Source organism: Erpetoichthys calabaricus, chromosome 1 (genome assembly GCF_900747795.2).
Source record: "Erpetoichthys calabaricus chromosome 1, fErpCal1.3, whole genome shotgun sequence".
NCBI classification, from domain to species: domain Eukaryota; kingdom Metazoa; phylum Chordata; class Cladistia; order Polypteriformes; family Polypteridae; genus Erpetoichthys; species Erpetoichthys calabaricus.
The window spans coordinates 186682169-186754257 of NC_041394.2; the positions used below are offsets into that span (position 1 = coordinate 186682169).

Genomic DNA, 72089 nt, shown 5'->3' on the forward strand with positions numbered 1-72089 from the left:
TGCACCCTTGTCTGTGATCAAATCAATAGAATTCAAATTATTTAATGTTACAGTATATAGAAAATAATCCCCACTTATCTCAAGAAATACACACAGTAATGAATGAATCTAAATAATTGACATTTAAGTTTTAATTATAAAACTGCAAATATTATATTCAAAATTAAATGGTTAAAACATTACCTTAAAAATCAAACACAATCTGTACTGTATACTCCCCACTTTAATCTTTCAACAAGTGAGTGATGAAGGTTATGTGAAATTTCTTCTAAAATTCATCTTTGAAACTGGTAAAATTTCCCTAAAACTTTCTAATTTGATAAGAAGGTCCTTTTAGTTTTGACATTGGTTTATAATCTTAACTTTTCATGACATACAGTTAGGTCCATAAATATTTGGACAGAGACAACTTTTTTCTAATTTTGGTTCTGTACATTACCACAATGAATTTTAAATGAAACAACTCAGATGCAGTTGAAGTGCAGACTTTCAGCTTTAATTCAGTGGGGTGAACAAAACGATTGCATAAAAATGTGAGGCAACTAAAGCATTTTTTGAACACAATCCCTTCATTTCAGGGGCTCAAAAGTAATTGGACAAATTAAATAACTGAAAATAAAATGTTCATTTCTAATACTTGGTTGAAAACCCTTTGCTGGCAATGACAGCCTGAAGTCTTGAACTCATGGACATCACCAGATGCTGGGTTTCCTCCTTTTTAATGCTCTGCCAGGCCTTTACTGCAGCGGCTTTCAGTTGCTGTTTGTTTGTGGGCCTTTCTGTCCAAAGTTTAGTCTTCAACAAGTGAAATGCATGCTCAATTGGGTAAAGATCAGGTGACTGACTTGGCCATTCAATAATTTTCCACTTCTTTGCTTTAATAAACTCCTGAGTTGCTTTGGCTGTATGTTTTGGGTCCTTGTCCATCTGTATCATGAAATGCCGCCCAATCAATTTGACTGCATTTAGCTGGATTTGAGCAGACAGTATGTCTCTGAACACCTCAGAATTCATTCGGCTGCTTCTGTCCTGTGTCACATCATCAATAAACACTAGTGTCCCAGTGCCACTGGCAGCCATGCACGCCCTCAAATCACCACACCTCAAATCAACTCCAGGCCTTTTATCTGCTTAATTGATAATGACGTAACAATGGACTTGAAATAGCCCATGAAATAGCCTTTGAGTCAATTGTCCAATTATTTTTGAGCCCCTGAAATGAAGGGATTGTGTTAAAAAATGCTTTAGTTGCCTCACATTTTTATGCAATCATTTTGTTCACCCCACTGAATTAAAGCTGAAAGTCTGCACTTCAACTGCATCTGAGTTGTTTCAATTAAAATTCATTGAAGTAATGTACAGAACCAAAATTAGAAAAAAGTTGTCTCTGTCCAAATATTTATGGACCTAACTGTATACAGTATATGTGTGTACCATATGAAATAATGAGGATATGAAAAACTATGTTTTTTAAAAACCTATTAGTAAACAATTTTTTTGTGAAGCAGTGTATTAAGTGTGTTAAGCAGAGCTATGAAGAGTTCATTAGTAAGTTTGGTGTTCTGGTCTCATTTATCATTGATTCCTCTAAAGGTAATTCAGATGGTTGGCTTCATCACTTCTTTTAGATATAACTGGCATTAGAAGTCAAAAATTTAATCTTAAACATATTAAGAAATGTTTTGCAGGTCATTTACACTTGTAGCAGTTATGAGAGAGAATACTGTGTTAAATGGTATTGATTGCCAATCAAATGTTGTAATCATGGATAAATTAAAAGAGGTATCTTTTAAATGTATGGGATTTAAACTGTTTACAGTTTTCTTGTGTATAAATGTGGGGCTGAAATTGAAGACACATATATATTTTGTGAGAAGGATCTGGATACATTAATTATCTTTATTAATTATCATCTGTTTTGCGAATGTCAAAACTCTATGGTACGTTGGATTGATGTACACAGTTTTCTGAATTCTTTTCTAAATCTTACATTTAACTTAAATGATCTTGACTTATTTCTATGTAATGAAAAGGAATGATGTTAATTGTAATGATACATACTTGAAAAATCTGCAAATAATTCTTAGATGATATCATATTCATAAAATGAAAACCATCCATCCATCCATCCATCCATTTTCCAACCCGCTAAATCCGAACACAGGGTCACGGGGGTCTGCTGGAGCCAATCCCAGCCAACACAGGGCACAAGGCAGGAACCAATCCCGGGCAGGGTGCCAACCCACCACAGGACACACACAAACACATCCACACACTAGGGCCAATTTAGAATCGCCAATCCACCTAACCTGCATGTCTTTGGACTGTGGGAGGAAACCCACGCAGACACGGGGAGAGCATGCAAACTCCACACAGGGAGGACCCGGGAAGAGAACCCAGGTCCCCAGGTCTCCCAACTGCGAGGCAGCAGCGCTACCCACTGCATCACTGTGCCGCTAAAATGAAAACCACACTCTACATTTTCAAAGCTTCACTTAATCATTACCTCAATGAAAAATCAAAGCTGTGTGAACTCTTTACATTATTAATATACTGAATTTTAAGTTGATTATTATTGTATATACAGTCCAAATTACATATAGAACTATATGTAAAAAACTGCTATTGCTGGTAAAAAATGAATAACAGGTATTTAAGCTTTGAATATCATTATTTTAGCTATTTTTTATTATTGTGGTCTGTCTATTATCTAAGATTTTTAGGGAAGGATAACAAGGCTGTTATACTCACTAATCATAGTGCATAGAGTGGTGTCATGTAGCATGTAGATTAGCACATGCAAGTTGCAATTTCATTGTTCTCTGTACTTGTGACAATAATGTTCCTATAAACCTATTTAAACCTACTATATATAGCTATGCAATATGCCCCACTCTCTCTCTCTCTGTCTATATATTTTACTCATATATTATATATATATTATATATATACAGTACTGTATATATATAAATACTTGTGTGTGTGTATTTGTTTGCTCATTTTATATGTGTATAAATTACATCCCAAACTAATGCAATGCAAGATATAAAGCATTTATGGATTGAATTTTTCATAATAATAATAATTCATTAAGATACTGAGAATGTTTGAACATTTTTTAGAATGCCAGGTGTACCAGATTATAATCCAGAGTCGCAGGCTTCCAGTGTTTATTCTGACAACAACAGGAGAGGGCTCCACCCAGAACATCAGTCCATTGATGGTCACACTTGTGTAAGCAGCTGCTCTGGTCTATTTAGAGACACCATACAACCTAACACTGTATGTGTTGTAGAGGTAGGATTAAACCTTGACTAAGCAGAGACTTAAACATAAATAAATAAATAAAACCACACTCACAGGGAAAATGTATGGATTTAGCACAGATAGAGAACAAGCCAGGATTGTAAAGGGGTTTTCTGAAACTGTGTGTCAACTGTAACATCATCTTCTGCAATCATAGGCAAAAATAAAAGGAAAGTCCAAATGCCTTGGTGTTGATAATATAGTTTTGCATGCTCCCTGTTTAGCATCACCTATTAAAAGGAAAACATTAGTATAAATAAAGCATTATATTTCTACTTTTGTTCTAACAGTGTGCCTACCTCAGTGTCTTTTCATTATTTTTTTATTTTGCTTTTGCATTTAGTGTTTTAACATTAATGTAAAATATAATATGAAGTGTTTTTGTAATTGTTTTCATTCTTTTGACATATTAAATGATGGTAGATAGGGTAGCACAATGGCTGGTGTTGCTGCCTCATAGCTCCAGAAGACTGGATTGGAATCGTGCCTGTGGAGTTTGCACGTTCGTCCTCTGTTTGTGTTTGGTTTTTCATTGGGTACTCAAGTTTTCTTTTCATAGCCCAAACATGTTCATGCCAGGTCAGCTGGCAACTTCTGATTTGTAGGTATGTATGTGTGAGGGTGCTTGATGGAATAAGGTCCCATCTTCGGTTGCTTCATTTTCTTGCACCAGATGCTGCTGGGATAGGCTCTGTACCCTCACACTCACAATAGGACAGAGGCATATCAGATGGGGAAAAAAGTAGGAAAAGTCACTTAAGACTTGCATTATACCTACATGTACATATACCTACATGTACATGTATGATATTGGATAGTGTTATGAGTTTTGTTTTACTGCTTCAGAGACATTAGTTTAATTTGCTGGGGCATTCATGCTTATGTCTTAAGCTTGCATGCTCTCCTTGTGTGTCCTCCAAAAACTTCAGCTTCCTCCCATATACTGTACTCCAAAACTATATAAATTAAGCGGAAGTGTTCCCATTAATGTACTGACATGCAAATCAGACTTCATTCCAGCTTTGCAAAAGATACTGCAGAGCCATGGCTACAATGGTCTGAAATACTCCAATGAGCACAGAAAGTGAACAGATAGACACCTGAGATTCAAAGGATGCCAATGATGAAGGCTCACTAAGAATATAACTTCATTCTAAAACCACAGAATTTAGGCACACAGATGGTAATGACAACAGTTGACTGTACTCTTGTGACTTGTGAAATGTTTCAAAGTTTCTTAACGGAGTGGAGGGTGGCAGGAATAATGTAAAATACTGTATTAAAGTATCAATCCCAAAAGCTAGGCACTGGTTATTTTAACTTTACATACCAGCTGCTGTTGGATTTGTTATGGCTCTGGCATAAAGAAATAACTGCAGATGGTATGTAAAGGGCCCAGGGATAGTAAATGTCCTCTTGCATATGTCATGAAATTATGGAATGAATGTGCATTTATAAGTCAAGAAATTAAAAAAACATCACTTAATGAGGATGGCACAGTGGTGAGTGATACTCTCTATTGCAATTGAATCCTGTTGTTGGTTATTATCTGTGTAGAATTTGCAAATATTCACATGTTTGTGTGCTGTTCTAAATTGGATGTGTTTCTGAGTGGGTCTTGCAATGGACTGGTGTCCTATCTCTGCCTTGCATGAGATGCTGAAGAAAAGTATATGGTAATACTCAGTAACTTATACTAAATGAATCTTCCCTTTCTTTTGTTTTAAAATATGAAACTTCATCTTTGAGTTCAGGTGGTACTTCAGGATTACATGAAATCAACAGCATTTGCTGGCATTTTGGGCTTTTAAAAATCAAATATTAGTTTGTGTGCCCTATTGAACTTGTGGATTAGTGGAATCACTCAGGATATCTTATTACAGTAAGACATGACCAGCCACTAGATAGATAGATAGATAGATAGATAGATAGATAGATAGATAGATAGATAGATAGATAGATAGATAGATAGATAGATAGATAGATAGATAGATAGATAGATAGATAGATACTTTATTAATCCCAATGGGAAATTCACATTCTTCAGCAGCAGCATACTGATACAATAAATAATATTAAATTAAAGAATGATAATAATACAGGTGTAAAAAACAGACAATAACTATGTATAATGTTAAATATTAACGTTTACCCCCCCTGGTGGAATTAAAGAGTCGCATAGTTTGGGGGAGGAACGATCTCCTCAATCTGTCTGTGGAGCAGGACAGTGACAGCAGTCTGTCGCTGAAGCTGCTCTTCTGTCTGGAGATGATACTATTAAGTGGATGCAGTGGATTCTCCATAATTGATAGGAGCCTTCTGAGCGCCCTTCGCTCTGCAACAGATGTTAAACTGTCCAGCTCCATGCCAACAATAGAGCCTGCCTTCCTCACCAGTTTGTCCAGGCGTGAGGCGTCTTTCCTCTTAATGCTGCCTCCCCAGCACACCACTGCGTAGAAGAGGGCGCTCGCCACAACTGTTTGATAGAACATCTGCAGCATCTTATTGCAGATGTTGAAGGAAGCCAGCCTTCTAAGGAAGTATAACCGGCTTTGTCCTTTCTTGCACAGCGCATCAGTATTGGCAGTCCAGTCTAATTTATCATCCAGCTGCACTCCCAGATATTTATAGGTCTGCACCATCTGCACACAGTCACCTTTGATGATCACTGGGTCTATGAGGGGTCTGGGCCTCCTAAAATCCACCACCAGCTCCTTGGTTTTGCTGGTGTTCAGGTGTAGGTGGTTTGAGTCGGACCATTTAACAAAGTCATTGATTAGGTCCCTATACTCCTCCTCCAGCCCATTCCTGATACAGCCCACGATAGCAGTGTCATCAGCGAACTTTTGCACATGGCAGGACTCCGAGTTGTATTGGAAGTCCGATGTATATAGCCTGAACAGGACCGGAGAAAGTACAGTCCCTTGTGGCGCTCCTGTGCTGCTGACCACAATGTCAGACGTGCAGTTCCCAAGACGCACATACTGAGGTCTGTCTTTAAGATAGTCCACGATCCATGCCACTAGGTATGAATCTAATCCCATCTCTGTCAGCTTGTCCCTAAGGAGCAGAGGTTGGATTGTGTTGAAGGCGCTAGAGAAGTTAACTTTAACTTAAGTTAACTATAAATGTTAAAGATATTTCAACCTGCTGCCTGTGAATAAATGGATTATACATTAGCATCCATGAAGTTAAGATGAGAGGTACTGTATTAGTCCTCATGAGGAAGGATATATGTAAACATCTGTCCATCAATTTTCTATTCTGTTTGTCCAGTTTAGGGGAGCTAGTACCTGTCCCTGCTAGTTGAGAAATAACACTGAATGGGGGCACTAATCCATGACAAGACACACTCACAAAAACACCTACTTGCCTAGTTTAAAGTTCAACCCATTCGGTCTGTCCTTGCAGTTCTTAACCCATAGTCTTGGAATACCTCTGCTAGATCTTCTCTGAGCTTTTGGCTTTTTTGAACTATGAAGGCCAAAATTGCACACACACAATATTGTAGATAAGGTTCTCAAACATGCTGTGTATCTTAAGAATACTTTCCCTTTATATGTATTCAACATAGTTTTGTGAAACCAAGTATTTTATTAACCTTCTTGTTTGTTACACAATATTAAATAACAACCATCACTACGCCTCTCAAATTTTATTTGTAAAGTGTTTTTATATGGTTCCGACTATGTGATTGTATTCTGTATATTATGCGTTTGTTGAACCAGTCCGAGTCAGGTTGATTGATGAATTAAAATTGTCTTTGTTGACAGTTCTCCACGTGCGCCCAGTCTTGTCACAACCCAAGAGTCTACGTGATTGGTTAGTCAAGAGTTGAAGTATGCGGAAGTTGGATTAGCGACGGGTTTAATGCTTTAGAACTAGTTTGGTATCTTGCGGAGAAACGAAACTGATTGTATTTGGTTTAGTCAGGTACGCTTCTCGGCATGAGGTAAAGCAAAGCGCAAAACTAGCATGTTTCGGGATTGCTGTTCTTCATGGTGCTTGGTGGTTTGGTCTGTTTCCACTGTTTTTTTTTTATTTGTTTTTCTAAAATTAATGCACTTTAGATGGTTTGGGCATATTTAAAAAAAAAAAGTTTTAGGAGGGTTTTCATTCAATCGGGATACATAGCGGATGCTTATCGATTACTTAAAATGATCTCACTTTCAGCTGCTTCTTACTTTTTCACTTTCACCTTTAAATCTGTATTGCGTGCGGGTGTTCTGTCATTGATGCTCCAAGTATTATTTATGTTTCTCAAATGTTTTTTGTTTTAATGTTAACATAAATAGTTGGTATTTAAGCAGCTAGACATTCTTTGAAAGTTAGTGTTTTGTAAGTCTGGCGTGAAATAATTACCTACACTTCTGTTTCATATTTATGATAAATTGAAATATTTCCGTTGCAAAGGCTGCAGCGATAGGTGGAGCTTTTCTTACTGTTAACGTCATTTCGAGGAAACGCATTCAATGCACAGAGGCAGATCGCAGAAATGTCACGTAGCCTATCAAGGCATGTTTTTTAATGCTTTCGAAAACGTAATTTACGTCTCTCACTTCTAAAGTAAAATTTTTCGGGTAGACAAAAAATGTCGGTTTAATATTTTGTTAAAATCTAGACTGATCTTTAAAGCAATTTTTTTTTGCTTTAAAGTTTTTAGTGACTTCTAATGAAAACTTAAAGTAGACGTGAACATATCAAGTAAAACAAATATGAATATTAAATTACAATAGTGCCAGTTTTAAGCCACTTATCCATTATATTGTAGGGGTGACTAATTTCGTAATTCATACCCCTTAATCCTTTTCACAGATAGGGGGTCTAGACTCTGGCCCAGGAGCGTCAAGTGCACAAGGTAGGATCCAGCCCTGGACAGGGCGGCAGTGATTTGCAAGGCCCCCACACAACCCCTACATATTCTTAATTTTCCCTGTATTTTTTGTTTCAACGTTTTGACTTCTGTTTTAAATTAATAAAAAATGTGTCTCTGCACTTTTAGGTATGTTGTTTGAATTGATTTTTAAAAATAGTTTTCTTTATTTCAGTAATAATATACAGCCATTTACTTTGAAATGAATACGAAGTAGAAGAAACAAGGAAAGCAAAATAATGTAATCGATTTGTGACTCAAAATTAATTGTTTTTAAAGTTGTATTTATTCATTTATTTATTTTAATCACTCGCCATTAAAAGTAGTTTGTAACTGGATATCCATTTAATTATGTATACACTGTAGAGCCATAGAAGGTCAAGACTGGAATGCTAGGTGACAGGAGGTGCTAAAGAGAAGGTTTGATATATGTTTTCTGGGTACTAGAAATACAATACTTTATGTATTTTTATTATTAAGTTTTGCTTAATTTGACATTATGCTTCAGATGTCATTTCAACACCATTTCATGATTGTTTCTTAAGCAGCAAACCCGTTCCTTCTATGTACAATAAATCAAAGTTAGGTTTTGGGTCAAATATTCGCTGTCCATTAAGTTCATATTCTGATTCTACAATGTTCAACACGTTGAGAAAAGTTGATTTTAGCATTGTGTTTATATGTGTGTCTCTGAAAAATGTAAACTGATTTTCACATCATAAAACTACAATTTTGTTAGAAAATGTTGGTTTTTTTGTATTGTGTAGAATTCCTGGATGACTAAGTCCTAGCAAAGATACAAAAATATGGAACCAGCAGTTTCTGAGATCTGCCCTGAATGCTGAGACCTATGTAGACTTCCGAAAAAATTGACTTATCTTTTTCAAACACATTGCATTGTGTTTGTCTTATTATTGGCTTCAGGCCTATTGTTTATGGCCAAGTACTAATCCCCATATTGCAAAACAGACTGATACACATCATCATCCCTACTTGTAGAAGACAAACTACACCCATGAATGCCACTGATAGTGAAGCACATTACACACACTAATGACATGCATTTCATCTACAGGACACACAATCCTGGCGCTACAAACACTGACAGCTTCTTGTACAAACTTTCCCTCAGATCCCAAACAAAGTCAAACACATTGTTTGCCCAAGAAAAAAACAATAGGATCCATGATCTCAGCTTAGCATTGTTCCAACAGAAGGAGCTATTTTACTGATGATGAACAACAAATGGTGAGACAACAGAACACTGCCGCACATACCAAAGCAAGAGATCAACTTCATCTTCCACATAAAGTGCAAGAGTAAATGATTTAGAACAAGTATACAGTATCAACAGTTCCTTATCCTTTATATCCGTAGGTACCTGAATTGAAAATCCCCCAGGACACAGTGCATATGTGCTCACATGAATTAAGCACACACACAAAAAAACTGCACACAAATGCCTGAGAAGTTCATACTTGTTCATATGAAACACTTAAGCCAGTGATTTAGAGCCTTTTCTTTGCCCTGCACCCCTAGAAAATGTTTGATTCATGTTTGCACATCCTACAAAAGTAATCACATTTAAAGATGAAGAAGTCAAATTTCTAATTTTCAAACCACATATACACATATATTACTGCAGGTGAACAAACTGAACTCAAAAAATAAGTTTTTAACTCAGTGCATAACATTTAAATATAAATCAAGCAATTTACCTGCAAAAATCTCAATGATCTTGTAAATGTGTCCCCCATGAATCTTAGACATCGACTGATGATCCGGGGTTGGGGTATCCCGGGAAGCATCAAGTAACATGAGGAAATGACGCATGGTCAATGATTGAAGGATCTGAGGGATTGGATGACCCCCTGTGAAGCAACAGATACTGGTGCGCCACTAAACCTAGTCGATGAGCTGTGTTGCCCGATAACACTTGCAGTGCAGTTCAAAAATAGATGCATTGCACAATTAAAATTGCTGTGTTACTGCCAGGATCGCCAACAGGAGAGATGGGCTAAGTGTAAGCAGCAGGTGTTGCTACAGGCAGAAGACAGACAGTTTCAAGAAATAAAAAAATGTAATCCCATACTGATTTTACCTAAGTCCAACAACATTATAATGATCCAGCTGCAAATGCTATTGCAGCTATGTTTTGTACAAACAACAGGGAAACACCAGCACAAATTTAGTTATTTATTCCAAAGAAGACAAACACTGACTCTGCCCATTTTAAACACACATGTCAATCCGATTGTTTTCCATTCACTTTGATTTGAGGACTGGAGGACCACGTGTTCTACTACTGCTTAATAAATAATTTATAAGTTAATGTACTTGATGGGTGGCACGGTGGCGCAGTGGTAGCGCTGCCTCGCAATAAGGAGACCTGGGTTCGCTTCCCGGGTCCTCCCTGCGTGGAGTTTGCATGTTTTCCCTGTGTCTGCATGGGTTTCCTCCGGTTTCCTCCCACAGTCCAAAGACATGCAGGTTAGGTCGATTGGCGATTTTAAATTGGCCCTAGTGTGTGGGTGTTTGTGTGTGTGTCCTGCGGTGGGTTGGTGCCCTGCCCGGGATTGGTTCCCTGCCTTGCGCCCTGTGTTGGCTGGGATTGGCTCCAGCAGACCCCCGTGACCCTGTGTTCAGATTCAGCGGGTTGGAAAATGGATGGATGGATGGATGTACTTGATTGTATATTATTGTGCAGTACAATCAGTTGTATTGTATTGTATTGTAAAATCTTTTGTTGAGTGAAATTTACTTAGAAGTCATGTACAAACTATTCCATACAGATTTTATATGATAACAATGCTGTTGCCAGTCACTTGTCTGTGTTATCTGAGATCATGTGGATATGGTCTGTGAAGCCTCTCAATCTCCATTATAAAAGAGGGTGTTGTACAGTATTCGGCATCTACACTTTTGGATAGCAGATAAAATTGCAAATCTTTGTGCGAGAACCTAGTGTTTAATGAGGAATCTTTTCTAACCTAGATTTTATTCCTGCATTGTTATTTTTGATTATGAAGTTTGGTTAGCATTTTTGTTTTGATACTTTGGTTTGATACTTTTTTGTCTTCCTGAGGATGCATTGCATGAAGCACATTTAGTGAATAAGTCTCTCTTAAACTGACAAGTCAAGCTGATTCCATCTAGTTTCAGTTCCACCAAAGGAGGAAACTGTCACCTCTTACCATACTCTGTACCAGGCTAAAGATTCTCCAGAACATATTAATAATATGGCTAAATTTATTTGATAATTAATTGTAACTTTGAAAATATATTTTAATTTGATTGACAGAACTAATAAAAATATTTTAAAAATTCACTTTATTACTGTACTTTTTGTTCAGAAAGTGGTTAGTGATCTAGCGTCCTTGGTTTGAAACCTACAGTACTTTTTGATGTTGTCTCAGTTTACATATTCCTTTTATGCCTGTTTTGGTGTTTTTTGTAGTTACTTTGGCATTCCTCCCACATTCAGATCAGGTTGATTGGCAACATTAAATTGGCCCAGTATCAGTGTATACCGTGAGGCAGACTAGTACCTCATTCAGTAATTGGGTCCTGTACTGTTGGGCTAGGCCCTGGCCCTGGCAGCCCTGAATTGTAATAAGCAGATCTGAGAGTGTTATATAATCCATGTTACTGTAGTTTTCTAATAAGTAATTAATCCTTTGTATTTGTATTTATAATAGAATGTAAGGTACATAACCAAGTATATACTGAACCTGTATAAAACTCACATCTATGAACAAATTGAGAAATCCATTATTGTTTTTTAAACATAGACAAATGTAAAGTGAAGATACCATTAACTAAACAAAATATCTGTAAACAAAAGACGGGAAATTAAACATAATATTTCATTGCATTTCCGGACAAAATTAACTTGGGGAGAGGAGAGGTGACATTTGTTCATCAGATTTTAACATAGGAATTAAAGGTAATTGAGTTTATAAATGCATCCCATCTTCCTGATTTAAAGACATGCACCTATAAAGCTGTATTTCATTTATCAAAATACATGACTAGCTGTGTTGCTCGGCTTTGCTTGGGAAATTTCATAAGACAATGAGCTTCAGTTATGGTGTCATCAGTTAATTGTATGTATCAGAAGTGCTATTTAACTACCAGTAAGTGCTTTTCTGTATACATGTGTGTTGCAGTGGTTAAGGCTTGTTACCTAAGACTTCAGACTTGGAGGTTTTGGGTTCAAATCTTGATACTGACACTGTGTGGCAATGAGAAAGTCATTCTGCCTGCCTGTACTTGCCAGGGATATACTTAACACCATGCAACATGTGAGCTTGAGGATGCTGTTGCTACGCAAGCAGTGTACTGACTATACTTGCATGTGTACTTTAAGTAAATCTGGAGGATTCCACCAGGTAGCAGTGTGAGAAATCATCATGGTAAGAAAACAACGCCTGGTTTAGCTGTGTTGTGAGTTGAGGGAAGAAAGATGTTAAATGATAAAAATTCTTTGAATTCTGATGATGTTGCAGACAACAGCAGTGACACAGAAGATGGTATGTGAGACCTTTAAATGTATTGTGTTATTATGTTGGGGAATATGCAATGCTTGTATTGCCTATGTGAGAAATGGATGAAGAAAAGCGCCATGAAGACATTCGCATGTCAGCATTTAAGTCTGATGATTTGCTTCACCGCATCAAATCATTCATGAAACATTGAAGCACACAGATTGATCCTATTGGAGCTGCAAGCCTGCCGTCACATGTTTATAGTAAAGAAAGATGCACACACAGCACCAATATTTTTGCTGGTACTGCAACTCGCACACACGTGGAATTAATTTCTGACAACTTGCTCAGAGGACACGTCAAAAGAACACTGGGATTACGTGGCAGCTATGATGCATGCGCATAATTGTTCTGAACAAGAAGTATAAACCAGCCATAACTTGATAAAAAAAAAATGGAAAAGTAAACCGTTATATCTCAAATAATGTAAGTTGCCTTGTATAAAGGTGTCAATATCATAATAATATTATTAGGTCACTGGAGCTTAAAATTGATCATGCTTTACTCACAAGTGGCTGTGAGTAAAACATTCCTGCATTAAGTCAATTTTTGCTTTTCCTAGTGACTTTTGTTGGTTGTCATTACAAAACACAATTTTGTAGGAAACTATTATTTTAAAGTGAAATGGATATTCAGTAGAAATAATGTGTAAATCTGAGTATATATTATTAACATTATTAAACATCTATAGTTTTCATTTGTTTATATCATTCGCTTAAGTATTTCTTTTTGTGGTTTTTGTCACTTGTATTTGACCCTCTTTGAAGTCTGCAGATACAAATGTGTGTATGAACTATTTCGAAGAGTGGTGAGGTATGGGGGTGCTGGCCACATTCCTGTTCAAAGTAAGCAGATGTGCATGTAAATGTAAACAATTTCAGAGGTCAGGTTGAGGGTCCTATTTCAAAGTCCATACATGATGTCAAATGCGTGTGCATAGACAGCAGCTTAAGGGTTCTAGTGATGGAAATTACCCACCAAACCAGGGTTTGGAGCTGTTCTCTAATGCCTTCAATCTTTCTCCCTTCACAGAACGGAAGATTGACGGCCATTCCACTGATGGCGCCACTTCTGTTGTCTGCCTTCTCGGACCCTGCCCTTTTCTTCGGGATAATATAAAACTACAGGCACCGCCATCTTCAATCAGTCAGTGGACTTGTGTCTGAAAAGACATTAGTCTGATTTCTCTCAAAATAACTGTTTGTTGTTTTTCTGTTAATACACATCTCTTTATTATGTCTCAAGGGAGATCTGTTAAGTTTAACCTGACACCATTGATCTCGACTTGTCTTTGGATCTGAGGATGCCACTTCTGACTTTCCCTCCCTTTTTACTTCTAACGAAGTAACACCTACACACACAGCCACAGCACCTGGCAAGGTTTATAGCGCACATGTTAACTGTGTTTTTTCCTGAGTTTTGTTAAAGAACTTTCTCCTTACGTTTTGCACCTGACTTTCTAGGACACCACTTCTACTTCATTTGTCCATCCACCCTGTAAATCAGTGGTGTTCTTTTTGTGACCTGTTAATAGCTTTTGCTGCGGCCCTTGATTGCATTAAGCCCCCTCTCAATGCAGCACAGAGTATGTTAGCATAGTTACAGTATTAATATTAATATCAATAAAATAAAAATTTATTGACAAATGTAAAACCACAGGTCGGCTACTTTTCTTTTTCCTACAATGTCATCAAATTTCACTTAAAACAGTCAGTGCATTTTTGGGAATTTGGGGTATTTAGTTTTTGTATTGTACAGATTTTTTACCTATTAATATTTATATATTGAAATGTCCATTCTTAACACATTCCTGCTGCCCTAGACGTAACATCCTGACAACTTTCAAGCTTTTAACTAAACAGGAAAAATATTGTGTTGATATATACTGTATACACTGCTCAAAAACATTAAGGGAACACTTAAATCACAAATTGGATCTCGATCAACGAAATATTCACGTGGAAAATCTAAATGATGTAACAATGGTCAATGGAAACCAAAATCACCCACTCTCTGAGGGCTGGATTGAACATCACACCGAAAATCAAAGTCAAAAATTGAAATAAGTGGCTGATCCAATTTGCATGAATTTCACCATGGTAACTCATAATGTGACTCAGTAGTGTGTAAGACTCCCAGTTGCTTATATTTACTCCCAGCAACATCTGGGTAAGCTCCTGATAAAACGGTGGATGGTGTCCTGGGGGATCTCCTCCCAGATCCGGATCAGTGCATCAGTGAGCTCCGGGACAGTCTGTGGTTATAACTGATGCACCAATATATAACTTCCCAGAGGTTCTCAATTGGATTCAGGTCTGGGAAATGTGTGGGCCAGTCAATGGCATCAATGCCTTTGTCATCCAGGAACTGCCTATACATTCTGGCCACATGCGGCCAGGCATTGGCCTGCACTGGTAGGAACCCAAGGCCCACTACACCAGCGTAAGGTCTGACAATGTCTCTGAAAATTTCATCCCAGTACCTAACATCGGGTAACGTTGCCTACCACTTGAAAGTCTGTCTGACTGTCCAAGGATATGCCTACCCAGATCATCATTGATCCGCCACAAAACTGGTCATGCTGGGTGATGTTGCAGGGGTCATGCTGGGTGATTTTGCAGGCTGCATAACTTTCACCATGGCATCTCCAGACTCTTTCACATCTGTCACATGTGCACAGTGTGAACCTTTTTTTATCTGTGAAGCGAGTGGGGTACCAATGGCTGAGCTGCCAATTGTGGTATTCTCTGGCGGATGCCATTCAAGCTGCACAGTGATTGGGTGTGAGCACAGGTCCCACTAGAGGACATCAGGCTCTCATGCCACCTTCATGGTGTCTGTTTCGGACAGTTTGGTCAGAAATACCCATACCAGTAGCCAGCTGCATGTCATTTTGTAGGGATTTGGCAGTGCTCCTCCTGTTCATTCTCACACAAAGGAGTAGATATCATTTCTGCTGCTGGGTTGGTGCCCTTCTACAGCCCTGTCCAGCTCTCCTTGTGTAAAGGGCTGTCTCCTGGTATCTCCTCCATGCTCTTGAGACTGTGCTGGGAGACACAGCAAACCTTCTTGTGCCAGTACATATAGATGTGACATCCTGGAAAAGCTGAACTACCTGTGCAAGCTGAATCAGCTGCAGGTACTGCCTCATGCTACCAGTAGTGACAAGGACACTAGCAAAATGCAAAACTAGAGAAGAACCAGTCAAGAAGGATAAGGAGAGACCAATTGTCCATTTATACCACCAGCAAAATCATTACCTTTTTGGGGGATGTCTTGCATTTACCTCTTCAGTGCACCTGTTGTCACTTTCATATGCACAAAAGCAGGTGAAGTTGATTCACAATCACATATGCTTCCTAACTGGACAGACTGATATCCCTGAAGCTTATCTGAATTAGTTTTAGACTGTGATGATGAGTGTTCCCTTCATTTCGCCCTAATTGGGGTTCTGCAGGTGTACACACTTTTGCTAGGGAATCAAACCTCAGATGTCAGCACCTGAGGCAAAGCCTCAAATGTTGCGCCACAGCGACTGGTACAATTACTTGATAGGGTGTAGAATGGAGTATTGCATATGTGTCGTGTACTTTGTCTTATTTAACAGGTACTCTATAACATGCCTATGATCTGCTTCATGCAACTGAGAGGCCATGGCATATGCCAACTGGCTGACCAACCACAAGCGTTACCTGGTAGGTGACCACCCAAATAATCAGATTGCGATTCAGACCTATGGAAATATATACATACAGAGAAAGAGAGAGATTTACCAGCAAAATTTGGAAAAAAAATGGAAGTAAGGAAAAACCTGTCATTGTCTTGTGTACAATATGTCATTGAAGTAAGCAAAATAATTACTATCCTTTAACAACTTTTGGTTTTTCCTTACAAAGCATTAATAGGGTGGCAAAACAAGACATTACGTAATATTGAGTTGCTGTACTTTTTTCATATTTTCATTCTTTATTATTACAAAGATAAAACATAAATATGAGAATGCAGGTTGTATGCTTAAAAAATTGTTCTGTCATTACAACTATGTAAACATGCCTGGATTCATTAGTTTTGAAACTGCACTTTTTTATAGGATATGTCCATCAGAATGGAAATACATGATGATGATTCACAGGTGGAAGACATGGATACCTCTGACGTACCATGGTGTTGGTTCTACCTGGCTGAGTGTGGAGCATGGCACATGTTTGATGTATGACTTCATTAAACTGTCTTCAGATTTGGAATGGGCAATGGGTGCTAATACAGTTGTTTGTCATAATGGAGGTTTATTTATTTACAGACTGAATCAAAGTATTATTTAGTGACCAGTAACAACATTGAGGAGCATTACATGAATACTGATGGTGGTACCATGATGTTTTCCACCAACAAATATATTTATTCTTTGAACTTTTCAGGTATATTGCTTATTTCATAAATAATATAGTTTGGATTTTCTTATTAATATGAATGACTTTTAAAGGATGAATTCACTATTTTCATAGTGAATATTATGTTTTTCTCTTAAATTTTAACATTTGATGGATTGTAGTATTCCAATTAGCTCAGTTGTTCAATACCGAACCTTAAGTATTGTAAAATCAAAATTGTTATTCTGAATAACTGTAAAGTAGACTAGTATTTTTTATTCTGCTGATCATACCACGGTGGCACAGCAGTTAGTGGTGCTGTTGCCTTATGGATCTAGGGTTCTTCTATGTACATATGTGCAGTGAACGAGCTAACATATAGAAATCTTAAGAAATGTAACCTATATACTTAACCCTCAAACAGTTTCCCTCTTTCCCTTTTTTTACGAGTATTATCAACTTTTCTCCTTAATATATATGAACTGACATGTATGAATTTGCTTTAGATTTCACTAAAATCTTTTAAGCAAAAATACTGGGACAGTGGAATTTTTTCTTGTGTAATGAATCATACTATTGATGAAATAGCTTTGTGGTAACTGCATTTGAACTATTTTGAACTACTTGAGAACCCTTGACAAATGCAGTTACATTTTAAGTCAAATTTCACACCTAGAGTCAAGCCTATATTTCGTGGTTGTCCCCATTGAGTTTTCATATTCTGTGTGTGTGTGTGTGTGTGTGTGTGTGTGTGTGTGTGTTTTAGCATGCATTCTGGTTTTCTCCTTACATCTTCAAAGACATGCATTTTAAGCCAAATGGAAACTCTAAAATGGTACTCTGTGAGTGTGTATGGTGTGTGATTGTTGTCTGTGATAGACTGGCACCATGTAACAAAACAAATAGCCCTGAAATGGATAAGAGGTTTCAAAAATAAATGGTTGTGCTGTATATATTTTCTTGCATAATTTTTTCAAATATATATGGTAAAGTTTTTTTTTTACATGTTAATTTGTTTTTTACATTGTTTAACAATATTTATGCATTTGTTTTTATAAACATAAAATTGTGTTTTTATGTGGAATTTTGATAGTTGACATCTATTTAAATTTCACATATACAGTTAGGTCCATAAATATTTGGACAGAGACAATTTTTTTCTAATTTTAGTTCTGTACATTACCACAATGAATTTTAAATGAAACAACTCAGATGCAGTTGAAGTGCAGACTTTCAGGTTTAATTCAGTGGGGTGAACAAAACGATTTCATAAAAATGTGAGGCAACTAAAGCATTTTTTAACACAATCCCTTCATTTCAGGGGCTCAAAAGTAATTGGACAATTGACTCAAAGGCTATTTCATGGGCAGGTGTGGGTGAGTCCGTCATTATGTCATTATCAATTAAGCAGATAAAAGGCCTGGAGTTGATTTGAGGTGTGGTGCTTGCATGTGGAAGATTTTGCTGTGAACAGACAACATGCGGTCAAAGGAGCTCTCCATGCAGGTGAAAGAAGCCATCCTTAAGCTGCGAAACAGAAAAAACCCATCTGAGGAATTACTACAATATTACGAGTGGCAAAATCTGCAGTTTGGTACATCCTGAGAAAGAAAGCAAGCACTGGTGAACTCAGCAACGCAAAAAGACCTGGACGTCCACGGAAGACAACAGTGGTGGATGATCGCAGAATCATTTCCATGCTGATGAGAAACCCCTTCACAACAGCCAACCAAGTGAACAACACTCTCCAGGGGGTAGGCGTATCGATATCCAAGTCTACCATAAAGAGAAGACTGCATGAAAGTAAATACAGAGGGTGCACTGCAAGATGCAAGCCACTCATAAGCCTCAAGAATAGAAAGGCTAGATTGGACTTTGCTAAAGAACATCAAAAAAGCCGGCTCAGTTCTGGAAAAACATTCTTTGAACAGATGAAACCAAGATCAACATCTACCAGAATGATGACAAGAAAAAAGTATGGAGAAGGCGTGGAACAGCTCATTATCCAAAGCATACCACATCATCTGTAAAACACAGTGGAGGCAGTTTGATGGCTTGGGCATGCATGGCTGCCAGTGGTACTCGGACACTAGTGTTTATTGATGATGTGACACAGGACAGAAGCAGCCGAATGAATTCTGAGGTGTTCAGAGACATACTGTCTGCTCAAATCCAGCTAAATGCAGTCAAATTGATTGGGCGGCGTTTCATGATACAGATGGACAATGACCCAAAACATACAGCCAAAGCCACCCAGAAGTTTATTAAAGCAAAGAAGTGGAAAATTCTTGAATGGCCAAGTCAGTCACCTGATCTTAACCCAATTGAGCATGCATTTCACTTGTTGAAGACTAAACTTTGGACAGAAAGGCCCACAAACAAACAGCAACTGAAAGCCACTGCAGTAAAGGCCTGGCAGAGCATTAAAAAGGAGGAAAGCCAGCATCTTGTGATGTCCATGACTTCAAGACTTCAGGCTGTCATTGCCAGCAAAGGGTTTTCAACCAAGTATTAGAAATGAACATTTTATTTCCAGTTATTAAATTTGTCCAATTACTTTTGAGCCCCTGAAATGAAGGGATTGTGTTAAAAAAAATGTTGCCTCACATTTTTATGCAATCGTTTTTGTTCACCCCACTGAATTAAAGCTGAAAGTCTGCACTTCAACTGCATCTGAGTTGTTTCATTTAAAATTCATTGTAGTAATGTACAGAACCAAATTAGAAAAAAGTTGTCTCTGTCCAAATATTTATGGACCTAACTGTATACAGAATATAACCTTCTGGAAAATCGGTACAGACTTGAACAGAACTTTAACCATAAAAGATTAAGTTATATTTTAAATTCATCTGAGAATGAGAACAGTAAATAGTAATGTTTATTTGTCTTCTTTTTTACAGAAATGAAACTAACAAACCAAACAACTGGAAGACAGTGGCCAGTAAAGCGAGCTCCTTATCGTTTAACAACATTTACGTGAGTATAGCTCCATTAAATGACATATCTCACTCAATCACTATAGCAGACTTTTTAGTTTTTCTATTGTACCATGACATGGGAATACCAAGCTAGAACATGGTTTAGATACATTATTTTTCAGATTTCAGATTACAGTGATCCCTCGCTATATCGCGCTTCGCCATTCGCGGCTTCACTCTATCGCGGATTTTATATGTAAGCATATTTAAATATATATCGCAGATTTTTTGCTGGTTCACGGATTTCTGAGGACAATGGGTCTTTTAATTTCTGGTACATGCTTCCTCAGTTGGTTTGCCCAGTTGATTTCATACAAGGGACGCTATTGGCAGATGGCTGAGAAGCTACCCAACTTACTTTTCTCTTTCTCTCTCTTGCGCTTTCTCTGATCCTGACGTAGGGGGTGTGAGCAGGGGGGCTGTTCGCACATCTAGACAATACGGACGCTCGTCTAAAAATGCTGAAAGATTATCTTCACGTTGCTACCTTCTGTGTGCAGCTGCTTAGTGAAGCTTCGCATACTTAAAAGCTCGAAGGGCACCTATTGATTTTTGCATGTTTGTTTTTCTCTGCCTCTCTCTATCTCTCTCTCTCTCTCTCTTTGCTCCTGACGGAGGGGGTGTGAGCTGCCGCCTTCAACAGCTTTGTGCCGCGGTGCTTCGCATATGACAGTCTCTGCTCCTGACAAGCACTCCTTTGAAGAGGAAGATATGTTTGCATTCTTTTAATTGTGAGACAGAACTGTCATCTCTGTCTTGTCATGGAGCACAGTTTAAACTTTTGAAAAAGAGACAAATGTTTGTTTGCAGTGTTTGAATAACGTTCCTGTCTCTCTACAACCTCCTGTGTTTCTGCGCAAATCTGTGACCCAAGCATGACAATATAAAAATAACCATATAAACATATGGTTTCTACTTCGCGGATTTTCTTATTTCGCGGGTGGCTCTGGAACGCAACCCCCGCGATGGAGGAGGGATTACTGTATTCTTTTTATCTTCTTTGTTCCTTTTCTCTTGTATCTCTGGAAAACTCACATTTTTTCTTGTAATCTCTTGAGAAACTACATTACAGTACTTATTCTGGTAAATTAGTAAAACTTTTATCTAATATGCTTAACACTCCCCTTGGCACTGCAAAATGGAAGATACCATTTTGTTTTAGTCTTTAGTTTGTTGTCATTAATTAAAAGGTCTGGGCTATTTTCCAGTAATGTGATATCGATATGTTTAGCTGTAAAAGTTAACAGGTATAGCCCTTTCCAATCTGATACACAGCAGACCTGAGTCCAAGATCTATTCTATCCATCCATCCGTCCATCTTTTAAACCCAGTTTATCTTGAGCAGTGTATTCCTTTAGAACATCTGAGCTTATCTGAAATTTTATTATTTAATTTTGTTGTGTTTTGTTGGGCTTGTTGGCTTTTCATTTATTAACATAAAAGGGAAAAATTGCAATTTCCATAAATTTCAGAAAATGCTTTCTCTTCTAAATCAAATCAACTTATTAAAGTAAGTAAATTTCCAATGACAACATTTTTGTGAGTCTCTAAAGCCAGACTAATAGAAAAAAAACAGTATTTAAAATAACATTTATTGTTCGTTCATTCATTTAGAAAAATGTGAATGAGTAGTTTTAGAGAAAGAACTAGACCTAGAAGACAATGTTTCATCTAGGCTCAACCTAATGTACACCCTAACTAAGCCACACCAAAGGTAATTTTTGTAAGAACACATGGCTAGTTTCTGTGGTATGAAGTGGTTTACAAAGTCCTCAGGGTTCTGCACCCAGTCTGAAATTCTTTGTAGTCCTAAACTAGGTTGTTAAAAGGTTTACTATAGCTATATTAAAAAAAAACCTATTTATATAAAATTAATCCTATGAGTTATTTCTGGGGTGTCTCTGTTGCTCTTTACCAACTTTGACACATTAAACTAATTTTCCTTGGCAACGTTAATTCCTTGAATAATCCTTAGCTGTAACAATAAAAATATGTATTCAGCAATTTTTTTTTTACTTTTTTCATACAATATAGATATATCTGTGATCATCTAGAAATATCTGTTCCATCTCATTGGGAAAATGTCAAAGATGAATCTTATCAGGTACAACATTAAATTTTTAATATAATGTAGTTTGCAAGTATATGGACTCCTAACTTTTTATATATCGTTTGTATGTATATATATATATATATATATACATTACTGTGCAAAAGTTTTAGGCAGGTGTGAAAAAATGCTTTAAACAAAGAATGCTTTTAGAAATAGAAATAATGGTTGTTTATTGTTATCAATTTACAAAATGCAAAGTGAGCAAACAAAAGAGAAATCTAAATCAAATCAATATTTGGTGTGACCACCCTTTGCCTTCAAAACAGCATTAATTCTTCTAGGTACACCTGCACACAGTTTTTGAAGGAACTCGGCTGGTAGGTTGTTCCAAACATCTTGGAGAACTAACCACAGATCTTCTGTGGATGTAGGCTTCCTCACATCCTTCTGTCTCTTCATGTAATCCCAGACACACTCGATGATGTTGTTGAGATCAGGGCTCTGTGGGGGCCATACCATCACTTCCAGGACTTCTTGTTCTTCTTTACACTGAAGATAGTTCTTAATGACTTTGGCTGTATGTTTGGGGTTGTTGTCCTGCTGCAGAATACATTTGGGGCCAATCATACACCTCCCTGATAGTATTGCATGATGGATAAGTATCTGCCTGTATTTCTCAGCATTGAGAACACCATTAATCCTGACCAAATCTCCAACTCCATTTGCAGAAATGCAGCCCCAAACGTTCAAGGAACCTCCACCATGCTTTACTGTTGCCTGCAGACACTCATTATTGTACCGCTCTCCAGCCCTTCGACGAACAAACTGTCTTCTGCTACAGCCAAATATTTCAAATTTTGACTCCTCAGTCCAGAGCACCTGCTGCCATTTTTCTGCACCCCAGTTCCTATGTTTTCGTGCATACTTGAGTCGCTTGGTCTTTTTTCCATGTCGGAGGTATGGCTTTTTGGCTGCAACTCTTCCATGAAGACCACTTCTGCCCAGACTTCTCCGGGCAGTAGATGGGTGTACCTGGGTCCCACTGGTTTCTGCCAGTTCTGAGCTGATGGCACTGCTGGACATCTTCCGATTTTGAAGGGTAATAAGCTTGATGTGTCTTTTATCTGCTACACTAAGTTTCCTTGGCCAACCACTGCGTCTACGATCCTCAACGTTGCCCGTTTCTTTGTGCGTCTTCAAAAGAGCTTGAACAGCACATCTTGAAACCCCAGTCTGCTTTGAAATCTTTGTCTTGGAGAGACCTTGCTGATGCAGTGTAACTACCTTGTGTCTTGTTGCTGTGCTCAATCTTGCCATGACACGAAACTGTCTTCCGCAACCTCACCTTGGTAGCAGAGTTTGGCTGTTCCTCACCCAGTTTTAAGTTTCACTGCATTTTGTTGATTGATGAAAATAAATGATTAACACTTCCATTTTTGAAAGCATTCTTTGTTTACAGCATTTTTTCACACCTACCTAAAACTTTTGCACAGTACTGTATATATTTTTTTTTAATCTGAAAAAATACGGTCCATATCCATGGTTCTCAACCAAATAAGATTTGATGGTGAAAAGTCTCATATTTGATTTTGTGCGTTTAACTATGCAGTTTATCTGCTTAAAACAAGTTTTCTGAAGTAACATTTACTGTGAAAGAATCTTCAATATTCTGAGGCTCATATCTTTGTGTGTGGTAGTGTGTATTTAAAGTAAGTTATTAACCCAGTTTGATCTTTTTTAGATAAAGATTACTGGGTTCTTATGTTTCAGATTCAATATAGTTACATTTTTATGTTACTGCCCTCATACAGTATGTTTAACTCATAATTAAGTTTCTCACAAGTCATACAGTGGAAGAGCTTTCTTTGTGCTGTTGATAAATACCAGGAGACACTCTACATTATTGCTAAAAAGGCTTTGTGAAAAACAACGCACTAAGAGCATGGTGTTTTATGTGTGAACTCATATTCTATATGTGTGTAATTGTTGTACAATTGAGCAATTAAATAATTGTTTTCAATCATACTAATTATATACAGTATGAATTGCTTTATGGTCTTTAAAAAAATAACTTCATTTGCTATTGCATTAGAGTTTTTTTGCCAGCTTACTCACCAAACCAGAATACGTCTAGTCATTTTTTGTGTGTGTGGTCACATATGTGGTAAATTTAAATAGTAGACATCAGTTGTAAACATGAAAAAAAACATATGCAAATATAACTATATCCTTCCAACAGAGACCATAACCCACCCTATAGAAGATTTGCTAGAGGATTAAACACTTTTTAGTGTGTATGTAAGCTGGAAAAGGACATGTGGCAGGCTCTGGAAGTACCAGAGTATGGAAAAGGTATATCAGATAAGCAAGTTAGAGAGATGAGAGAAGATATACAGTGTTAACCATTGGCCAACCAGCTCCTGACCAAATACACAGTATCCTACCATTTCTCTGTATTAGAGCCAGATGATTCAATGATTTGTGGCATTGAAATAGATTAGTGACAATTAAAGAAAGAAACTGAAGTGAGATTAAAGAAAGAGGATTTCTGGAGAATATAATAAAAGAGAATCAGTGGATTTCTAGCAATAGGCTAGGACTAATTTTGCAATAACTGTTCCCAAGAAAAATGGCCTCAACCAGATTAAAGAGAAGGAAAGATCAGAGCATTCCAGAAGGAGAAAAGGAAAATATTAAGTTAAATTATAATAGAAGATGTGCTAATAGAAATGGCAGACTGAAAAGCAGAAACTGGAGAACAGTCCCAGAACATAAAAATAAATACGCCAAGGACATTTAAGGGGCAAAAATAACTAAAGGAATTAATGGTCATGTGCCACCACCCCCTGAGTTTTCCCTGCAAGTTGGAGGACCTTCTTGCAGGGCTCAATGCAGTTTAACGTCATACCCAGGAAGGAGCAATTGCAGGTTAAAGACCTTGCTCAAGGGCCTAATAGAGTGGAATTACTTCTGGCATTTACTGGATTCAAACAGCAACCTTCGGTTTGCAAATCCCTAGCCTCAGAGCTAGCATTTTGCCTTTGAATTCAATATGATGATAATTTTGATTCTTGGAGGATGCAAGTATGTGATTGAGGATAGTTTATCAAGAGAGGGAGAAATGAAAGTAGGTCACCCTGCCAGCCAGAGTCCACTGGTGGAGGCCTACCAGGTGCTTTCCATTGAGTTGTAAAGAACACCATTGGTTTGAAGTGTTGGAGGCATTAAACCTGACAAATTCCAGAATTAGTGGCAGGCAAGTGCATAAGACAAAATACGTCTAGTTATTTTGACAATTTAACTGTTTAAACATGCCATTTCTCAGAACAATTAATGGCTTTTGAAAGTTAAAGGATCTAAAAAAGTATAAAAAAGTGAAGGAGAAGCAAGGTGACATCTTCATTAATCTAGCCCTTGTTGGAGCTTTAGGGAAAGAGTATTTTTCTTTATTTAGCAGACATATTTATTCAAGGTGTCTTACAAAAGCAGATCAACATACATACACTCTGAATGAGTTCAAAGTGCAAAGTAAACAAGTAATTTAGGAAAAAACAATGTTAAGCAGAATTCTATGCTGAATGTCTAATGTGGCTAATTGTAGATGGACATTGTTGTTAAAAAATTACTGATTGTTTCTACAAATATAAGTAACTTGAAAGACCTTTACTATATTTTTTGACAAAGCACTGTCTACTTCTTTTGAAACGCAGCTTAGAGAACTATCATCTTAGAATAGCCAGAGGCTTATTTTCTCATACATTCATACAGAGATCGTAATATGAGTGGTCAGTAAGTTTATTTTGATGATCTGCATAACTGACATGTGTGTTTCATAGTTTATGACTGTAACAAGGTAAAGCAATATATTATAAACATCAATTAAAGAATATCCTCTCTATCCTTCCACTTGTTACTTCTTCCTCCTCTCTGTTAGTACAATGCCATAGTAGTCTATGGTTCTGTGAGGTCAATGTCTAGATGTTGTTACTGATGACTAATTTGTAAATAATTAACTCTCCTAATTACATTAATAAAAACTGTATTTTCTTTCAACAAACCCATACTATCTCGTTCTCTTACTTTTTTATTTGATGATAAAGTTACATTCTACCTTCCTTTAACACCTTGAAACAAGGTGTTTACATTTTTTGAATATTTTTTGAGAAGGTAATAACCTGTTTCTGTTGGTCTGAAACAGATCAAGTGGAACACATCTCATTAGTGGAACACAAGTGCGGAAAATAGATTATACTGTTAGTAAGCTAAGGAAGAAAACAATGTGCTTCACTGTGTATAAATGTATACTTGCCAAATTCAAAGTTAGTTGTAAATATGAGCAAATGAATTCCTGGGGACAAATAAATATTATATAAATATACATATATTAATATTCACTGTGTTATTCAGCTTCGCCCAGGAAATTTCATAAGACAATGGGCCTCAGTTATAGTGCCATCAGTTAATCAGATGTATCAGAAGTACTATGTAACTGAGTATTTTTCTGTACACAGTATTTGTATGCTTTTTACTAGAGGCCAATATTTTTGGCAAGCATGTGGTGAGGTGGTTAAGTCTTTAAACCCTCAGCTTGTGAGTTCACATGTTGCTACTTGCACACTGTGACCATAAGCAAGTCACTTTTCCTGCCCGTGCTCCAACTAGAAAAGCAAAAGACATGTAAACAATCATGTATCAGATGTTGTAAGTTGCCTTGGATAAAGGAGTCAGTCAGGTAATAAGTATATAGTATTAGGCTCCCCATCTTACTTTAGCAGGGAGAATTAACACTGTCAAGATGAATATTTTTCCTAAGCTTCTTTTTCTATTTCAAAGCATCTTCATCTACAATAACAAATCATTTTTTAAGAAATTAGATTCAAACATTTATTTGAAATTCAAAACATCCATGCGTCCAATGGGTGATCCTACAATGACCTAAAGCAGAAGGTGTCATGGCTCTACCTAACTTTCAATTTTGTTACTGAGCAGCAAATATACAAACTATAAAAACCTGGACATTGACACAAATAGATGAACACACATAAGCTTGTTCCAAAATAGAAGTAAAATCCTTCAGTAGTTTATATTCCTTGGTTTGTACCCCAGCAAATACAAGGTATTGTCAATATACTAACAACCCAATTGTCCTTCATTCACTCAGAATATGAAACTAATGTAGGAAGTACTTCAAGACTGAGAAGCTTTTATCTGTGTCACCTCTGCACAAAAAACACCTGTTTCCACCTTCTCAAACCTACACAGTTTTTAATGTTTGGAAAACGTACGGGATTAAATCATTTAGAGATTTGTATATAGATAATGTTTTTACATCCTACAAACAATTACACTCTAAATTTAGCTTACGATCAACACATTTTTTTCACTATTTCCAAATTAGAAACTTTGATCAATGAAATCTGTCTAGTTTTATTTACTTCCCACCTATAAGACTCAGGCAGCATTTCTTTAATATATAAAAATATTTGAAAGTCCCAGTGTACAGTGGGAAAAGGATCTCTTACTCAACATTTCAGAAAAGTACTGGAAAACAGCCATGCACAGAATTCACTCTATCTCCATATACACAAAGCATTCAACTATTCAACTTAAAATTTTTTATCAAGCACATCTATCTCATTTAAAATTGTCCAAAGTGTTTTCAGGGCAACATCCGACCTATGAACGTTACAATCAAGCTCCAGCTTCATTGGGCAAGATGTTTTGGGTGTGTACCAAATTAACATAATTTAAGCAAAAATCTTTGAATGCCTCTAAGACAGCCTTAATGTCACAATCCCTCCTAATCCACTAACAGAGGCGTTTGGTGTACTCCCAGGTGGGCTTAAAGTGGAGAAGGACAAACAAACTGTAATTGCCTTTACTATTAGCACATAGACTTATCTCGCTAAATTGGAAGAACCCTAGCCCACCTCTTTTAAGTCAATGGGTAACTGATGTTATATACTATTTGAAATTGGAAAAGATCAAATACTCACTTAGAGGATCTGTTCAAACCTTTTTTTCAACCTTGGGAGGATCTAATCAATAACATTTTAGAATAAGCATTTATATTGAGGAAAAGGATTCTCTTCCCTGTTTTCCAGTCTTAAAGTTTTACTCTGGCTCTGGACTTTCTTTCTTTCTCTTTGGTGGGGTTTGAATTGAATTTAGTCTTGTTAAATTTGACTTGATTGTATGGATTATTACTTGCTTTTAATAAAATCAATTAAAACAATTATTAGGTCAATGTAGCTGCTTACTATTGAAATTGCTATACACAATTAAGCATTCCTGCATTGATCAATTTCTGCTTTTCCTAGTGTCTTGGTTTTTGTTGATGGTCATTATAGTAAATTGTAATAATATTTTGAATTGAAAGGGGTAATCAGTAGGAATAATGTGAAATTGGAGTATATGTTGTTATCATTATCATATGTTTATAAGATATATCATTTTTAGCGTGCTTGCTAACCATTCAGCTCTGCATTTTCCTTGAGCTTCGTTGAATTTTCTGTTTCCATTTTATACCTTACAGTATATAAAAAAACATGATTATGGCTGTTTTTCCCTGTAAAGGACACAACCTCTTCTTCAGTTATCCATTCACCCTATTCTTTAGTGTATCTTTCAATCTCTTCTGCTGCATCCTTCATTTGCAAAAAGCCACCTCTAAGTGCAGTACAGTGCATGTAAGTTAGCATTGATTCCTTAAATTATTACAAAAAAAAACTTTATCACGTTTTATATGATGTGTCATTTTCTTTCCATAGTTAAGCTGGTTAGAAATACCACTTTAACAAACCAATGCATTTTAATTGAATTAAATTAATTCATTTGTGGGTGCCCCATGATTTTATTTATAGTCACATATGACCAACAAAATCTTAATACAAGAAAAAAAATTATTTTTTACTTTTTAGTGCATTTTTGAATAAAATCATATCACTTAAAAATCTTTTTTATATATATTTTTTTCTATAACATTGTCAAATTTCAATCACATCAGTTAAAGCATTTTTGAGATTTTGGGATATTTAGGTTTTGAACTATAGGTTTTTTTTTACACCTAAATATTGATATACTGAAATGTTCTTTCTGAGCGGATACCTACTGAACTAAATGTAACATCCTGCTAAATTTTAGGTTTTTAACTAAAAGGAAATAGTGTTTTTGTGAAAGACTCAGTCAAGTTTGCATTTTCATATATACTGTGTATGTGTATATATATATATATATATATATATATATATATATATATATATATATATATATATATATATATATATATATATATATATATATATAGTGAAATGAACAGCCTTGACACACACAAAAAGGTCTGGGGCAGCCACCCATATATTGTCCCTGGCTGCAAAAGTGTTTAGATTGAGCACTCATGTGCACTGAATCAAGTCCTGAACTGAACTGAATTATTCTCCAAAACAGTGGCTTTAAAGGTCATAACCGGAAGCAACATTGTGGAACCAGAAATGACTTTTCTCTGGGCGCCAGAACCAGAAGTGGTGTTCTTTGGTGCGCTAGAACCAGAAGTGATGTCATTACGGGGTGAATCAGGCAGGTTTTCTCATTTTTGGTCTGTAGAGACAACAGAAGATGATTTAGTGCACCTCGCCACCCCCTGGCCTGCCGTGGAATTACCTTCACTACAGCTCCCTCCTACTCATGGGCCCCCCTCAGCCCAGACTAATTGGGTTGGGCGTACCTGTCCGAGAGGTTGTGGCACCGGGAAAAGGCATCAGCATTAGCCTGCAATATACTTCGGCAATAAATGACTGAAAACTTGTACGGCTGAAGGTCTAAAAACCATCTTGTGACTCATGGGTTCGAATCCCTGTGTAAGGCCATTCACTGTAAAGGTACATGATCTGTTACCAGGGTAAACTCACGACCCAAGAGGTAGTACCTCAGCTGAGTAATCACCCATTTAATCTCCAAAGTCTCCTGCTCCACTGCTGCATATCTGGTTTCACGGTCCAACAGTTTCTGACTTACAGGGTGTTCCACTCCATCAACGCTTTGGCTCAGCATGGCACCAACACCTGTGTCTGAAGCGTCCATCTGGATGATGAAAGGTGGAGAAAAATCAGGTGCTTTCAAAACTGGAGCTGACGTAAGGTTCTGTTTCAGATCACTAAATGCAGCTTCTGTTGTGTTATCCCATACCACATGATTCGGTTTCCCCTTCCTTGTAACATTGGTCAAGGGTGCAGCTCTCTTGGAAAAACGGGGTACAAACCAGCAATAGTAGCCCGCTAAGCCGAGAAAGTCCTGTACTTGCCGCTTGGTCATTGGACTGGCCCAATTCAATATGCCATCTATTTTGGAACATTGTGGTTTGACTATACCCCGGCCCACTAGGTAACCCAAAGTAACATTTCTTTGGATTAATACAAAGGCCGGCTTTCGCTAGTGACCGCAATACAGCTTTAGCCTGCTCAAAGTGTTGTTTCCAGGTGCTGGAATAGATGACAATGTCATCCAAGTAGGCAGCACTATACGAATTGTGAGGACGGAGCACTTTGTCCACTAGATATTGGAAGGTCGCTGGTGCTCCATGTAATACTGCCAATGTCCGCTAGGGGTCCTAAACATGGTCTTCTCCTTTGCGGAGTCCGTTAAGAAAACCTGCCAGTACCCCTTTGTCAAGGGTAGTCAAAAATTTGGCTTGTCCTAGCCGTTCGAGGAGGTCGTCCACTTGTGGCATTGGATATGCATCAAATTGGGAGACTTGGTTAAGCTGGCGGAAGTCATTGCAAAACCTCCAGTTCCCGTCAGGCTTACCAACCAATACGATAGGACTGGACCAGGGACTATAACTCTCCCCTATTACACCTAGATCCAGCATCCATTTCATCTCCAGCTCCACATCTGCCTTTTTGCCTCGGGAAGCCGATATGGGCGTTCTCTGACTGTAACCCTGGGTTCCGTCACTATGTCATGCGCAACAAGGGAGGTTTGTCCGGGCTTCTCACTTACTACCTCAGGGACAGACAAGATAACTGCTTTGAAGTCCTGTCGTTGGTTGGCGAGTCAGATTATCACCGAAGTTAAGGTTTAATTTCTGAGCTAAGAGTGAGCGGGGTTGTCCGGAAGAGGGATCGGGGTCCCTTTCCTTTCGCGGTTTCAGCAAATTGACATGATAAATCTGCTTGCTGGGTCAATGATTTGGTTATTTAATCAAATACTTGACCAGCCCTTTCCTCTCCTTAACTTCATATGGGCCTTGCCAATGTTCCAGTAATTTGGAATACAAGGTAGGAACTAATACCATGACGAGACGTACCACAGTTATAACAATGGACCTGGACTGCTTGTACCTTCTCCATGTAAGATTTTAGAATAGGTCTAATTTTTTCAAATCTATCGTGTAATTGTGGACTGCCACAAGAATATCCCCTATTCTTACAGGAGTTAATAATCAGTTCATTTTTTTAACCCAAAATACAGAAACAAGGTGTTTAGAAAGACTTTGGAAAAGCACCCACATGCTTTATATTAAATGTGTTGCTTTTTCAGTACTACGGTTTACTTATGATATTTCCATATTTTTTAGGTTATTCCTCTGGGCACATGCACAAATGAATTTAAAGAAGTCAGTAAACTTTTCACAAAAACTTTGAATGTAAACATTAAAGAAATAAAAAGAATTCAAAATATTCACTTGTGGGAATTTTTTTGTAGGTAAGTTATTTTTTATTATTTTTGACTTAATATCTATTATTTTGATTTTTGAGGAAATCAAATTTGACTGGGTCTGTGAGCAATAAGTAAATTAAGATGTGCTGTACATTTTATTTTTTTTAGAATAGGTGAATAATAGTAGATATTCCAGAAGGGTTAAGTGTTAGGGAGCATTAGAGAGCAGCTACATTAATGGTTTTATATTATTTTTTTTATTTTTTTCACACATTTAGTTTATGAGCAGTGTGAAGTGCCTGTGTTCTGTCAATAATGAGACTGAAAATCTTTATTTCAATTCATATGCCAAACTTAATTATCAATTTCAAAGTGGAGTATACTGATACTGTATATTTGATTACTTTTCATATCCTAAAGCCATATAGGTAGGAGGTTTGTCATAAAGAAAAATATTTTAGATAAAAATGTTAGAAAATTAACAGAGATTAGTGAGAGTTATGACAGCAGTTTTGACTTTTCAAAACTCCAAACTGATATGATTTACATCTTCCTATGTTCACAACAAGGCTCAGTCTTGCTTGTCATGAATTAAAATATTTTGGCAGTTTTTAAATGGGCCAAATTCTTATAATGATAAAAATGATAAAGGATTATTCAGCCTCTTAAAGCCAATGTTGCCACTCCTTGAGTGCTGATTCTTCATTACTCATGTCATAATTTGTCACAGCACAGAGGTACTGTTTTTCAGTGTTGAGAAAATGTTGGAAAGGGATAGCTGTTATATCAATACTATATGAGTCAACCTACACTTCAAACTTCAAGGAAGTGAATGGATGATGTAAGTTGGAGTTGAGGTAATGTATATCAAAAGAATTTTGGGCCTCTTGATTCAATTCAGATTTATGCAGTGTTTTTAAGGGAGAGAAAGGATAGGTGAGGTTGTGTCCCGTATAATACACATGTAGTATTTAGCAAAACCACTAAATCATTAAATTAGTTTAAGGGTTTCTGGTACCTTTCAATTCAAAAGTGCATAAATATCACTAAACCCCTAACAAACTCATATTTCTGTAGCAAGTTATTTTATTAGCATGTTGTTCTAAACCTCCCTGACAGTTTGGAAATGTTCAGAAAATATTACTATATCATCAGTGCAGATCAAAACAAATTGACAATGACCTTTACACTGTTATAATGATAATGTCTCTTCCCATCATTGCATATTAAAGTCTTTTCCAAAAAAAGGGGTCTCTAAATTACAAAATGGAAGTGCCACACTAGCACTACAGCATGACACCAGTACACTTTCTCTAATTCCTGGATTTATAACGCTCTGCCTCTTGATTACCATCACTCTTACTGTTTTGTGTTCCTTGCATCCTAATTGTCCGCCATTCACATTTCCTAGTTACAATGTGTAAAGGGAAAAAATACACAATTACAAGAACTCATGAGGCATCCATTGTAAAATGTTCTAATAAACTAATTTGATAGACATACAAATCATAATAGGATTACAAGGCGTTACATGTAATATGGTGTTACTCAACCGCTAAACATGAATGTGCAGAGGAATGATCAATACAAATGATTTGTGAGTGTGTGTCAGTACCATCCAGTAGATTGTCTGTGCCACATGGTGAAGTGAAGGTGGCCACAGGTTGAGAACCCCTGGATTAGGTAATAGTTTAAACACAACTTGAGTTAATAGTTCACATAACTGAATAGGACCCAATTGGACAGTATATTTTATATGAGTGCTTAGTCAAATTTGTTATATAGTATATAATTATATCCTAGTGATTAGGATTCCACAGAGGAAGAAAAGGACAACTTTTGTGCTAACTCTGACAAAGCAGTCTGGAATGCTCCTGCTTCAGACAAAACTGCCTTACTTGGAGACTTCAGCTCATAAGTTGGAAAGAGCTGTGACATCTGAAATGATGTGTTTGGAAAACATGGAACTGGAAACATGAACGCTAACAGGCTCAGTCTCTTATCCTTCTGTGCGGAGCACCAACTGACCATTACCAACACAATGTTTCAGCTTCCTGACAAACATTAGACGACATGGATGCTTTCTTGATCAAAGAACTGGCATCTCCTAGATTATATAATTGTCCTGATCACACGAGCAATCTGAGGAGCAGAATGCTGGACAGACCATAGACTTGTCGTTTCCATCCTCCTTTCTGTACTTAGACCACCTACTAGAAGACAATCCCCCAAGCAACGCCTCAGCATTGCATCCCTTGGAGCTATTGACATCATGACTACCAATCCTGATGTTGTTGAACTGTGGATCTTACTGCTCACAACCCTGCAGTCCTACTCCAAAAAAGCTGTTGGATTCTCCAAGAGGAAGAATCTAGACTGGTTTGAGGAGGCCACAGACAAGATTCTCCCCTTACTGGAGGCCAAGAATGCAGCAGTTTAAGCTTGTCTTTTGAATCCGTCATCAGTTTTCCTCCTGCAGAAGTGGAAAAAACTAAATCAATTACACAACCTTGGCTCCATGAAATCCAGTACAACTGATGGATCAACAAGGCCTCTGACATCCAATGCTACGCAGATAAAAACAAGACCTATGAGTTCTACAATGCAATCAAAGGAATTTATGTTTTTTCTTTATGTAACATAGCTCCAGTCCGGACCACAGATAGTACAACACTCCTCAAAGATAAGCAACAGATCTTGGATCATTGGGCAGAGCAATTTTGAGAGATGTTGAACCAAATGAACCCAGCAAATCCTTCAGTACTCGATAAGATCCCCACACTCCCCCATGTCTGTGAACTAGATGAGTGTCCACGTTTCCACAAAATTCAAACTGCCATCCAAACCCTGAAGAATAAGAAGTCTCCTGGTGAAGAGACTATAACTGCTGAAACATATAAATATGGGGGACTTAACTTTCTTGTAAAGTTGACCGATTTCTTTGCTTTGTGTTGGAAGCTTGGCAAAATTCCTGACTCATGGAAACATGCTACCGTCATCACCATCTACACCATCAATCATGAGGTGCTTTGGGAAGTACTCTGTAAGTTTGGATGTCCCTCGAAATTCCTCACTATGCTCCATCTCTTCCATGATGGAATGAGGGTGAACATCCTTGTTGGCAGGGAAATATCTGCTCCCTTCAAAATCACTGTTGGCATCAGGCAAGGCTGTGTTCTGGCTCTGGTGCTTTTCAACATTTACCTTGTTGCCATTACTCTTCTCTCCAGAAAAGTGTTTAATGCCACTAATGGAGTGCAGATCTGGTGCCAAATAGATGGCAATATATTCAACCTCCACAACACACAACACAATCCTTCCGCTACCTCAAAAGCAAATAATATCTAGTGATGCCTCTGTGACTCAGGAAATTGCAAACAACCTCCTACTAGCCTCCTCTGCATTTGGCCACCTATGCAAACGTCTCTTCTGTAACTGAAATATCTGCATGGCAGCTGAGGTTGTGGTATATTACATGGTATGTATATCAACATTCCTTTATGGATGCGAGTCTCCCTACCACAAGCAATTTCACACACTATAACAGTTCCATATCCTCTACCTCCAGAAGATCCTGGGCATCACCTGGGAGGACAGAGTTCCACACACTAAAATTCTGTAAAGCTGCACATCAGCTAGCATTGAGGCCATGCTGCTCAGCCGTGTTTTCCTCTGGACCAGGCACGTTATCTGCATGGTTGAGCCTCAACTTCTCCAGATGGTCCTGTATGGTGAACACACTGAAGAATCTCAGCCTCAATGTGGACAGAAGACATACTGGAAGGACTGCTTGAAACATTCTCTCAAAGCCTGCTCCATTTCACATATGTAGTTTGAGACTGCTGCTGGGGACTGTGCGTTTTGGAGATGGACAGTAATTGAAGGAGTCTACCACTTTGAACAATAACGGACCCATCAACAAGAGGAGAAGAGAATTGCAAAACATCACCATCGAAACCAACCCACTGTACCTGGGGTGCAATTCCCTTGCCCATTGTCCCTCCAGGTCTGCCTATCCTAAATTGGCCTTCTCTCCCACCAGCGTACAGGGGGATTGTCAGATATATATATATATATATATATATATATATATATATATATATATATATATGGACAGCATCACAGACAGCCATGACAGCTACTGTACTTGACTTTTTATTTATAGGGAATTTTGTTCTAAAATATTTTTATTTTTACTTTTCAGGAAAAAAATACAATTGAGTAAGATTAAGCAAGGCAAACATATTCAAGAAATGAAATTATTTCATGGAACTAATAATGAAAATGTACATGCCATATGCTTAGATAACTTTGACCCACGGCTACATGGTATTCATAAAGGCTCTGTACACGGAAAAGGTAAGGCTGCAGTCTTGTACCAATATGTCAGTACATGGTGTTTAGAAGTGGATATGCAATTGATCTATCCTTTTTATAAATCCACTTTTTGGCCCCTAAAGAGCTGTAACCTATCCTAGCAGTATTATTTGTAAGACAAAAATATATCCTAAGTCAGACTCCAGTCAATCACAGGAAGCAGTCATGTATACAGTCATACTTGCTTTCACTTATATTGGACGAATTTAGACTTTCTAGTTGCCCAAAAAATAAAGTGTATTCACATGTAATATGATAATTAAGTATATACTATGTCATGTAAAATAGGCCATAAGGTACACGGAATACGTTGAAATCTGACTAACAGTATTATTCCCCCTACAAGCTATATATTAAATACAAATTGAAGTCTATTATTTTTGTTGCTGTGATGTATGATTATATACAGTAGTAAACTCCATAAGTGGCCATCCCTCAACAAGAAAAATGTCTGGGGTTTCTGCTTGAATGTGTTGAAAGTGTATCCTTCTTATACTCATAAAGGACACTGCCTTGTCTCTTGCTCTCTGTCTCCCTGGATCTTGTATTACATATACTCTATTTCTCAGTTAGTTTGTGGTCAACTTATCTTCAGGTTATCACATTATGATGTGCCCCAGCAAACAGTGAGAAAATTATTTCAAACTTTTCTTTATAATATTTTGCCAGTAGTGGAAAGTAACAAAGTACAATTACTTTGTTACTGTACTTAAGTACATTTTTTACTTGTTTGTTGTAAATAAAGCACGAACAAGAGAAAAAAGAGTTGGGGCACTAGAGGGTAATCTTCATATAATTGGTTAAAAAACAACAATCGAGAAGACGTCTTTCCGGACGTGAGTTCAATATGGGACTGTTTCTAGATGGTGGTTGAGTTGGTTATAAGATAGTAAGGGTGGAAGAGGACAGGTTCAGACATCTGGAAACTGGAGGTGATGTCAGATGTCGCTGTGCCTTCAGTCTTTGGATCTGCAGAGAGAAGAAGATGAGAGGCATTAGAAGACAGCACCAACCCTCAATGTAAGGTGGAATTTTCACTCGATAAGCCCATAAGTTGTCTCCCAAGTGCATGTTTATGACACTGTACATTGCTTACTGTAAAAAGATTTAGCTGTGGATACTCTTGACTTTTACTCCACTACATTATACAACAAATATCTTGACTTTCCACTCCATTACATTTTACAGTCACATGAATGGTTTATTCTTTTCCATGAATCATGGAAATTGATTAATGAGCATGAACAGATCAATTCAGGAGAGCTCCACAGGGGTGCTAAGACTCATGTTTAATGCCATCAGGCTTTTTTGTTTAGAGCAGTGTTTCATAAACATGTCTGTGATCTGTTGCTACATAATAGTGTGGTAAAATTAACTGTTTTTTCCCAAGCATGAATTCTATATTGAGTGATAAACCACCTTATATTTATTGTATTTTTTGTAGCAGTGCGGTATGTAAAGCAGTGCTGTTGACCCATCATGGAGCACTTTCATTTCTTTGGATGTAAAATATAATAAGTATTCTCACCTTCCATCTCACAACCAGTAAAAAAATGAAGTTGAGTTGACTGCCAGCAAAGACACCTATAAGAAAGGGGGAGTAAGGAGGAAATGACAGACAAGCTTGTGAGATGAAGGGACTGCAGCACTAGTTTGAAATTTTGAAATGAAAATAGCAGGTGCTGCACAAGGATATATAATAAAAAAATCATTACATTTAAATTGCAATTTCCTCACTACTCAATGTGCTACCACAAAGAGAGGACCTGGTGTGCAAATCCATGATTTCCTTACTGCAAGGCAGTAGCAGTGTCCTGTGCCATCTAAACTTTACGGGTTTCATGAGGGGTGAGTCAATATAGTGAGGGTATATATAGTGCCGTGGCATTTCTTCTATGCTAAATGAAGTTTCAGTGGTCATCGACAACTGGTTTGCCTTTAAGACATACATTGAATCTAAATTGCAACTGAAGTGCAAAGAAATTGTATTACATTTAACATGCCTAGGTGAAGAAGAATTCTATTTTGTGGCATTTTAAAGTAGTTTGATAAATATCAATCAACTAGTAGTATGAAAGACATGTTTGTTAGACAACTGAGAACTCCAAGAACACCAGAAAATATCAATAGGGTGAGATAAGCAGTGGACTTAACAATAGGGTGAGACATTTAGAACGATGTTAAGAAAGGTAAAAATTTAAAACTGGACTGCCCATTTAATTGTTCAGCAAGATTTATGTTATCACACGCATAAAGTACACTTAGTGTATATTTTTAGGAATAATATACTTTCTTTCCAGCTAATTGAAATGTTAAATGGGAACTGGAGTGTTTTAAACTATTTACAAAACATTTAGAAAATGTATTGTTAATGGTGGAGCTCATTTGAAAAATGTTAATTTTTTGATGTTGTTTCGGACAAGGTAAATAAGCTGCATTAAATAGCTACTTCATTCCAAGTTAAGTGACTTTTCATAGTATGCTTTTGAAAGTCATCATATTTTCATGCCATACCTCAAGAAATTATTTCCCTTAGGTTTACTAAAGTTTAAGCTAAGCATTTCCACTGCCAATGATACACCTAAGAAATCTATCCCTGTTTTGAATGATAATAATTGTTTTAGGTTTAAGGCCTAGGGGCCTTTTCAAGTGCCAGAAAAATAATCCCTAATAACAGGAAAAGTCCAGGTTTTTACCAGCAGTACTGGCACTTACAGAAACATGCTGTCCGTCACCCACTACTACCGCAATTCAGTCCTCACGATTATAAACCTGTCCAATTAGACCTGAATAATAAAAAAAAAACATTTAAAACAAAAATAGCAGTGGGTAGGGCACAATCAGAGCAGGTGTCTAATAGGTCACTTTTATGAGATGAGATATTTGATATGTTACGAAGCTGCAAAAGAGAAGATGGGTGGTCTCTCAAAGTGAGAGGCCAGTGGCGCAATGAAAGGAAAAAATGAAAAAGACATTTTGAGGTCATGATATCAGCTGAAGTCCAGGTTATGGACACTTCAAGTTCACCTCTTCAAAAGGTAAGTTCAGTGGTTTAACAATTGCCTTTTTACAAAACAATATCACATTTCAGCTTGGGGCAGTTTTGCTTTAGTGTGTACTCGCACTAGGCACGTTTTTTTCCGTATCGTGCCCAAGCTTGATTGCCTCCCCCCACACTCCCCCACTGGTCTGCACTCACACTGTGCTTAACGTTCTGGGCCCGGGCACGCTTTTGTCATGACCATGCGACTTTGTGTAAAGCCAAAACAACACCTGAACATGGATTGACAGATAACAAAATGATTTTACTTATTTTGTGTTTTCTTTGGAGTCGTGTAGGGCAGGATAACGCTCTACCCTCTTACAAATTTATTGAATGTGCAGCACAGCTTTTTGTTGTTAATCATGCTGTACGTATGAGAATATTATTACGGAGACAAATGATTTTAAGGGAGGAATTTGCAGCTTTTTTGTCAACTACAATGCATGTTCATCTGTAAGGTAAGAATAAAAACCTGTTTTAATTCAAATGGTATTGAAAAAAATGAGAATTGTACTATCTGACTTGTTGCGTCATTGACATCATGTCTGTTTTCTGTACTCGGGCATGTTTAGCGATCATACTGGTCCCGAATCCTACTGAACAGTGTGTGTGCACATCTCTTGCAAGCAGCTCATGGCATGGTATAGTTCGCCCAGCATGGAGCGATCGCACTAGTCAAGCGAACTAGACTTTAGGGTGCTACATGCGGACAAACAGAACAAATTGCTAGTGTGAGTACACCCTTCGATACCTAAGTATTAACAGCTTATTATAGTGGCATTCACTGGTAGGCTGAACTATTTTTTTTTTACATTTTCTATTTTGTTTTATTGTACGATCTCTTGTTGCACAGTGCTGTGTATCAAGTGATGTGTGTTGGTTTTCTATATGGTGCCACATGTTTGATCGACACAACCGGCCTTATTATCATGTGAACCTGCAGCATTGCATTTGCATATCAAAGGTCTGTTTGCACTCATCTTTGTTGCTTATTGTTTGCTGTGAATCGAAAATACTGTAGGCTTTATTTGTACTATAATCACACATCTGCTCCTGTGAAAATCCAGTGCCCCATCTGCTAAATTTATTGGGGTGCTGGCCCTTATAATGAACAAAAAAAAAGAAGGTGAAATTGACCCATTGTAAAGTTTTGGATTTCTTTTCTAATTCAGTGCCTATACATAATTGGGGTAATGAGGGGGTGGGTTTTGGGGGTGGGGCATAATTTGGATCATTCTTAATTAAAATAGCACACCCTGTAGTATTTTTGCGTTTAACATATTATACATTCACTAGGCACCCCTTATGCAACATTATACTCCTGAATTAAGGAATACATTCAACAAGTACTTTCACTTTAATACTTTAAGTACTGCATATTTTTAAGCAAGTACTTTCTTACTTTTACTTAAGTAGAAAGGTCAATGAGGTACAGTATGTCAGCTTTTACTAGAGTACATGTCTGCTTGTTTATTTGTAATTTTATTTAAGCAAATTGTTTGAGTACTTTTTCCAACACTGTATTTTGTAGGAGCTCATCTAATCTTGCATATAAACAAAATCTGTTATATGAACCTTATCAATCATCACATTGATTTCATCATAGCAATGACACATCTGTACTTTGCATAAAGTTTCAGATTCTACTTAATATTGGTACAGTATGATATTCTGTCATGTGTTCTCAGTGACTTTATTATGCATCTTAGTCCTTGGCTATTTACTACCTTGCACCTATTGCTAAGGGAGTCATTTCTCACACCCCATAACCCAGAATTGTGTTCAGCAAGTTTGAGATTGATACATTTTGTTGTAATATTATTGTTCTTATTTTTTAACATAATTACACAGACTGATTGCATCTAGTGTTCAAGTGACATTGCAGGCAGCCACGAAGATCAATGATGCTCATTCCATCACTGTAGTCTATGTGCTTAGCGAACCTTTCCCTCAGAAAACCTCTTCATGAAATTTCATTCTTTTATACTGTATGTATTTTATTATACAATTACATTACTGACTTTTTCTTTTTATTATACTGTATGTTCTACCTTTTTTGTTTTTATTATTATGCTGCATCTAACTGTGAGGTACTATTTGTTTCAGTAGAATGCTGATAAAGCTTTATTCCCAGTGATTTTTTGTACATCAAGCAGTGATAATGTGATATAGAAGCCCCTAGTCAGACATGGATTGGTTTATTGTACCACAACAATATTACCTCAAAGTTACAAAAAGTGTTACCATACTTTCTGGCATCTGAGACCCCACAACTGCTGAACACAAAACATGCTGGAGCTTGTGAACTGAATGCAGCAGCCTCAGATGGTTGGCATTCTTGCTAATCAAACTGTGTGTGCAAAGACCTGTATCATACTAGAAACATTTGTTAAGCAAGATATTTTTTACACTTTTGATTTTGTATTATTTTCAGTATTTTAAAATATCTTAAATATTTGCTGCGTATTAGCTGTTTGGTGCTCTACAGTTCATAGTCTATAGATAGGCTGACCAGATGTCCCATTTTTATCTGAGAGAGTCCAATTTTTGCGCATTCTGTCCTGTTTTAGGTGTTGTGTTTTGCAATTTAACAAAATGTTCCATTTTAAGCCAACTGAAATGTAAAGGGGGAACGCCCGCACTTTGATTTCATGTATGTTTTTAAAAGGGACACAAAACTCCATGGAGCATTAATCCTCCCACCATACTTTTCAATTTAATTTGGAATCTTTCTAGCACACTTGCAGGATTAATAAGTTATGTCCCATTTTGAAAATCTGGTCAGCCTATATATAAGTCATCTCAAATTACCTTCTGATGTTTCTTAAGTTATCATTAGGTGGGAACCCATTTGAATTGTTCAGATATTACTTGTTAAATAAATCTGACATAAGTTTTGTACTGAGTACTTTTGCTTAAGTTTCAGACATTACATACTGTATTATAGATTTATCTAATTTCGATACAGTTCTACCACATCATATATAAAGTGTAAGATTAAGACAAAGCAGTGGCACACAACAGGACATGACAGAATTGGTCAGACCTTTCATCTACTATCAGTCCTTTCATCTACTATCTATTTCACTAAATTGAAGGCTCATTGATGCTTTACAATTTATGGATGATGCACTGTTGATCAATTTTTCATTGCAAATTGACCATTTTTTTAGAGCATTTTTTTTGTATTAGCATTCCATTGTTGTATGCTTATGTTTTACATTAAATCAACATGGATTATAAACGTAACATGTCTAGTACGACATTTAAACATTTACCAGTACAGAAACAACCTGTTTTTTCTTATCTCTATTATTCAACTGCAAAATGAAGTGTAAACAGGTGTGCAGAGTTTCACAAAGTTGAACTAGAAGGTATATAACAGGTTGCATATTTTATTGTAATAGGCTTTTTGCACTTTGATTATTTGATTAAAATAATAGTCTTATATTTTGCTAATAAGTTTTTTTTGTCATTTGATTGTTATCTTTGTAGAATAAGAAGTGAAAGGGAGGCCAAAAAGTGAATGAAGAAAGCTAGATCACCTCCAGGCCAGGACAGGGCAGCATATGGTCCCATGTGTGGGGATTTGGTACATTATTGCTTTTGTGAAGGTAATATTCAGGAAGACTGGCAGAAAGCCAACCATAATCTTTTATAATATTAGGTAGAATCACACTGCCTCATTGAAAAGACTAGGCTGTGTTTTTAAGGCAGGCATTTCCAAGGCTTTCTGTGTACTACTTTGTTTTTTTAAGAAAAAGAACAGGAGATTGAAAATAAACTCAAAACTCTTAAACAGGCAATAGCCAAATATGTTAACCACAAACTCTCAAAGTTTTTTGCAAAAGAAAGACCCTAAGCTCATTAGAAACCACCATCTAAAACTAGAAATGCTTTTATTTTTTGTTCTTAATCTAAAATCTTGGTCACCAAGAAGAGCAAGTCACCATCTTCTTGGTGATGTTTTACAGCAACAGAGACAGGGTACTATGTACAAAATTGCAGCCAGACCTGAGAGAAAACCACAAAATGGGTATATATGTATTCAAATAATACAAAGAAAAAAATTAATTCAAAGTAAAGAGAGTAAACCATGAGAAGAAATGTCATAATGTACAGAAACAGGAACCCATTAGTAAAGGCAATCAAAATCATTACATCCTAAGAGGTGGCTAGTGCTTTAAATGATACTGAAGTTGCAGAATCAGTAGCTACAAGCCTTCTCTGTAGTCAAAAAAGGATTTCTCTGTCCCATGGAGATATTCTGGAGCCCTGGTCATGGGTGACATTGGTTTAGTTATGTCACTAGCTGAAGAGCTCATTAGGTCTAAAATTTAGAAGTGAGTTGTGGATGGTAGGAAAAAACAAAATAAGATTGTAAGGAAAAGTAAATGTACACTTGCTGTAATATTTAGTTGTGTTTAGGGACATCATTTTTTTAAAAGAGCATTTTTATTTTTTAATCATTTACTTCTAATAGTGTATTTTTTAATTAAATATGTTTGTAACAATGACTCAAGTCCACAAATAACAGTGCTAATAGAAAGTAACTGGATGCATTAATCAATTACACTCTAGTACTTGTACAAAGGTAATTTGCCTTCTCTTGGCAAGTGATATTGATTGACTCAAAGTAAAATCAGCTATTACTGCAGGATTTTTTCTTGGTTTTGTAGTTCAACCTAACCCTAACCCTTATGGAGCTGACAAAACAGATATGGATGTTTTGTGTGTGTGTATGCATATGAGTGATCATATTTATAATGGACATAACCCTCCCCATTGGTGCCCACATGCCCCCCTACACACCTAGCCACTTTGACATTCACAAGACAGAGAACTCCATTTCAATCAATGGACAGAAAATGGAATATCAGCATTTACACATCACCATCCATCAGTTGTTTTCCTAACAGCTTAGTGGCAGACACACATTTGTTATTATTGCAGTTGGGAGCCCTATTAACATGGGATGCGGCAAGCTCAGAAAGTATCAAGTTGTAAAATGAAGGTTTCCCTTGGAAAACGTTTCAAAATCATCAGACCTAGAAGCCACTAAAGAAAAGCCTGAATTAAACAGTATGTACAAAGACACCTTTCAGGTCCTCAGTTGTTCCTTAAGTAGTACACAAGAAACACCAGTGTACTGCAACAGTGAATAAACGACTCTAAGATACTGGCATTAGAGAGAGTATCAAAGAAAAAGCCATATCTGAAACTGTCAAATAAAAAGAAAAGGTTAAAATGGGCAAATATTTGGAATCACTCAGAAATCCACTGTCAAATGTCTGTTCATTTGCCCTTTTTAAGTCTTTTAATGTTGTAGATTTTATACAATTAACTGAGGTGTGATCATTACATCACAGCTTAGGACAGTCTGGGTAGCTTTGTTTTCTCTGAATTGTTGAACTTGGAACTCCAGGTACACAGAGCACCAACATGAAATTTCCAACTTGGAACCTTGGATCCCGTCTGTCTAATCACACCTGACTGCAGCATTACATTCTTCTGCAGTTGTGCATCTGAGCCTTCTGCTTCTTGTTCTGTTTCAGTTATATCTGGTTTATCTTCTCACTGGATAGTAGTGGACACCTTTGTATAAAATCTTCCTTTCCTCAGTAGTCTGTCACATAGATTAACCTTCATTATTCAGAAAAACAAAAGACTGACGTGTTTCATGATAAAGCAGTTTTGTGTTGGCCAAGTTTAAACAAAGGATTCATCTTTATCAATTCCCATACCTTGCAACAAAAGGAGAGACAACTTTCTTGCTTTATTAAAGACAATAACAGGTTTTAGCTATTCTAACATAATTATAAAGGTTTATGTAATAATTAGTTAGCATTTAAACATAATCAATTAGTGAAGAGCTAAGGGAGATTACTATTAGAACACTGGAGTAATGGCTGATGAAAATGGTGCTTAGCAGTCAATATGCAAATAAATTAGAAATAATCATTTCAAGCAGCAATAGCTATTTTCAGCATTAATAACATCTTTACTACATTTTAAATCAATTTAATTGTATCTTGATAAAAATGTATCAGTTTTTATCGTGGCAGTCGGCTGGGGGCTGTGCCCAGCCAGGACGCTTGGAAGGATCGGGAGAGGGACTATGCCTCCCCCGGACCATGAGAGGGCAGCCGCCCTGGTTTGTATGGGGTCCACAGGAACTGAGCATGGAAGCTCCACCCTGTAAGGACCTGTGGCCACCACCAGGGGGCACCCAGAGGATTGAGGAGCCCTGGACGTCAGTACTTCCGCCTCACCCAGAAGTGCTGCCAAAAGGATTACCTGGGACACCCAGAGTGCTTCTGGGTGCTCATGTAGCACTTCCGTCACACCAGGAAGTGCCGCAGGAAGATCGACAGAGGGCACCTGGAGTGCATCCGGGTGGGTATAAAAGATGCCGCCTTCCTCCAGTCATTAGCCGGAGTTGGAAGGAAGAGGAAAACTTTGAGCTACATTTTTTGTATGAAAATGTGCTATATAAATAAATGTTGTTGTTGACAAAGCTTGGGAAGGAGGAATGGAGGTGGTGAAGGAAGGAAGGAAGGACTGTTGGAAGGCCCCGGACTTAAGGGTGTTTGGTGCAGGGACACTGGGTTGTGTGCTGGACTATTGTAAATAGTGTAAATAAACGTGTGTGTGTTTTGGAACTGCTGGTGTCTGTCTGTTGGTGTTCGGGCTGGTTTACCACACTATCAAAAATATGAAAATTTTAAGTGATTTCAAACTTTTCCCACTAGAATATAGTTGTTTATGTGTTCTGTTTCATAGTGTAACCCAATAACAATTACAAATATTTAATTAATTATGCAGGCTTTTCCCAGTTATCCTATTTTCTTTATTGGGGGCCATTCATGTAACAAATAATGCCAGAAAAAAGGGTGGTACTCCCTGAGCAGGCTGCTTTTCAAATTCAAGGACAGGGTTTCTTGGGCAAGAACATCACATTCTACAGATACTGTAAGCCATCTACCTTCAAAATGTAAGGCCATTTCAAAGCTTATTTAATTTATTACAATTATATAATAGTTTTAGAGTAAATGGTGAATGTACTAGAATTAAAGCTAGAAGAACATACAGCCCATAAGCACCAGATTTATGAATGTTGTGTTTGGAATAGTGCATATTTTTCAAAAGCATTACTGAAAAAAAACAGTGCTTCTTTCACATCATGTTGTTTTTATTTTTCAGGAACCTACTTTGCAAGAGATGCATCCCGTGCAAAGAAATACTGCCAAATAAGTGGACTGCATGTAGTGTCATCACCTGCAGGCAGCAGTCAGAATAGAATTATCTTTCTGGCTCGAGTACTTGTTGGAGAGTTCATTAAAGGCAACTCACAATATGTCAGGCCTCCTTCAAAAAACAGCTCCTCAACAAACTTTTATGATAGCTGTGTGGACAATGAAAGTAACCCTGAAATATATGTTATCTTTGATAGGAACCAAATATACCCAGAATATATAATTGAGTTTTAATTATTTTGACACTTATTTATGTAGCACATTTTCACACATGAAAGTAGCTAAAAGTGATACACAATATTAATAGCTGAACAGATACAGAATTTAATTGGCAATTTTATCTACTCTTCTCATCACTTTCTTTCTAGTCTTTATTATATTTATATGTTTTTGGCACTAGTGATATAATGACTTTAGATTATGGGACTGTAATACTTATGTCAAATGAAAGACTTGTGATATTTCATAATATTAAACTGACACGTCTTGGAACAGCTTTTTTACAAAGAAACAATAAAGATGGTTATTCTGTATAATAATCTGCTATAATTCTTTTTTTAACAGGCACAACTTAAAAACTTAATATATGATTAACTTTAAGATGAGCATGTCCATTTAAGCACAGAAATTAAAAAGGGCACAGCTCCCTCTCCTCAATTTCATTCATGGTTCACTGACAAAAATTTCCTATTGACATTTTTGGAAGCAGTGTTGGCCAGACTGGCCAAAAAAAAAAACTGCAGCTACAGTAACAGTACAGTTGTAGCATTTTTAGTATGACACTTTTGTGATTATTTTTCTTTTTGGTCTTGCAATTGTTTTTAACAGCATGAATAATTTTGTGTTAGTGAATCAAGAAACCCTTATTCTTTTGTAAATAAGACACAAGGGACAAGAATGACACAAGTCAGTTGATTATCTTGACAGAATTAAAAATGAAGCCCAAAATGGTTACGTTTACCTATATGAGTTGCAAGGTGGCAGTGTGGTAGAGCGTGGTCTCCAGCTTAGAAGAAAAGGCCAGCTTTTAAAATAAATAATCGCTGCTTAAAGAGGGGGTGTGGTAGTGTGGCCGAAGTGGTTTTCGGACACAATGTGGTGCAGGTGTTTCCTTGCTTAAGTGCACAGGTGAGGAATCATCCATATCCGTAGTTGATACTGGGAGCTGCTAATCGCCACATCTGTGCCACGTCCCCATTATAAATAGAAGAAGTGCAAGTGCAGAGGGAAGAAAAAAGGAAAGAAAACAGTGAACGAAGATTAAGGGAGAAGCAGGCAGGACGCGAGAGAGGTGGTGTAAGCAAACGAGTGAGAGCATGCTTGCTGTAAGAAGGACAGGCAGCTGAGAGAAGTGAGCCCTAGCAGGGGATTGGGTCACTCCTGCTGAGTTTTGCAGAGGAGCAGGAGTGACCACAATCGAGGATGGCTTGCCATGTAAGGCCACAGAAGGCAGCAGGAGTCGGAGGCTTGGGAGGTGGAAGCCCCAGTGTGAGTGCCCTGGTCACTGGGGAACCCAAGTCTTGGTCTGGTGGAGCCCTATGGAGCCAGGGTCCGAAACGTACAGACCTTTAGGAGAAGTCAGCTGCAGGTAGGGCGAGTCCCCTGGTGCATGGCCCAGATGAGAGAAGCAGGGGAGGCCCAGCTGAAGAAGGCACCGGGTTTTGTTTTTAAAGGACTGCTTCCAGCCAGAATTATAACCTCATTTTTAATGGAATTATTTATTGGATTATTTTAACCTCCACGTGTTTTTATGGATTATTTATTCATTGATGTTTTGATGCACTGCACTATTTATTTGAACATTGTTTTTGGATTTGTTTTATTGTAATAAAAGCACTTGCACCTTTTTGCACCATTCCCTTGCTACGATTGGTGTCCTGATTGTACAGTTCGTCCGGTTACATTACCAACCATGTGGGGTTCGAGAGCTCCCAAAAAGTAAGTGGGAGCATTGAGCAGAACCCACATCGTCACAGGCAGCAGGACAAACGCCCTGGAAGTAAGAAAGATGGAACTGTTCTGCTTGTTATGGAAGGCATACAGTCTAGATGCTGAAAGGGGTGCCTTGTACTTGAATTATTGTTACAGACGCAGGAATTCCGGGAAGGATGTCTCAAAATTTTCTAAGGAAATTTCCAGCCTCATAGATAAATTACAAGGATTGTCAGCCTTCAACTAGATGATGAACACATGGATTATGTGACACAATTAACGTGAGAATCTTTCACATCATTTACTGTTGTCTGGTATTGGTGACCATTAGGTTCCAATATATGATAATCTATTTTAACTCCTTCTGCATGAAAACTTGAGATGTAAATTTCTTCTTAACAATCTCTATAAAGTATATGGGGTAACTAACATTTAAACAAAATATCATTTTTGGGGGAGTATTCCTTTAAGGGAAAGAAGTCAGGACACTTTTGTTCTTGTGATGTTTCTTCTCTTCTCTTCCTTTAAATCTACCTCCGTATTAATTGATAAAAATAGATGTAGATATGTTGAAGATGCTAGTACATGAATTTTTAAAATTGTTTCCCTTTATTCATCCGTGTTCAAAATAATTTATCTCGCCCAGGCCTGTAAGGAGTTGGTGATTATCCTGGAGCCATGGATGGCATTAATGTTAAAGAAAATCACCAGAGGGTTCCGTAGTGCCCATTAACTTTAATAAACAGGAAATCAATGCAACAAGTGGCTTGTCCAATGGCAACATGGCTAACATTGGTTGCCACTGAAATAATCAGCAGTGAGTCAAAGCTGACTGCTTGTCAAATTTGTGTGAACTGTGTGGGATGGAGCAGATTTATAGAGCGGGGGTGGCCCGAGTATGAGTATCCAAAAGCACAAGCACAAAATCCAGTCTCCTGGGTTCATCTCACCAATCCAGACCACTTTTTTATTTTACCTTGAGCTTTGGCTGCTCTTGTACTTTGGTTAGCCCAATCACATTTTTACATTCAACATATATTTTCTTTTTACAGAAAAATACCTAAAAATATTTCTTATTTTTGATATTTATTTTTCATAGCTGTCTTTTGGTGTACCAACTCATTAGAAGTTGTAAGCTTTATTAATATAATGTTCAGTAAATCAATATTTGCTATTCAATCTAAATTTTAAATCAATCCACACCTGCTTAATCCAAAGCTTACTCCTGAAGAGCTGGAAGCCATCCAGGTAACCATAAATAACAGGAAGGAACTTGACAGGTAGTTCTTTATGGGGTAGATTAAACTGACCATTCTCAACTCAGTAAATTTTTTTCAGAGTGGAAGAGGAAGCTGGATACCCAAAAATAATTTTGGATACAGGAAAGTCATGCAAACTCCACAATACAAGGCTCTTCAGAACAGAGTGGTGTTGTGAATGGTCTGGTGAAGTCAATAGGCAGAACCTTAAAGGTGCAGATGCATTCAAACAGTCAACGAGTCATCAAAATAGCAAATACCAAAAGACCAATAAATAAAAAAACAAGAATCAAAGTCAAAAGAACAAGCAAGATGCTCTAGCAGTTAAACATGTATTGTGAAGACTATGACATGAAATTAAACTGATGGAAGAAATAGAGGAAAAGAGAGTGGTGCAAAGCTGATGAAAAGTCATGAAGGATATTGTGAAACAGCTCAAGCAGAGCCTACTGCTAATGGCTGCTGCATAACCAGGAGCCACAATACTGTTTCACATTCAGGTTTACAGTGTATTTTGTACAAAGTTATGGTGTGTGAGATGCTCTTTCATCAGATGTTTGTAAGAGAGTGACAGAGCTAGGGAGGGGTAAAGCAAGCAAATTTATAGATTCTCTGTCCACATCCTACAGCCAATAGGGTGTCATGGTGCTTAAAGACTTCTGATTCAAGCCAATTACAGAATACCTTCACACCTGCCCCGAAGACAATTTGTTAAGGTGAATCTTGCCATCTAGATAGTTGGCCTCCATATGGGGGTTGACTGAGAGAGTCCTGCAGAGAATCACTTGCCAAACCTGTTTGAGGCACTTCCCCCAACCCTGTCGTAAAATTACAAAGACACTTAGTCCTAAAAGAGGGGGAGGTACTTAGCCATACCAATAAAGACATGCAAAATATGTATCCACTTATAAGCAAAATTTCACACCACAACACTAAGTCATCTATCATTATTGGTGGTCAACTATGATGGTGTTGCCATCAGCAAATTTAATGATGGAGTTGGAACTGTGTTCCTACACAGTCATAAAAACATGTAAGAAAATTTACTCATGGCATAACATTTAGGTACATTCAGGGGTTTAGTTTACCGATTTGAAAATTGGAGCATTTTAAAATATTTCTAGTTACTTCATCAAAGTTATCACATTTTTGTTACTTGAATATATTTGTAACAGTGAGTCATATTCAAAAATAACACAGAAAATAAATGCAATTACATGCATTCATATACTACATCATGAACACAGCCCAAATAGACCTGTGATGGCTCGGTATCTTTCATACACAGCCAATTCAAGTGATGTAAAAATGCAATCAATCGACATGCTATTGTTAGTTATGGGGGGAATGGGGCTCTATGACTCATTGTAGTTCAAACATAATTTCTCTATTATATAAAAAAAATCATGGGACGAGACAAGACTTTTTCAGAGATTATTTCAAGTCCCGTGAGGCAAGACTTTGTGCCAAGAGATTTAACCATGCCCACAGTCCACTCACCTCTCATTTGTGTGAAGGTTATTGTCAGACACAGTTCCTGTGCTCAGCTCTTATAATTTTTCACGTTTTCTTCATTTTAATACAAGACATACAATCTATTTGTTTCCTTCGATGTAGTCCTTTTCTGGACAATAATTTTATACGTTCTAGATGCGTCAACAACTAAGCAAAGAAGAAAGGGAAGCGCGTTGAAAAGAGGCACAAAAGCATTGGAGAGAAAAAAATTCAAAAAAGAACAATAATAATCTAAGTGCAAATTCAGAAAATAAGGAAAGTTATAATCAGTCCAGACCAAGTGGAATTGAAATTAAACACAAAAAGTAGAAGACCAAGTAGAATGTCGTAAAGAGGTTCAAAATGTTGGCGCAATACACATGCAGAGCAGGTTAGAGATTATGAAAGTACTAAAACTCGAAAGTCTCAAAAAACTGATAATAAAGATCGCATTAGCGCCAACAAATGGAAATTATTACTAAGTGAAATAACAAAACAGTGAAAAGAGATTGAACACATGGACATAGGTGATATGACAGAAGCATGTAGATATTGTTCGGCTTTAAAGTTTAAGTTCGAGATTTGTAGATCATCTAATTCGTGTTGCTGTCAGGAAAAGTAGTGTTTCTGCCCAATGAAGAGGCATATCCGCGAGAAATAAAAGATTTATTTGGTGAAAGTGAAATCCACAAACACTACAGGCAAAATATCCAAATCTACAATAATCTGTTCTCGTTCACATCATCAGAGCTCAAAACATAGATTTACATGATTCAGGACCATACGCTAAGAGAATCTGTGGTCCCACAACAATTAAAGCTACTTCAAGTTTAATTTCAAAGAAAGCACAATTCTGTCAGGTTTATATTTATGATCACGGAGAAGCGATGCAACATAGAATCAAAAGAGTTAAACAATCAGATGTATTACAAGTTCTACAGCCAATAAGGGATATAAATCCATACATCTAAAAGTATTGCACTTTTGAAATTTATCTGAAAAACACAGACAAAGAAGTTTTCTTGGATTTCTGTATGAATCTGAAAGATCACGCTCGCATATATAATAAACCAACATGTGATGAATTGTTAGTGATAATAGTGTCGAAAGATGGAGATATCAAAGACAGAGTTGATAGTCGTGTTTATCCAAAAGCACAACACGATTCGTCGCAAGCAGCAGATCCAGGAAATGACTAGTGCGTAGTGCACTCATGGGGGTTGGTGAGTGAAGCGAGCAGGGGGAAGAGCCCCCTAGTATTTGCAAAATAAATACTTGAAGGACAATTAAAATCTCTGTTGACTTTGGAAGATAAAAATGTAGGATGCTTCAGACTATAATAGAGAGCATGTCTGGAGCTTTTCAGACAAATTCCAGTGTCAGAGAAATAGTGAATCGTTATAATATGCAGATAATAGAGACATGAGGTTGTTTTTAGTGTAACATAATGGCATTTGCATAATTTTGTTCCTTTTATATTACTTTGCAGATAATGACTTTTTGCTTTTTTATTTTTTAATTTTACCATTAACTTATCTCAAACAGCAGGAGAAGTGAGCGGGTATACAAGTGGCTTGAAAATGTACACCTGTCCCAGCATTTGACTAATTTGTATTACGGGCCTGTTTTGTCAACAGTAGCAGACGTTGGAGGAATACAAAAGGAAAATATATAAAATAGAGAAGCTGACCAAATATACAAAATGGACACAACAAACTAATTTCTAGTTGGAATCACATAGAATGTCTCTCTGTTTTAAGATAAACAAGTCTAAAATTTCCAATGCTTTTCAATGGGAGATGTTAAAATGTAAAAAATATGTACATCCATCCATCCATCCATCCATCCATCCATCCATCCATCCATCCATCCATCCATCCATCCATTCTCTTCCGCTTATCCGAGGTCGAATCGCAGGGGCAGCAGCTTCAGCTGTGATACCCAGACTTCCCTCTCCCCGGCCACTTCTTCTAGCTCTTCCGGTAGAATCCCAAGGCGTTCCCAGGCCAGCCGTGTCCTGGGTCTTCCCCTGGGCCTCCTCCCGGTTAGACACGCCCGGAACACCTCACCAGGGAGGCGTACAGGAGGCAACCTGATCAGATGCCCGAGCCACCTCATCTGACTCCTCTCGATGCAGAGGAGCAGCGACTCTACTCTGAGCCCCTCCCAGATGACTGAGCTTCTCACCCTATCTTTAAGGGAAAGCCCAGACACCCTACGGAGGAAACTCATTTCAGCTGCTTGTATTCACAATCTCATTCTTTCGGTCACTACCCATAGCTCATGACCATAGGTGAGGGTAGGAACATAGATTGACTGGTAAACTGAGAGCTTCGCCTTGCGGCTCAGCTCCTTTTTCACCATGACAGACCGATGCAGAGCCCGCATTACTGCGGATGCCGCACCGATCCGCCTGTCAATCTCATGCTCCATTCTTTCCTCACTCGTGAACAAGATCCCGAGATACTTGAACTCCTCCACTTGGGGCAGGATCTCGCTCCCAACCCTGAGAGGGCACTCCACCCTTTTCCGGCTGAGGACCATGGTCTCGGATTTGGAGGTGCTGATTCCCATCCTAGCCGCTTCACACTCGGCTGCGAACCGATCCAGAGAGAGCTGAAGATCACGGCCTGATGAAGCAAACAGGACAACATCATCTGCAAAAAGCAGTGACCCAATCCTGAGTCCACCAAACCGGACCCCCTCAACGCCCTGGCTGCGCCTAGAAATTCTGTCCATAAAAGTTATGAACAGAATTGGTGACAAAGGGCAGCCCTGGCGGAGTCCAACTCTCACTGGAAATGGGTTTGACTTACTGCCAGCAATGCGGACCAAGCTCTGGCACCGATCATACAGGGACCGAAAAGCCTTTATCAGGGGGTCCGGTACCCCATACTCTCGGAGTTCCCCATCACAGGATTCCCCAAGGGACACGGTCGAATGCCTTTTCCAAGTCCACAAAACACATGTAGACTGGTTGGGCAAACTCCCATGCACCCTCCAGAACCCTGTTAAGGGTGTAGAGCTGGTCCACTTTTCCGCGACCAGGACGAAAACCACACTGTTCCTCCTGAATCCGAGGCTCGACTATCCGACGGACCCTCCTCTCCAGAACCCCCGAATAGACTTTTCCAGGGAGGCTGAGGAGTGTGATCCCTCTGTAGTTGGAACACTCCCTTCTTAAAGAGGGGGACCACCACCCCGGTCTGCCAATCCAGAGGCACTGTCCCTGATGTCCATGCAATGTTGCAGAGACGTGTCAACCAAGACAGCCCAAGACAGTCCAGAGTCTTGAGGAACTCCGGGCGTACCTCATCCACCCTTGGGGCCCTGCCACCAAGGAGTTTTTTGACTACCTCGGTGACCTCAGTCCCAGAGATGGGGAAGCCCACCTCGAAGTCCCCAGGCTCTGCTTCCTCATTGGAAGGCATGTTAGTGGGATTGAGGAGGTCTTCGAAGTACTCCCCCCACCGACCCACAACGTGCCGAGTCGAGGTCAGCAGTGCACCATCCCCACCATATACAGTGTTGACACTGCACTGCTTCCCCCTCCTGAGATGCCGGACGGTGGACCAGAATCTCCTCGAAGCCGTCCGAAAGTCGTTCTCCATGGCCTCCCCAAACTCCTCCTATGCCCGAGTTTTTGCCTCAGCAACCACCAAAGCCACATTCCACTTGGCCTGCCGGTCGGTACCTGTCAGCTGCCTCCAGAGTCCCACAGGACAAAAGGGTCCTGTAGGACTCCTTCTTCAGCTTGACGGCATCCCTCACCGCCGGTGTCCACCAACGGGTTCGGGGATTGCCGCCACGACAGGCACCGACCATCTTACAGCCACAGCTCTGGTCAGCCGCCTCAACAATAGAGGCACGAAACATGGCTCATTCGGACTCAATGTCCCCCACCTCCCTCGGGATGTGGTCGAAGTTCTGCCGGAGGTGGGAGTTGAAGCTACTTCTGACAGGGGGCTCTGCCAGACGTTCCTAGCAGACCCTCACAATACGTTTGGGCCTACCACGCCTGACCGGCATCCTCCCCCACCATCGAAGCCAACTCACCACCAGGTGGTGATCAGTTGACAGCTCCACCCCTCTCTTCACCCGAGTGTCCTCATGTGGCCGCAAGTCCGGCAATACGACCCAAAGTTGATCATCGAACTGAGGCCTAGGGTGTCCTGGTGCCAAGTGCACATATGAAAACCCCTATGCTTGAACATGGTGTTCGTTATGGACAATCCGTGACAAGCACAGAAGTCCAATAACAAAACACCGCTCGGGTTCAGATCGGGGGGGGGGGCATTCCTCCCAATCACGCCCTTCCAGGTCTCACTGTCATTGCCCACGTGAGCATTGAAGTCTCCCACCAGTACGAGGGAGTCCCCAGAAGGTATGCCCTCTAGCACTCCCTCCAGGGTCTCCAAAAAGGGTGGGTACTCCGAACTGCTGTTCAGTGCATACGCACAAACAACAGTTAGGACCCGTCCCCCCACCCGAAGGCGAAGGGAGGCTACCCTCTCGTCCACAAGGCAGAACCCCAATGAACAGGCTCCAAGTCGGGGGGCAATAAGTATGCCCACACCCGCTCGGCGCCTCTCACCGGGGGCAACTCCAGAGTGATAGAGAGTCCAGCCCCTCTCAAGGAGATTGGTTCCAGAGTCCAAGCTGTGCATCGAGGTGAGTCCGACTACAGTAATCCCTCACCTATCGCAGGGGTTACGTTCCAGAGCCCCCCGCGATAGGTGAAAATCCGCGAAGTAGCGACCTATATTTATTTGATTATTTATACATATTTTAAGGCTTTATAAACCCTTCCCACACTCTTATAAACCTTTCTCACTCTCTTGTTAACCTTTCCCACGCTCGTATAAACACTTCATATGCTCTTAAACACTTTCTACATTCTTAAACACCTCAGACCAACACTGCACACTGCACGCAGTGATCAGACGTCAATGTGTCTGCACTCGCTTTGTGAAGGGGGGCAGCTGAACTCACTCTGAGAAGAAATGGACTTTGTGCTGCTTCTGCCAAAATGCCTGCTTGTCGCTCTGCGCGTTCGGAAGGAGAAGTGTGTGTGTGTGTGTGTGTGGGTGTGTGAGAGCTGAACGCACCTTCGCTCAAACCCGGAAGCGCAGTACGCTCCTGCCACTTCTCATTGTCAAGGGGGTGGGGAGCAGAATGAACGCTAAGGAGAAGTGGACTTTGTGCTGGCTTTGTGCTGCTTGTCGCTCTGCGTGTCAATAATTTTAAGCCTGTACATCACCAATTTTCCTGTGTCACTGTCTTGTCTTGCGTGAAGTTAAAATGTTTTATAATAGTGAGATGTTACTCATATCCTTAGCCCGACATCCACATATCATATGTGTTAACAAAGTGTGTTTTATAAGTTTACATGTGTTTAAAGCATGTGGGATGGTTATTTTAAGGCTTAAACTATAAAAATGTTTATTTATATGGTCTTTCTATATCGCGGATTTTCTCCTGTTGCTGATGGGTCTGGAACATAACTTCCACGATAGGCGGGCAATCACTTGTATTTAAAAACCCGCGAAGTCGTGAATCCGTGAAAAGTGAACCGCGAAGTAGCGAGGGATTAGTGTATATCTAGCCGGAACCTCTCGACCTTGTGCACTAGCTCAAGCTCCTTCCCCTTCAGAGAGGTGACATTCCACATCCCAAGAGCCAGCTTCTGTAGCCGAGGATCGGACCGCCAAGGTCCCCGCCTTCGGCCACCACCCAACTCACACTGCACCCGACCTCCTTGGCCCCTCCCATAGGTGGTGAGCCCATGGGAAGGGGGACTCACGTTGCCTCTTCGGGCTGTGCCTGGCCGAGTCCCATGGGTGCAGGCCCGTCCACCAGGTGCTCGCCATCGAGCCCCACCTCCAGGTCTGGCTCCAGAGGGGGGCCCCGGTGACCCGTGTCTGGGCAAGGCAAAATGCCGTCCAAAGTTTTCATTCATCATAGAAGGTTTGTTTAACCGCTCTTTGTCTCATCCTTCACCTAGGACCAGTTTGCCTTGGGTGGCCCTACCAGGGGCATAAAGCCCTGGACAACAGAGCTCCTAGGATCACTGGGAAACGCAAACCCCTCCACCATGATAAGGTGGCGTTTAAAGGAGGGGTGTATATGTACACATACATATGGTGCTCAATTAAAATTAAATTGTATTTCAGCAGGGGGCTCAGCACACTACCCACTTAAATGCGCATGATTTGGATCAACATGAAGAAGTGATGCTGTCAATGTGGAGAATCCAGAATTTATCTGCAACACTAAGGTAGCACTAAGTCCCAAGACTAAGAGTTTGATCTTTGATATTTCATCAGTATTAAATTCAGAGCTGTAGCAAATAAACAGACATGACTGTTTTTATTAGCCTGGTGTGCCAGAATATTACAAGGAATAATTATCCATCCATCCATTATCCAACCTGCTATATCCTAACTACAGCGTCATGGGGGTCTGATAGAGCCAATCCCAGCCAACACAGAGCGCAAGGCAGGAAACAAACCCTGGGCAGGGCATCAGCCGACCGCAGGGCATACACACACACACACCCACACACACTAGGGCCAATTTGGAATCTCCAATGCACCTAACCTGCATGTCTTTGGACTGGGAAACCGGAGTACCCGGAGGAAACCCACGCAGACACGGGGAGAATATGCAAACTCCACTCAGGGAGGACCCAGGAAGTGAACCCGGGTCTCCTAACTGCAAGGCAGCAGCGCTACCCACTGCGCCACCGTGCCGCCCACACAAGGAATAATTATTTATATCAAAGGTTTCCATATGTTTTCTTCCAAAGCCATTCTTGTGAGGTTGCTTGCTGACACTGTGCTGCATTCTTGTTGATGTTCAGTCCTATGATAATGGTATCATCAGTAAATTTATTGATGACTACACAGAGGTAAACAAGAGGTACAATGGTGGTCTCAACATACTACCCTGCCTATATCAGGAATACATGTGGAGGAAATTATTCTGCCAATTTTCATGTGCTAGAGCATGCTGGTTAAGAAAAAATGTTACCGTTTATCCAAGAATAACTAACCTCCAGAAGCCCATGGTATGTAGGACTCCTTTAATATCACAAGCAAGATTAAGAGCATTTTCCACATTTCTCTGAACTGAAATAAACAAAAAACATGACAGTGTATATACCTTATGGCAGGGGTCTTCAAACTTTTTAAACAGGGGGCCAGTTCACGATCCCTCAGACTGTTTGGGGGCAGGAAAATAATTTGAAAAAAAACATGAACTAATTCCCATGTACACTGCATATATCTTATTTGTAGTGCAAAAAACATGAAAGAACAATACAATATTTAAAATGAAGAACAATTTTAGGCAACATAAACTTTCCAGTATTTCAATGAGAAGTGTGGGTCTGCTTTTGGCTAATGACATAGTCAATGTCTAGCTCCATGTTTGTCACTGCCAGTCATAACAAGTGATGCAAGTGTGAATCAGTTAGTCTGGATCTGGTTGGACATTTCAGATGTTTCCTTCAGGAAAAAGTCTATTCACAGACATAGGTGCTACCAAAGATGGTTGCCACTTTAAGTGCATGGTTCCTGAGATTAAGAAATGTCTTAGAGGGGAGAGATGCATAGAAATTAGTAAGGCTGCTTGACTTGAATGCATCTTTCAGAGAGTCACAATTCTGTAGTTCAGCCAGTTCCATTTGGTAAATCGGATCAACAATTTCAATGTCAACAGAAAATTGGTTCCAGAAAAGCTGGATGTCCTGTTCATGGAAAAGAAGCTCTTTAAATCTCATTTGAAACTCCCTTTGCAACATTTCCAGTGAATACACACATTTTTTGTTTGGGAATGCAACTGTTGGTTTCTCAGCCAACAGCTTTTGAGTAATGGGGAGATGACAGAAGTTTTCCTCCTTCACTTATTTAATGAGGAGGTCCAATTTTACTTCAAATGCTTTCACATGTGAATGCATATCACAGATAAGCTTCCCCTTTCCTTGAAGTTGCACATTGAAACTGTTGAGTAACTCTGTTACATCTGTCAGAAAGGCAAGGTGCCATTTCCATTCTGCATCTTTAAGCTCTGGTACTTCTTTGTTTTTTGAAAGCAGAAAAGCAGAAACCTGTGGAAGTAAGTCATAAAAATGTTTCAAAACTCTACTTTGACTCAGCCAACGGACTTCTGTGTGGTACAGAATATCTTCATAGGCAACATTCAGCTCAGACAGAAATTCCTGAAACTGTCTGTGGTTTAGTGCACGAACTCTAATGAAGTTAACACAGGACACTACAACTTTCATGACAGAGTCCCACTTCAGTGATTTACAACACAGTGCTTGTTGGTGGATGAGGCAGTGTATGGCTATTGGACATGAATGGTTGTGTTTGTCCATCTCTTGGTTAATGTGTGCAACCACTCCTTTCGTAGACCCTACCATGCTAGGAGCACCATCAGTTGTCACACTGGCTAATTTAGCCAAGTCCAGCTCCAAATCATTCACAGTTTGGCGAACCTTTTCATAGATATCATCTCCTGTTGTTGTTCCTTTGTTGCTTTGCAGTGCAGCAAGCTCCTCTGTGACTTCGAAATTATTATTTGTCCCATGAATGAAAATTAGAAGTTGTGCAGAATCATGAGCATTATTGCTTTCATCGAGTGCCAACGAAAAATAGCAAAGTTTTTTTGAGAAGTTTTGCGAAAGCCGTTGCAAATTGTCCCCCATTTCTTCAATCCTTTGTGTAATTGTAGGTCCTGAAAGACTCACTGTACTAAATAAATCAGCCTTCTCTGGACACATCTCTTTGGCAACAGAAAGAATGCATTCTTTAACAAATTCTCCCTCTACGAATGGTCTGCCAGTGCGTGCTATTAGCTTGGCATCTTGAAACCTTGCTCGCAGTGATGAAATATTTAGCTGCTTCTGCTTCACAAATGCATTTTGCTGAGTTGTCAATCCATTTTTCAGTTTAATATTTTGTCTTTTCTCACTTGTCCGACCAAACAATTATATTTGTCGAATTTCATAGTGTCAACGCATATTATATTCCTTGAACACAGCCACTGACTCCTGGCACACCAGACAAACAGCTCTTTCCTTGCACTGTGTGAAAAGTAATCGTATGTCCACTTCTTCTTCTTCTTCTTCTTTTTCTTCTTCTTTTGGTTGCTCCCATTAGGGGTTGCTACAGTGCATCATCTTCTTCCATATCTTTCTGTCCTCTTCATCTTGCTCTGTTACACCCATCACCTGCATGTCCTCTCTCATCACATCCATAAACCTTCACTAAGGCCTTGCTCTTTTCCTCTTCCCTGGTAGCTCTATCCTTAGCATCCTTCTCCCAATATACTTACCATCTCTCCTCTGCACATGTTCAAACCAACGCAATCTTGCCTCTCTGACTTTGTCTCCCAACTGTCCAACTTAAGCTGACCCTCTAATGTACTCATTTCTAATCCTATCTATTCTCGTCACACCCAGTGCAAATCTTAGCATCTTTAACTCTGCTACCTCCTGCTCTGTCTCCTGCTTTCTGGTCTGTGCCATAGTCTCCAACCCATATAACATAGCTGGTCTCATTACCATCCTGTAGACCTTCCCTTTCACTCTTGGTGATACCTTTCTGTCACAAATTACTCCTGACACTCTTCTCCACCCATTCCACCCTGCCTGCACTCTCTTTTTCACCTCTCTTCCACAATCCCCATTACTCTGTACTGTTGATCAAAAGTATTTAAACTCCTCCACCTTTGCCAACTCTACTCCCTGCATCTTCACCATTCCACTGACCTCCCTCTCATTTACACACATGTATTCTGTCTTGTTCCTACTAACATTCATTCCTCTCCTCTCTAGAGCATATCTCCACCTCTCCAGGGTCTCCTCAACCTGCTCCCTACTATCACTACAGATCACAATGTCATCAGCAAACATCATAGTCCACGGTGACTCCTGTCTAATCTCGTCTGTCAACCTGTCCATCACCATTGCAAATATGAAAGGGCTCAGAGCCGATCCCTGATGTAACCCCACCTCCACCTTGAATGCATCCGTTACTCCTACCGCAGAGCTCACTACTGTCACACTTCCCTCGTACATATCCTGTACAACTCTTACGTACTTCTCTGTCACTCCCGACTTCCTCATACAATACCACAGCTCCTCTCGAGGCACCCTGTCATATGGTTTCTCCAGGTCCACAAAGATGCAATGCAACTCCTTCTGGCCTTCTCTATACTTCTCCATCAACATCCTCAGAGCAAACATTGCATCTGTGATGCTCTTTCTTGGCATGAAACCATACTACTGCTCACTAATCATCTCACCTCACTTCTTAACCTAGCTTCCACTACTCTTTCCCATAGCTTCATGCTGTGGCTCATCAATTTTATTTCTCTGTAGATACTGCAGTCCTGCACATCCCCATCCCCCATCCCACATTATTCTTAAATATCAGTACCAGTACACTTCTTCTCCACTCCTCAGGCATCCTCTCACTTTCCAAGATTCCATTAAACAATCTGATTAAAAACTCCACTGCCAACTGTCCTAAACACCTCCATGCTTCCATAGGTATGTCATCTGGACCAACGGCCTTTCCATTTTTCATCCTCTTCATAGCCGTCCTTAATTCCTCCTTGCTAATCCGTTGCACTTCCTGATTCACTATCTCCACATCATCCAACCTCTTCTTTTTCTCGTTCTCTTCATTCATCAGCCTCTCAAAGTATTCTTTCCATCTGCTAAACACACTCTCCTCGTTTGTGAGTATGTTTTCATCTTTATCCTTTATCACCTTAACCTGATGCACATCTTTCCCAGCTCGGTCCCTCTGTCTAGCCAATTGGTACAGGTCCTTTTCTCCCTCCTTAGTGTCCAACTTCTCATATAACTCATCATACGCCTTTTCTTTAGCCTTCGCCACCTCTCTCTTCACCTTGCACCTTATCTCCTTGTACTCTTGTCTGCTTTCTGCATCTCTCTGACTGTCCCACTTCTTCTTTGCCATCCTCTTCCTCTGTATACTCGTTCCTTCCCCAAACTATGCAACTCTTCAATTCCACCCGGGGTGGGGGGGGGGGGGGGCAAATATTAACATCATACAAAGTTATTGTCTGTTTTTTTACCTGTATTATTATCAATCTTTAATTTAATATTGTTTTTTGTATCAGTAAGGTGCTGCTGGAGTATGTGAATTTCCCCTTGGGATTAATAAAGTATCTATCTATCTATCCTGTCCTGTATTTCCTCATTCCACCACCAGGTTTCCTTTTCCTCCTTCCTCTGTCCAGATGTCACACCAAGCACCCTTCTTGCTGTCACCCTTACTACATCTGCTATAGTTTCCCAGCTGTCTGGTAATTCTTCACTACCACCCAGTGCCTGTCTCACCTCCTCCCTAAACTCAACCTTGCAGTTTTCCTTTTTCAACTTCCACCATTTGATCCTTGGCTCTGCCCTCACTCTCTTCCTCTTCTTGATTTCCAACGTCATCCTACAGACCACCATCCTATGCTGCTTACCTACACTTTCCCCTGCCACTACTTTGAAGTCTTCAATCTCCTTCAGCTCAACTCTTCTGCATAGGATGTAATCTACCTGTGTGCATCTTCCTCCACTCTTGTACGTAACCCTATGTTCCTCCTTCTTCTTAAAATTTGAATTCACCACAGCCATGTCCATCCTTTTGGGAAAATCCACTATCCTCTGGCCTTCTTCATTCCTCTCCTTGACACCATATCTACCCATCACCCCCTCGTCTCCACTGTTTCCTTCACCAACATGCCCATTGAAATCCGCTCCAATCAAAACTTTCTGTCCCTTGGGTACACTGTTCATCACTTCATCCAACTCACTCCAAAAATGTTCTTTCTCACCCATTGCACACCCAACTTGCGGTGCATATGCACTAACAACATTCATCATCACACCTCCAATTTCCAGCTTCATAATCATTACTCTACCTGACACTCTTTTCACCTCCAAAACACTCTTGACGTACTGTTCCTTCAGAATAACTCCTACCCCATTTCTCCTCCCATCCACACCATGATAGAACAATTTGAATCCACCTCCAATCCTCCTGGCCTTACTCCCATTCCATTTAGTCTCTTGCACGCACAATATATCAACCTTCCTTCACTCCATCATATTTGCTAACTCTCTCACCTTACCAGTCATACTGCCAACATCCAAAGTTCCTACCCTCAGTTCCACTCTCTTTACTTTCCTCCTCTCCTCCTTCCTCCAGACATGTCTCCCCCCTTTTCTTCTCTTTCTTCTTCTTCAGCCAACAGTAGCCCAATTTCCGCCAGCACCCTGTTGGCTAACAGTACTGGTGGCGGTCGTTGTTAACCCGGGGCTCAACTGATGCAGTATGGAAATTTGTATTGTTGTCCGCATATTGATTTGGCAAAATTTTACACTGGATGCCCTTCCTGACGTAACCCTCCCCATTTATCCAGGCTTGGGACCGGCGCGAAGAAACACACTGGCTTGTGTATCCCCTGTGGCTGGGTTGCATCCCCTGTGGCTGGGTTTGTATGTCCACTGTTCTTTGAATATCCTGCACTCTGAGTCAATTTTTCTTTTCCTTGACATTATTGTTTCCAAAAGGATACACAGTGGCTATTACTTTTTTGGGGTGGGTGCAGCCCACAAAGAAGGATTTACCAGTCAGCCATGGCACAAATTTATAAGACGTCTCTATGTTTGAGGCGTGATATACAGTATAACAGTACCTGTCAGACGAGTGAGGATGTTACATAAAAAAGCCCGGGAAAAGAATATAATTTTGTAATGAAAACATGACACATTGAAATGGATTTGAGTTTTTGATATTATCAATCATTTGTGTTAGCAGTGCTAATTTTACATGGACAAGGGACTTTAAGTTTGGGATGCATGTTGCACAGAAAGAAACAGGAGAACAAGAAGAGAAAATCATCATCAGAGATGTCTGCATTTCCATTGAAATTGTTAAAATACAAAACCTCTTTGTAATGTAGCTGTGCACCAGGGCTTAAAGGGCTTCACCTTCCTCCTCTTCCTCAGCATCTTTATCTTTACAGAAAGTATCCTTATGTTGTTTAGGTGGGCCATGGTATAGTATAAATAGCACATAGCTTGGATGATTTCCATATTTCCAAAGGGCTTAGAGGGACACCTCTGAAAAGAAGCAGTATAGTGGGTTGTCACCTGCTTTGGTATGGGACACAGGTCTGATGCCAACCATCTTCTGCTAATGCCAAACTAGTAAATCTCATTTTGGTCAAAGCAGCACATCCACATGCAGGTATGCCGTATTTTGAGGTTCTATAAAACAGTTACATTGAAGTCTAGGTTTACTTATGATAGCAGTCAACATGCAGATAAAGCTGCACATTACTATAAAACAGATATATTTATATATTTATTTATGCATAAACCATATTTAAGTATAACTATGAAGTGTAAGTGAACCAAAATATCGAACAGAGGAACTTCCTTAATAATACAGCTATAATTAAATTTCTAATGCTAGACATGTCTTCAGAGGTTTATTCTTACCTAGTAAGCATGAACCATGACCAGTCTCCTTCATATGTCACAGTCAAGAGATGGGCTATCGAATTCCATCATGGTGGGCCATCAGTAGCAGATGAAAAAGTTGTCACAATGGAGCGAATTGTAATGGAAAATTACAGAATGGTGATGAGATCACAGACACAATAGGGACTCATTGGTCAGTTGAATCCATTGTCCATGAAGCATGAAACACGAGCAAAATCTGTGCAAGTTGGGTGCTCAAATTGTTGTTTCCTAAAATGAAGCATCATTGCATCCAGTATTCCAAGGGGAAAATGAATGAAAATGAATGAAAACAAATGAATCCTAAAAAACCTGTTAGACATAGAAATGTGTGTTGCATGTGCAGAAAACACATAAACATTTTTAAAATAAACATAACCCATTTCAAACATAAATATAACCTAATGTAAGAGAAAAACCTTTCTGTAGCATCAGATTATACATTGGCATTTGACGGCATCAATGGACACATGGCACGTTTTAAATGTGTAGAGCCCAGTAGCTGCACTGGTCTACGTTTGTGTGTCTATACTGTCACAGTGCTTCTTACAACGTGTGAATTATTAAGCTTCAGTTACCTTGTTCTGTTGCACTCTGCAATTTTAGCTTTTTATTTTCTCTCAGCATCATGTCTTTTGTTCAGTATCTTTTGCTTTCTAACTGACACCCTGGAAGTGGTTTAAAACACACAGACTGAAGAAATTGGGGATGGGTGTTTTAGGAAGAAGCCCTGTAGGTGTGGCCTTTGCAGCACTGGATTTCACTGCTATTCACTGCACACTTTTTAGTGGCTTGTCTTCAGATGTGCATTCTCATTTGAGACTATTCAAAACTATATTGTCACGCTTGGGTCACAGATTTGCGCAGAAACACAGGAGGTTGTAGAGACAGGAACATTATTCAAACACTGCAAACAAACATGTCTCTTTTTCAAAAGTTTAAACGTGCTCCTTGACAAGACGGAGATTACAGTTCCGCCTCACAAATAAAAGAATTCACACATATCTTCCTCTTCAAAGGAGTGCGCAACAGGAGCAGGAAAGGTCAGAGAGAGAGAGAAAAGCAAACAATCAAAAATCGACAGGTGAAATTTCAACCTCATAAATAAGAACGAAGCGCTTCCACAGCCCATTTTATTGCAAAGCAAGGAACCAAAAATCCTACTCAAAAATGTAATAGGGTGCTCATCCCCATCAAAAACCTAGGATAGGACAGTGCCTACATCAAATGCACTTGCGTCCGTCAGTAGAACAAAATCCTTCTAGAAGTCGGGATTCTGCAAAACTGGATAAGAAGACAAAGCCGTATTCAAATCACAAAAAGCATGTTCACAAATGTCTGTCCATACAACAGGGCATTTATTCCTGCCTCTAGTAAGATCTGAAAGAGGAGCAGCCCTATTTGCAAAATCAGGGATGAATCTTCTGTAATAACCTGCAAGCCCCAGAAAGGCACATACTTGTTTCTGCATTTCTGGACGTAGATAAGTAAGCATCTCTTCCACTTTTCTGAATTGAGGTTGGAGTAAACCCCTGCCCATGGAGTAGCCCAGATAATGAGTCTCAGACATACCCAATTTACACTTCTTGGGGTTAGCTGTCAAACCAGCCTGTCTTAAGCTTTCAAGGACAGCCTGGAGACATTCTAAATGTGTTTGCCAATCATTACTGAAAATCACGACATCATTGAGATACGCCCCGGAATACTCGGAATAAGGATGCAAGATCTGGTCCATCATATGCGGGAAAGTTAGAGGCGCGCCATGAAGACCAAATGGAGGAGTCGCAAATGCTGTTTTTTCACAAACTGTTAGCCTCAAGAGGCACCTGCCAGTAACCTTTCGTGAGATCCAGTGTGGAAATGTAGGATGCCTGACCCAGGTTTTCCAATAGCTCATCAATACGGGGTATTGGATAACCATCAAATTTAGAGACTTTATTCAAGCGCCTGAAATCGATACAGAAGCGAACTGAGCCATCTTGTTTTGAGACTAATACGACCGGACTGCACCAGTCACTTTTACTTTCGCGAATTACACCCAATGCCAGCATCTTTTTGACTTCCTCGCGCACAATATTCCATTGTGCTTCCGGAATCTGATAAGGGCGCATCTGCCCCCTAACACCAGGTTCAGTAGTGATTTTATGTTCTGCAAGCTTAGTCACGCCTGGCAAGTCTGAAAAAACATCAGTGTTCCGTTCAATCACAACAACAACATTTATTTATATAGCACATTTTCATACAAAAAGTAGCTCAAAGTGCTTTACATAATGAAGAGAAGAAAAATAAAAGACAAAATAAGAAATTAAAATAAGACAACATTAGTTAACATAGAAAGGAGTAAGGTCCGATGGCCAGGGTGGACAGAAAAAACAAAAAAAAAAACTCCAGAAGGCTGGAGAAAAAAATAAAATCTGTAGGGGTTCCAGGCCACGAGACCGCCCAGTCCCCTTTGGGCATTCTACCTAACATAAATGAAATAGTCCTCTTTGTAGTTCGGGTTTTTCACGGAGTCACTTGATGCTGATGGTCATACAGACTTCTGGCTTTTAATCCATCCATCATTGTTGGAACATCATGGTGCTTTGGGTAGATGGTGGTGGCGCACGCCACCACCAACAAGACACCGGAAAAGTAAACAGAAGAGAGAGTAGGGGTTAGTACAGATTTTGAATGAATAGTTATTATAATGAATTTGGATATACAGAGTATCAGGATTAAATTACAGTGAAGTTATGAGAAGGCCATGTTAAAATAATGGGTTTTCAGTAGTTTTTTTAAAGTGCTCCACTGTATTAGCCTGGCGAATTCCTACTGGCAGGTTATTCCAGATTTTAGGTGCATAACAGCAGAAGGCCGCCTCACCACTTCTTTTAAGTTTTGCTCTTGGAATTCTAAGGAGACACTCAGTTGAGGATCTGAGGTTACGATTTGGAATATAAGGTGTCAGACATTCCGATATATAAACCGGGGCGAGATTATTTAAGGCTTTATAAACCATAAGCAGAATTTTAAAGTCAATTCTGAATGACACAGGTAACCAGTGTAGTGACATCAAAACTGGAGAAATGTGTTCGGATTTTCTTTTCCTGGTAAGGATTCTAGCAGCTGCATTCTGCACTAATTGCAAACGATTGATGTCTTTTTTGGGTAGTCCTGAGAGGAGTGCATTACAGTAATCTAGCCGACTGAAAACAAACGCATGAACTAATTTCTCTGCATCTTTTGATGATATAAGAGGTCTAACTTTTGCTATGTTTCTTAGGTGAAAAAATGCTGTCCTAGTGATCTGATTAATATGTGATTTAAAATTCAGATTACAATCAATGGTTACCCCTAAGCTTTTTACCTCCGATTTGACTTTTAATCCTAATGCATCCAATTTATTTCTAATAGCCTCATTGTATCCATTATTGCCAATCACTAAGATTTCGGTTTTTTCTTTATTTAATTTGAGAAAGTTACTATTCATCCATTCTGAGATACAGGTTAGACATTGTGTTAGCGAATCAAGAGATTTGGGGTCATCAGGTGCTATTGATAAATACAGCTGTGTGTCATCAGCATAGCTGTGGTAGCTCACGTTGTGCCCCGAGATAATCTGACCTAATGGAAGCATGTAGATTGAGAAGAGCAGCGGACCCAGGATAGAGCCTTGTGGAACACCATATAGAATATCATGTGTCTTTGAGTTATAATTACCACAACTAACAAAGAATTTTCTCCCTGACAGGTAGGATTCAAACCAATTTAAGACACTGCCAGAGAGGCCCACCCATTGACTAAGGTGATTCTTAAGAATATTATGATCAATGGTGTCAAATGCGGCACTCAGATCTAAGAGGATGAGAACAGATAAATGGCCTCTGTCTGCATTTACCCGCAAGTCATTTACTACTTTAACGAGTGCAGTTTCTGTGCTGTGATTTGTTCTAAAACCTGACTGAAATTTATCAAGAATAGCATGTTTATTGAGGTGCTCATTTAACTGTATAATGACTGCCTTCTCTAGAATTTTACTTAAGAAAGGCAGGTTAGAGATGGGTCTATAATTTTCAAGAGCAGAGGGATCGAGATTATTTTTCTTAAGTAGGAGTTTAACTACCGCAGTCTTAAGACAGTCTGGGAAGACCCCCGTATCTAATGACGAATTTACTATGTCAAGAACATTATCAATAAGCACGCCTGATACTTCTTTGAAAAAATTAGTTGGTATTGGGTCAAGGGCACAGGTGGAGGGTTTCATTTGAGAAATTATTTTATGTAAATCAGGTAAATCTATCCTAGTGAAAGAATTTAATTTGTTTATTATGGAGTACTGGGGTTTAGGAGGATCCTTAGTGTTGGGGAGATATACTATGTTATTTCTAATATCATTAATTTTTTGATTGAAAAATACAGCGATAGCCTCACAGGTTTTACTGGAAGTACTTAGGAGGCATTCCTTTGAGTTACCTGGGTTTAACAGACGATCAATTGTAGAAAATAAGACTCTGGGATTACTAGCATTGTTATTTATAATCTTAGAGAAATAACAGCGCCTCTCAAGACGGACTGTGTTATTGTATTCTGTTATTTTAACTTTTAATATTTCATAGTCAATAGTTAGTTTTAGTTTTCCTCCATTTACGCTCAGCTCTACGGCATGTTCTCTTTAAATCAGACACTCTTTGGGTCTTCCATGGTATAACAATGCTAGAAGATTTTTAAACTGTCTTTTCAGGTGCAACTAAGTCAACAGCAGCCCTCACTTTAGTATTAAATCTTTCCACCTTACTATTTACATTCTCCTCGCTATTATAGTTGGCACTATAAACGGACTGATTGGTTAGAATGTTTGTAAGTTTTAAAGCTGCTGATGAGTCAAAGAAGCGTTTTTTAACAATATGCTTCTCATGAGTGTTTTCTATCATTATTTCTATATTAAAAAGTAGAAGAAAATGGTCTGATAGACCCGTATCAATGACTTGCTTTATATCAACTTTTAGTCCTTTAGTAATTACTAAGTCTAACCTATGACCTGCTTTATGTGTAGGCTGATTAACGAGCTGTCTCAAATCAAAAGAGTCCAGGAGGTTCATAAATTCTTTTACTTTTTGGTCACATTGATTATCTATATGAAAATTAATGTCGCCGACTATTAAGAGTGTGTCATAGTTCGTAATTAAGATTGACATCAAGTCAGAGAATTCCTCAAAGAAAGACGCGTTGAATTTTGGAGGTCTATACACGGATAATACTAGAACGTGAGAATCTCCCTGAATAATAATGTCGAGATACTCAAAAGACTTGAATTTACCAAAACTGACATTTTTACATTTTAACCTGCTTGAGTAAATGTTTGCTAGTCCTCCACCTCTCTTTCCTTGGCGATCAGCACGAGTAAAACTGTAATCCGGAGGCGCAGATTCGATTAAAACAGCTGCGCCATCTGAGCTAAGCCACGTTTCACTTAATGCAATAAAATCTATTTTTTTATCACTAATAAGATCGTTGATAAAAAACGTATTGTTAGTTAAAGCTCTAATATTTAATATAATAAAAGAAGTGTACCCCCCTGCAGGTCATGCCATTCCTTCAAGAGATTAACATGTAAAATCTGGAATGGTTTACGCTAGCCCGGTATTCTAACCTTGTAATTTACCGGCTCCATACGTTCCTCAATAATGGCAGGGCCCTGCCATTTCGCTAGGAATTTGTGCGGACCCGTTGGAATCAGTACCAGAACACGATCACCAGGTTTAAATTCATGGAGCTTACAGCGTCTATCACAACGACGTTGCTGAGTTTCCTTCTCACGTCGCTGACGCTCCACAGCAATAGAAGAAAGTTTAGAAATTCTTTCTTGCAACGAAATTACCCGATCTGCAAAGCTCGGCCCATTAGCTGTTGTCCCGAATCCTGTCCATTCCTCTCGTACAACATCCAAGACACCTGCCAAACAACAACTCGAATGGACTCAAGCCAGTGGACGCCTGCGGCGATTCTCGCACCGCAAACATAATAAAAGGCAGGACAGAGTCCCAAGATGTCGGATCATCATGAGCAACTCGCCTGATCATCTGTTTTATAGTTTTGTTAAATCGTTCATTCAAACCATTCGTCTATGGATGGTAAACAGTGGTACTCAATTTCTTAATAGCAAAGCTGTCACACAATTGTTTCATCATGCGAGAAGTAAAAGGTGTGCCCTGATCAGTTAAAATTTCTCTAGGGATGCCAATACAAGTAAAAATCTCGCACAAAGCTTTGGCTACAGTGGAGGAATTGGCTTTTTTCAAAGCAGCCACTTTCCAGATATCGCGTTGCATAGTCAACTAACACAAGCATATATAGGGTGGTCCAGATCTAATTATGCAATTTTCATTACGCTATAACTTTAAAATTAAATTTATTACATAGAGAATTCACAACACCTGCCCTTGGCCTTCCACGCCCCCTGCCTTCCACGCCTCCGGCCTTCCACGACACGCCCCCAACATTTAGCGTATGTCCTCTGTCACATTGATTTACTTGTAAGAAAGTAACGTTGATTAACCCTGTAACCCTAAAAGATGATAAAATCGTTATTAATATGCCTTCGTCCGATCATGAGACCGGAATCCGAGTTTCTGTTTATATTGTTATTGTTGTAGTTCTTTTCAGAATGAAAAAAATCAATTTCATAACATATGATTCAGGATTCAATAGTTAAAGAAAGAGGACATATTTTTTTAGATTAAGGAAACACCATACTAAATATGCATGTGGTTGTTCTAATTTCTATTATAGTGAATTCTATCATTTAAAATACTTGAAATTATTGTTACATTATTTCTGGAACCTCCTTCAATAAAAGAGAAAGTTCCGTTAATGACATTCATTTATTATGTTGTAAAATAAGTGATGATCAAAGTCATGTCATTAAAAGTGTAAACTTTTGAGTTCTCAGTAAAAGAAAAGAAAAACAAAAACGCTTTTAAAACTGTTTGTATTGTACAATGTTTAAAATAATACAGCTTATGTGGGGACCTTCATCCTACATTGTCTGTCTTGAAATGTGTTTTCTTAATTTTATTCTACACTGCATGTATAATACTGATAAATTTAAAGTGGTGTTATTAAACTTTCAGACGTTTTCCTGGTTTTTAATTTTAATGCATATTTGTTTTCCCTGTGAATGTTAAAGGCATGTTCTCCTCGTGTCTGCATGGTTTCCTCCTGCTGCTCTGGTTTTCTTCCTCAGACATAAAGGTTAGGTGAATTGGTTTTGCTAAAAATTGGCACTAGTGTGTGTCTGGTGTGTGTATGTCTGCTCTGCAATGGAAGGGCTCCCTGAAGAGGGTTTGTTCCTGCCTTGCACCCTATGCTGGCTTAGATAGGCTTCAGCACAGTACCCGGTGACCCTGT

General features: G+C 38.9%; 1 protein-coding gene across 1 annotated transcript; it reads left to right on the forward strand.

Annotated features, from left to right (window-relative positions):
* The first annotated feature begins 16819 nt into the window (after positions 1-16819).
* Positions 16820-46935, forward strand: LOC114642536 (protein mono-ADP-ribosyltransferase PARP11-like). The gene is made up of 7 exons (XM_028791396.2): positions 16820-16936; positions 17027-17144; positions 19997-20072; positions 22109-22178; positions 31702-31829; positions 35989-36143; positions 46408-46935. The coding sequence occupies exons 1-7, from the start codon at positions 16820-16822 to the stop codon at positions 46692-46694; spliced, it is 951 nt and encodes a 316-aa protein (XP_028647229.1). The 3' UTR covers positions 46695-46935.
* The last annotated feature ends 25154 nt before the right edge of the window (positions 46936-72089 follow it).

Coding starts and splice junctions, on each gene's coding strand:
- LOC114642536 (XM_028791396.2), top strand. CDS start 16,820: ATGTCCATCAGAATGGAAATACATGATGATGATTCACAGGTGGAAGAC. Junction 31,830..35,988: donor TTGTGGGAATTTTTTTGTAG/GTAAGTTATTTT, acceptor TTTACTTTTCAG/GAAAAAAATACAATTGAGTA. Junction 36,144..46,407: donor AGGCTCTGTACACGGAAAAG/GTAAGGCTGCAG, acceptor TTTATTTTTCAG/GAACCTACTTTGCAAGAGAT.